Source organism: Silurus aristotelis (genome assembly GCF_946808225.1).
Source record: "Silurus aristotelis genome assembly, chromosome: 24".
Classification (NCBI taxonomy): domain Eukaryota; kingdom Metazoa; phylum Chordata; class Actinopteri; order Siluriformes; family Siluridae; genus Silurus; species Silurus aristotelis.
Window position 1 is genome coordinate 14,745,400 of NC_139597.1, and position 72,089 is coordinate 14,817,488.

The 72,089-nt window shown below is 40.3% G+C and overlaps 4 protein-coding genes and 1 long non-coding RNA gene across 7 annotated transcripts in view; all 5 read right to left on the bottom strand.

Moving 5' to 3' along the window:
- tmcc3 (transmembrane and coiled-coil domain family 3) overlaps positions 1 to 6,455 on the bottom strand; it is a 27,470-nt gene extending 21,015 nt beyond the window's left edge. Inside the window, exon 1 of the mRNA XM_083528580.1 lies at positions 5,972 to 6,455. Coding sequence (XP_083384706.1) covers positions 5,972 to 5,974 — 3 coding nt within the window. The 5' untranslated portion in view covers positions 5,975 to 6,455. The remainder of the gene's footprint in view (positions 1 to 5,971) is intronic.
- A 16,556-nt stretch (positions 6,456 to 23,011) lies between these two features.
- LOC310719238 lies at positions 23,012 to 24,188 on the bottom strand. Its single transcript, XR_014531405.1, has 2 exons — positions 24,005 to 24,188; positions 23,012 to 23,952 (listed from the first exon to the last, which is right to left on the bottom strand). It is a non-coding gene; the product is annotated as an uncharacterized lncRNA (long non-coding RNA).
- A 3,853-nt stretch (positions 24,189 to 28,041) lies between these two features.
- ndufa12 (NADH:ubiquinone oxidoreductase subunit A12) lies at positions 28,042 to 34,157 on the bottom strand. The gene is made up of 4 exons (XM_083528673.1): positions 34,009 to 34,157; positions 32,474 to 32,556; positions 29,672 to 29,759; positions 28,042 to 28,315 (listed from the first exon to the last, which is right to left on the bottom strand). The coding sequence occupies exons 1-4, from the start codon at positions 34,095 to 34,097 to the stop codon at positions 28,135 to 28,137; spliced, it is 441 nt and encodes a 146-aa protein (XP_083384799.1). The 5' UTR covers positions 34,098 to 34,157; the 3' UTR covers positions 28,042 to 28,134.
- Positions 34,158 to 36,261: 2,104 nt separating this feature from the next.
- nr2c1 (nuclear receptor subfamily 2, group C, member 1) lies at positions 36,262 to 53,805 on the bottom strand. Its single transcript, XM_083528463.1, has 14 exons — positions 53,599 to 53,805; positions 49,160 to 49,293; positions 48,847 to 49,077; positions 46,243 to 46,321; positions 43,608 to 43,787; positions 43,231 to 43,378; positions 42,386 to 42,482; positions 40,755 to 40,939; positions 40,526 to 40,667; positions 40,093 to 40,214; positions 39,698 to 39,837; positions 39,207 to 39,344; positions 38,873 to 38,978; positions 36,262 to 37,028 (listed from the first exon to the last, which is right to left on the bottom strand). The coding sequence occupies exons 2-14, from the start codon at positions 49,211 to 49,213 to the stop codon at positions 36,854 to 36,856; spliced, it is 1,797 nt and encodes a 598-aa protein (XP_083384589.1). The 5' UTR covers positions 49,214 to 49,293; positions 53,599 to 53,805; the 3' UTR covers positions 36,262 to 36,853.
- An 11,506-nt stretch (positions 53,806 to 65,311) lies between these two features.
- Positions 65,312 to 72,089, bottom strand: part of fgd6 (FYVE, RhoGEF and PH domain containing 6) — a 53,285-nt gene continuing 46,507 nt past the window's right edge. For 2 of the 3 annotated variants that reach the window (XM_083528298.1, XM_083528297.1), the window contains exons 17-21: positions 71,949 to 72,057; positions 71,761 to 71,855; positions 67,975 to 68,103; positions 67,706 to 67,854; positions 65,312 to 66,775 (exon numbers count right to left, since the gene is read on the bottom strand). In XM_083528298.1, the coding sequence (XP_083384424.1) occupies positions 66,739 to 66,775; positions 67,706 to 67,854; positions 67,975 to 68,103; positions 71,761 to 71,855; positions 71,949 to 72,057 (519 nt within the window). In that variant the 3' untranslated portion in view covers positions 65,312 to 66,738. Of the gene's footprint in view, positions 66,776 to 67,705; positions 67,855 to 67,974; positions 68,104 to 68,369; positions 68,642 to 71,760; positions 71,856 to 71,948; positions 72,058 to 72,089 lie in introns of those variants that run through there. The other variant, XM_083528299.1, reaches the window with a different exon arrangement.

Below are 72,089 nucleotides of genomic sequence, written 5' to 3' on the forward strand. Positions count from 1 at the left end.
GTCAGCTCTTCTCAGGCAAAACCTGACACTGACTACATTTGCACTCATTCATTTTTTAATGAAAGTAGTTTGTATCACAAAAAAAACAAACAAACCAATAACATTTTAAGGTTTAAGGCTTAGGTTGAAGAGCCCCAAGGCGTCTTAGATGAATCATCTGACAATTCTACTTAAAATAATTAAATTTTTTCCCTTTTTCTCAAAAGGAGATGTCCTTGGGCAATTAATACAGCACTGCAAATTTCTTGAACACACAACTGAGTTTAAACAATAAACACGAGCATCGAAAAAATGTGGAAAATCCGGTGCTGCCCTCAAGCCACACACACACACACACACACACACACACACACACACACACACACACACACACACACACTGATGTGACTCAGATTATTTCATTATTTTTGAACATATATAAATAATTACAAAACAATTACAGTTTAGATACAGTATAATGTTCTTCAGCAGACTTGCTTTCTTTCTCCCCTTTATGCTAATATTACAAAATATTCTACCTTGGAAATTACAAAGCGCATACCTAAACATTCCCTCACAGAAATCTACCCACTTTCAAAGCTTTCACTGTAAAATCTTTGTTAACCGAGTCGAAGGTAAACTTCGGGCTGAATTTCTCACAATTCGACTCAACCAGTTCTACCATAATGTCAACAAAGACATGTTGTCCTCCGCTAGCTCTAGCTCGCTGGTGCAAGAAGTCCTAGGAAGAGATTTATTCGCCATACTGATGATGAGGTAATAAATTTAGGCCAATGGGCAAGCGGGAGAATATAAAAGAGCTGTTAGGAGGCAGCTTCTCTCCTGACACCCACAAATCTGACTCGGTGGAGAGGACACAGAGGTACTGCCAGTACCAATGCTTCACTTGGAAAAAAACACGCCATAGGAGCATGAAATATGGTTGAGGTGTAAATTACAGTGTGCAAACTAGGACATAAATGAGAAAAATATAAAGAGTCAAAGAGAAGATCCATAATTCCAATTGAGCAATTGCATGGCCAATCCATACTGTCCGCGTGTGTGTGTGTGTGTGTGTGTGTGTGTGTGTGTGTGTGTGTGTGTGTGTGACTTTTCACCTCACTCCTTTACTTTAAGAAGGCAGCATTTCTAATTTTTCTCAAATATAAAAGATTCTTTCTATCACATGATGTCAAATTCCTAGTTCAGAATGTACAGAATGTTCTTACAGAGATTTCCACTGATAAGGGATTTTATTGCTGGTTTTCTTTTTTTTTTCTTGGTCTCCACTCAATTCTTTCCACTTGTTAGCTAGTTTTCTTGGTGCATAACACCCATCAGGCTAACACGTGCTTCCTTTCGTTGTGATATGTTCCTGGCTTGCAAGCTCCTGATTGGTTTTTCCCGAATGTACAGAAACGTTGTGTCAAACAATCGAGTATATGAAATACTGTACATCATGACTAAAAAAAGGGACTCTGTTACACTATGTAATAAGAATTTGGTTGTTTGGACACCTGAGAACCACAAAGTCAGCAAATATGGTGGCTTTAAGATTTATACTGCTGCTCCAGAATAATCAGAAACCTTTCAAATATTTATTCACATTACTAAAAGCATTAAATTCTCTCGAGCATTATTGCTTTCTTTACTGTCAATTCACAGCCATGGGAAAGAGCTCACCCAAAGGCATTGGAAATAGTGAATAATATATCAATCATATTCACTGCAGGAGTCTATTTGTACCTATTTGTAGGACAATTTGTACCTGATTTGTTTGCTGTGGCCCTGAACATCAGGGTTCAGTGCAGTTTGGTCATATTCCTCTCAGTTTCCATGATCAGTTGTGTTAAAAAAAAAAAGCATGGTCAGTTGAAAAAAACACAAAAGCTCTGAGCATTCTCAAAAAAAGTCCTCATAGTGGATCAGGTTCTGCTCTGTTCCTGCAAAAATCTGCATGACTGCAAAACAAGGCCTAATTAGGGTCTTGTTTTTATATCAGCACCTGAAATCCTTTTGATCCTTTCGAATCCTTTGGATTCAATTTCGAAGTTCTTATTTTCATCATCCTGAATTTGTTTTCTGTTCTCTTTTTTGCTGAAGTCTCAACTTTATACTGTTTTAATCATCATCAAGAAGGAAATTAAGGCGATCAGCATTTTGATGAACACTTCAGCTGTGAAGTCATTCTGCTCTCCTGGTGCTGAGGTGAATGAGGCATAGTCTCACGTGTGACATAATGAAGAAAATCTAATTCTAACATCATGTCACTGATTGTCTAAATTCTCCTGGAGCTGCCACTGGAATTTTTTAAGCGACATGCAGGTGTCTCTGAAAAACAATAAAATACTAAGTGTTTTCAAAGTTTGGACAAGCACTGAAAAATGCAAAAAATAAAACCCTGAAAAAGATTTCTGCTCATGGATTTGGTTGTAAAGTGTTCAGATTTTTTCATTGCAACCCAAAAACCATTCTTTTTTTTTCAACCCAAACTGGGAATGAATAAAAAATAACATTGTATTGTTAAAGAATTGGACAAAAGGGTGGAGTAGTGTTTTTTATTGTGATGACATCATCAAGCCTCATGACTTCTGTGGTAATCTGCATGAGATTGTATCACTTTCGAACTGTGTAATGAAGTCAACTGCGTAATATGGTGTATTTTGAGTTACTCAAAAAACACCATATTACGCAGTTGACTTCATTCACGCTAATGCAGTAGAGAATACTCAACACAATATCAATCCAATATTTATTGCACTTCTGTTCTAATATACCAAAAGCTCAAAAGTGGCTTGTCGAACATATTGCTGAAGAATATTTCACAATAATAGACTGGTCATTCGTACAACGCAACATAACACAAGCAATGATAATGAAACTAGAGTCTAAAGAGGAAGCCTGTCTATGATCATTATCACTGTACTCCACAACATCGTATATCTGCTATAAATGGACATTCGGTGCAACCCAGATGAGGATGGGTTCCCTCTTGAGTCTGGTTCCTCTCAAGGTTTCTTCCTTATGCCATCTCAGGGAGTGTTTCCTTGCCACAGTCACCACCGGCTCACTCATCAGGGACAAACTTACTCATAAAAAACATATTCACTTTTTATCACCACATTATCTGTGTAAAGCTGCTTTGAGACAATGTTCATTGTTAAATGCGCTATACAAATAAAAATGAATTGAATTGAATATGTAGATGAACTATGTGAGAGATAAGCTAGAAGCATTTACGGCCTTATAGGTATAAGATATATATAGAATATCTACTAAGTAATTGGATATTTTAATGTGAGTCAGTCATGATTAAAAACAATCAGTCATATGATCCCTCGGCTTGACACAAGTTAAAACCCGGCCTACTGAATTTTGTATGGGCAAAGTTTCTCTAAAAAAAAACAAAGCAGGACAATGTGGTTAAACATCCAGCTTTAATATTAACACTTAAACTTTAATATGCAGCAGTGTGGTTTTTTTTCTGTGTCTAACTAATAACTCGCATTTTCAGAGACGTGGACCAACTACAACATTAGAAGTGAGCTCAATTATTTATAAGATAATTATTCCCATGCTTTAATTTTCTGCCCAGTTTCTGTCACAGAAATTCTTCTGAATAAATGAATGCTGCTTATACAACAGTAGCTGATCCAGTGCCCGGATACTAAACTAAACAGTGACTTTTTTTTAGACAGTTTGCACCTGAGTGTACAGTGTGGTGTGTCCTGATCCTTGTCATAACCTGCATTAATATTGATATCAAATTGGAGCGCTGTTCAGTCACCTCAGTTACGTAGGAAACTTTACACCACAGTGCGGTTGAATGGATCTGATTTGTCAGAAGGTACGCATCGGTACCGGTTTCGGCTGTAACATGAAAATTAGGTTAATATTAATTAACCTAATCAGAGAGATACACCACAAACACTGCTTACGAAGAGGGAAAGATATTATCAAAGACACCTCTCATCCCAGTTTTGAACTGTTTACTCCTTTCCCATCTGAAAGACAGTTTAGGAGCCTCGCTGTCACACCAGCAGACTCAGGAACAGTTTCTGTCTCTCAGCTGTCAACCTACTGAACTCTATAAATAAACAATGATCTCTACATCCAACTCATTTACCTTAACACTATTCATAAAGACTGCACTGTATATTAACATGTCTTTATGCTGTAAACATACATTGGTTTACTGTTACTGCTGCACATTCTTTTACTGTTGAATAAAATACAACACTCTTCCTCATGTTGCCTTATTTGCACTGTTACCCTTTGCACCTTATACGATATTATTGTAATATATTGGACCTTTGCACTCCCATAATAAGTTCATTGTATATTTGTAAATGTGTATATTTATATTGGCTCTGTACTTGGACACTCTGCACAATGGCAATAACGTTGAATCTGATCTAATCGGTTTCTATATGGGGAAGGGGGTAGCACACTGGTCAAGATGTTGGACTTCTGATCACAAGGCTGTAAGTTAAGATCCCACCACCACTAAGATGCCACTGCAGGGCCCTTGAGCAAGGCCCTTAACTCTCAACTGCTCAGTGTTATAAATAAGATCAGTGTAAGACACTCCGGTTAAGGGCGTCTGCCAAATGAACGAAAATGAAGATCCAGTTTAAATGTCACTGTTTTGACACCATTGCAGAAATCCAGCGCAAACAGAAGGCAAAATGTGCTTGACATTCTTTGAAAAGAAGACTTCCAAGACACATTCCAGTAGTGGCAAGAACACAGAGCACTGTATTGCTGTGCAAGGGGGCTATTTTAAAGGTGATAGTGTGTAAATATAGATATATAAAATACTTTCTTGTAAACAGAGGAAGTGTCATACTTACTATGTTACTATAGTAAGCGAACAGGGTCTCGTATGGCGAAAGCCTATGAGGAATTACTTTTTAATTGCACCTACATCACACATCAGAAGGACTAACGTGTCCCTAGAAACTGAATAGTAGTGTTAAATACACCATAAAGCCAAACGTCAAGGGTCGAGGTCAGGACACTAGAGTTCATCTCCTTCAACCCTGATACAACTTGTCCTCTTTGTGCACACAGGCATCACCATGATGGAACAGGTTTAGGTCTCTGACTTCCAGTCAATAAAAACAGCATGGAAAAACATAGGATTGTGCTTTGTTCATACATCCCTGATCTTCTCAGTGTGCACACAATATTCCTGTTAACAGTGCATGTTGCAGGATTGTTGTATTTAAAGCTCCAGTTGTCCTGGACATAAAGTGTAACACAATCTTAAAAGTTCACTTGGTTGATTGATCATCTGTGGTGATGTTTGAGCTTACACTTGATTCACACTTCACTCACACACACACACACACACACACACACACACACACACACACACACACACACACCATAGCTAACTGTCAGCTGTCTGAAACCTGTCTTTCTCAACAGTGTGTCTGTGAGCCCTTCATGTGAACCCTGGCCGGTTTTTAAACGAAACCGTGTGTGCGGATTTGTTTGTTTGTTTGGGATCTCCGAAAGAATTCAAGCGGAATAAATAAAATAATAAAAAAATAAGCTCAAATGTTGTCTAAAGCTACATCAAAGAGAACAACTATAGTAACCGTGAGAAATGATGGCAACAAATGAAACACATTTACACACACACACACATTATATATATGTGTGTGTGTGTGTGTGTGTGTGTGTACACACATTATATATATATATATATATATATATATATATATATATATATATATATATATATATATATATATATATATATATATATATAATGTGTGTACACACACACACACACACACACACACACACACACACACACACACACACATATATATATATATATATATATATATATATATATATATATATATATATATATATATATACACACACACACACACACACACACACACACACACACACACACACATACATACATACACGCGCGCGCGCGCACACAGAGAGTAGTAACGCGGTGTTTTACCATGTTCTCCCCGCGAGCTTATGGAGGAGTTTCGGGTGAACTTTTCCCAGCTGCAGTAGCGTCCATGCTTTCGGCTATAAAGAGCCCAGTCAGTCCTCTGCTCTCTGCCGCGATCCGTCTACATTATCACCCTGAATCACCGGGGGCGCGCGTGCTCTGTCTCTGCCTCTGTCTTTCTTTCTTTTGCTCTTTCTCTCGAAGTGCGCGCACACGCACACGCACATGCGCACGCGCCCTCTTCCTCCCTCTCTCTCTCTCTCTCTCTCTCTCTCTCTCTCTCCTGTCCTTTTCTCTCACTCTGTCTCTCCGTCTCTATCTCTCACTCTCTTACTCTCTCTCTCTCTCTTTTACGCTCTGTCCCTTTTTGCCCCTTCTCTGTCTCTCACTCTTCTCTGTCCCATTCTCTATCTCTCTCTATCTCTCTCTCTGTCCCTTTGTGCCCCCTCTCTGTATCTTACTCTTCTCTGCCCGTTCAGCCTCTCTCTGTCTGTCTTTTTCTCTTTATCTCCCTCTCTTTGTCCTTTTCTCTATCTCTCCCTCTCTTTATTTTCCCTCTCTCTGTTTCTTTCTCTCCCTCTTTCTGTCTCTCCCTCTCTCTGCGCCTTTCTCCCCCCCTCTCTTTCTCTCTCTCACTCGTGATAATAATCTGACTGAGCTCGAGCTGAACCGACGCACCCCAACCCCCTCCTAAAAGCCGTTTCTGGTTCAGGGATTTCTACACAGCAATTCTGCCTCACATGTTTGGGGTTGGGGGTCGGATACAGATCGTCGCATGTGCAAAGTTTGCATGTTCTCTCCTGTGCCTGTGCTGTCCACAGTCATATTTCCAATTTGTCTGTAGTGTGCAGGTGTGTGTGGAATTGTGCCTTGCGACAGGATACCTTGTGTTACCTGGGAAAGACCCCAACGCCCCTGAAACCCTGTGTAGGAAAAGTGGTATAGAAAATGGATGAATAACATGACAGTGTGATGTGACAAGTGTAGCTGTGTGACAAAAAATTATTAATATTCTGTAAGAACATTAAAGAGTCTGGGACATTTTTTCACTAAACCCACATTAACAGGGAAAAAAGTCATTCAAATGACTTTTGTTTAAGCCAGAGAGTATATTTTGTAATAAACATAACATAAAGTGAATATAATGCAATTAATATCAACAGTCTGCAGCTTAGGACTGAACAGTTCTTTATTGAAGGACCTACTACTGAACAGTACACCTTAACAACGATGAAACTTTAATGATTAGATATTCAGTGCCACCCAGATGAGCAAGGGTTCCCTTTGAGTCTGGTTCCTCCCAAGGTTTCTTCCTCATACCGTCTCAGGGAGATTGTCCTTGTAACAGTCACCACTGGCTTGCTCATTAGAGATAAACTTATTAGGGATGAACTAAGCTTGTAAGCTTAAGCTAAGCACTAAACTTATATAAGTTAGTATCAAAAAGTTTCAATACTAATGTTGTTAACTGATGCCATTCTGACCACGTGTATTACCACATCTGTGATTTCATCATGGACAGCAAGGTAGAGCAAAGGACAAATGTAAACTTCTGCATGAAATCTGCCACAGAGACTTTTGACTTGACATAAGTTTGACAGATGGCGATGCTGCAACGAGTCGCTTAAAGTGTTTTGAGTGGCATGCTTGCTTTAAGAGTGGAAGAACATTACTGGAAGATGACTAGAGATAAGAAAGACATTAAAAGAACTTAACTCCCAAAAATTTCGAAACCATTCGGCAACTTGTGCATGATAATCGTTGGAGAACAATCCACATGAGTTTACTTCCACACCCACCCTACTTGTCAGATTTATCCAGACGTCAGACGTCATGACCAGAAAGCTGTAATAGCATATGCCATGGAGACGGCGCTAGCTTAGAAAGTGAAGGAAAAGCACGCAGAGATACAGGGAACCAGGGTTACATACGTAATCTAGAGATTTTCCCCTCAGGAACTCGAGCTGCATCAACAACATTTTGGGAACAAGAGTACATTACCGGCAGACTGACCAATCCCTGCCTAGTGTGGATAGGCACAGATAGGTTGAAGGACAGAGGGGCCAGCTTTTGCACTAATGTCAAGGCTATAGGACCTGACGAAGGTCAAAGGGGATAGATCAATCCGCAGAGTTGCAAATGTCTTGGACAGAGACTCCAAAGGAAAAGGCTTTTGAAGCCGCCACGGTTGAGTGAGCTCTGACCCCAAAAGGAGCAGGGAGACCAGAGAACTCATAAGAGGAGTGGATAGCATCCACAATCCACCTGCTGATTGTCTGCTTATCCACAAGGAGACTCTTTTTATATGGACCGTAGCAGACAAACAGCTGGTCTGACCTTCTTCACATGGCAGTTCTGTGGACATATGTGTCCAGTGCTCGCCCCTCAGGGGTCACAGCCACAGCCTCCACAGCTCATGGTGGGGGTATACATACAGGCACAGTTTCGGACATGCCTGTACCATAGCGTCCAGTCTGCGAGGGGATGGGTGAGTGAGGGAAAACCAGAGGGGACAGTGCAAGGTTTCTTGAGTCACAAAGAGGGCACTTGGGCTCTGTAAAACTTCCTCCATATCTGCTCCACCACATCCTGGTGGAGCCTCTTTTTGGTCCTGTGCTGGGTCTGATGGCAGCTGCATCCAATGTGGTGCCACTGAGGATAGACTCAACTCGAGCAGGAGACAACTGTGCCCACATAGTGGTTGAATCCCACACCATGCATAGATAGGTGGTCCTCTGTACTGGAGAAAGTACACTTTTTTTGCGTTTAGTTATAACCCCAATTCCTTCATGTGGCTGAGAACAACATCTCGATGCCAGGATGCCAAGTGCTACGATTGAGCCAATATGAACCAATCATCAATATAGTTCAGTGTGCGTATGCCCCTGAGTTTTATAGGAGTCAGATCTGCATCTACACACTTTATGAAGGTGCGAGGTCAGAGTGCAAGGCAAAATGGAAGGACCCGAAAACAAACCTCCGGAACTTGCTGTGAGAAGGAAGGCTGGATTTTTGGAAGTACATGTTTAGGAAGAGCTTCCATGTGCCAGATATTAACTTAAATTAAGTCTTTGTAGTCTTTCTCTGGTGTGCCTGGAACAGCTTGAGCAACGCCTTGAAGCTGTCCTAGGAGCCTCCTGGTAGACGAGGAGCCCCCCAAAAAAGTATAAATGGTTAATGAAAAGGTTTAACAGCTGTTTTGAACTGTGTTGTCTGACCTTTCCTTACAAATCTCCTTATAAAGTGTGACCAAATAAATAAATTTTTCTCCTCTGTCAGCCATTGTGGAATGTAAAAACAGCTATTAAATTGACAAAAAAAAACTTTTTTAGCTTGTGCAGTTTGCTACAGATGCAGTTTGCACACTCTGACTAGTGCACTCTCTGACCGCCAATCAAAGGACATGAAAATGCTGACGTTATTGTACACCTGCTAGATGGCCTCAAAGTGGCCAACTCAAAATCGAATTGGTTAAAGTGACAGGTTACTTTGGTCAAGTGTACTGTAAGCTACGTGTATTGTAACAGTGCCCGCACTGCTAATTTTGAAGGCTCACAGCAGATTCCTTTAACCCCAACAATACATAATGTGATTGCTAGAATCTGATTGGATATAAACACTAACCTAAACACTCCAGCGTAGCATTGCTCCTAGAATGTGCACTGAAGATAAAAGCTATAAAATAAAGAGGAATGACTATGGGAATAATTTAATAAAAATTATATTAAAATGTAAGTCATTGATTCTGACTACCACTGCATGGTACTTACCTTAATTTCAAGCAAAATGAGCCAATTTTCTCCTAAATGATGTAAGTTAGCAATTCAGTGCAGCAACATTTCCCATAAAGACCAACATAATATCAGCCTTTGGTCCTTTTACGTTTCGTTTACACCATTTCCTGTTTGATTCGTTGTGCAATCGTCAGCAGCTCAGCAAATCCACAGGTAAAATATGCAAAAACACAGCTGATAAAAGCTCCTCTGATAACAACAAAAGCCTCTTTAAAAAAAACTTTAGAAATCACCTGTCTGTTTGCATGCAACTAAAGCCATACAGCATCAGTGTGTCTCGCTAGGCAAAAAAGCGAACCAACGTGGAACCTGATAGCTTCTCACAGCAAATAGATACAATGGTTTCTGAGGCATTAAAGTTTCAGTGGAGAAACGCTTTCATGGCTTCAGTGAATTTTTAAAGGACCAGGGGATTAAAAACACCATGTTTATCTCCCTTGCTGCATGTTAATTGATTTCCCCCCCAATTTTTTCTATTCTTAAGAACAGCCACTGAAACTCATGTAACAGATCATTTTATGACTTAGTGCTTGGATAAAATAAGCCCAAAATCTGCATATTCAAATCTACAATATCCTATGCAAATGGAGCATTTTGTACAGTTAATAATATTCATTTTTGTGAACATTTGGCTCTGGTCTGGTCTGGTCTGAGTGTGTGTGTGTGTGTGTGTCTAATCTAATCTCACAACACAAATCCTTTGATCCTCATTGCCGCACTAATAATCTCATGCGAATACATGTCTCTGAGTTGAGAAGATTGGAAAGACTAAGCAAGATGCCAGGACATCCCTGAATCTGACTTAATGTCAGTGTAAATCTCGGTAAAGAAAGACAAATTATACACTAATACATATACACATAGATAAATATAAATGTTCTCCTACCACCTTGATCAGCCAGGATGTTTGATGCTTCTTTAGTTTGGCATTTGAGACAAAAATATAATGTGACTAGCAAGTGAAGAAGTCTTAAAGACTTGAATATTGTGTGACCTGCATGTCAGAATTATCACACACTCACATCAAAAGGTTGTCTCAGTTATGCGATTTGTCTGATGCAGTAGTAGACTGATACTGTTGGCGAATCACCACCTTTGAGGTTCTTGCTACCATCTCCTAACATACTTTGTTTGCCTTTGGTCCAGTGTCAAGTCAAGTCAAGTTTATTTCTATAGCGCTTTTTACAACAGACAAAAAAGCCGCTTTACAGAAATCAACAGTCAAGGTAAATGGTGTGCATTTATCCCGGATGAGCAAGCCATGGCAAGTGTGTCTCATACAGCATCAAGAACCACAAAAACACGAATGTTTGACAGACTGAAAACCTCAGTGTGGTTGAAATGGCTGCGTGCTGATAAGATTTACTCTCGCAATCTACACACTACTAAACTACAGCTAAACCATGAGCTTCTCTTACCTGCATTATCCTCGTAATTTTGGTCGAAAATTAAATCAAATCAAGCATTTCCTGATCAACTGGAACTCCTTATATTAAATCACTAGTTCAGAAAAAAACATGAAGCTTTAAAAAAAACGAATTAGCAGGAGGTTATTATATGAAGAAATAAAAAAAATAAAAAAATTGTGGAATAAATTTAAATCAATGAAAGAAATGTGCCGTGTTTTTGGTAAGAGGATATTACATTTTTGGCCAAAAAAAAAAAAATGACATGAAAGCAGGAACAAAAAGTCACACATACTGTAATTGCACTACCATTACTCAGCTTTCTCAGAGCTTTGCCCCAAATTTACACTCTCACACAGTGCAGCGAGCTGAGATACAAGGAGCACACGTCTTAATTTACTTGGTCATTCGGCGAGGCTGCAACATTTGATCCCTCAGAGAACAGGTAATAAATAAGGTACCTTTCACCATACAAATGTTTGTTTAATTCAATTCAATTTGGGACATTGTCCCAAAGACATAAGGAAGTTGTACAACATGTTTATGTCTATATGAGGTGGTCAATAAGTCTCTAGACTAATCGTGCTAACTGATGCTATTCTGACCACGTGCATTATCACATCTATGATTTCATCATGGACAGCATTTTGCATAAAACTGGGCACATCTGCCACAGAGATGTTTAACATGAGATACGTTGGACATACGGCGATGCTGCAATGAGTTGTTTGAGGTTGAACATCACAATGACAAGAGATCAGGAAGACCTCCAACGAGCTCAATCCCCAAAAATGTTGAAACCATTCAGCAACTTGTGCAGGATGATTATCAGAGAACAATCCACATGATCTCACTTCCACACCCACCCTACTCACCAGATTTGGCTCCTACAGACTTCACCCTCATCCCAAAGATGAAGATCCAGCTCAAAGTTCGACATTTTGACACCATTGTGAAGATTGTGGTTGACACGCTTCAAAAAGAAGACTTGCAGGACACATTCCTTTGTAAATATAATGAATATAATAAAGTACTTTCTTATAAACAGAGCTAATATCTGATATTTTTTATACCACCTTCTAGTGACAAGCAATATGGAATGGTATGACTCAACAAAGGAACTCATCCTTGCTGATTGTCCATTAATTATAGCTTTATCGTTATGGAGAAGTACTGTTCAGTCATGCGTGCTTAAATGCAGAACTGTTCATGCCAAATGTAGGCCTATTGTAGTAGACTGTTTATATTATAAACAGTCCAAATACATCCTCAAAGATCTTAAGTTGCTTAGGACTTAATGGGTTTTAAGCCTGTTCATGTGGAAACATCCATAACTGCACAGAGTGGTCCAGTTGAAGAGAACTCCGGCAGGGCATCAGTATGAATCAGGTAGATCCGAAAAGACGATGGACAGGAACACTGGTCACTGGTACCTCAGTAGAATATTTCCATAAGCCACACTTCTTCTGTAACTTTAACCAGAGAATCTGAAAGATGATATACATTTAAAAAACAATAAATGTACGTAACTGGCCATTACGGTTATTAAGAGTGCCATGACTTGGATTGTGCACTCGTATACTTCATTTCAACTGAGTTGTGTAACCTCCAGATTATGAGTGCATATGTATTGTACTAGAAATCCTGATGTTGTAACTGTGTCTCTGATTTCTTAATACTGTGATAATATTCAGAACTTCTTTCTGCCTAAGTTTGATGATTTATGACATGCGTGTATCCAAATCTCCAGCCGAACACAGCTCAAGCTGCTCTGGCTGTCAGAAATTATTACAGGCTTGTCGGAGTGATTAAGAGCAGCTCGGAACACCATGTATTAAATTTTTTTTCTCCCCTAGCTGCCTTTTTACACATTTCAAGACCATATGTAATGGTGTTTTTTTATTTTTATCAAGAGCTACTAAGCACAGGTTTGCTTCCCTGTGTTTATGCAAATATTATTGATATTTATAACATTGGTTCTCATTGGTTCAAAAATTAAATACATGATACACAGTTTCCCCAAATGCAGTCAAAAAAGCCATGATTAATTTAAATAGTAGGATTACTGCTAATGTACTATGAATAGTTTGTAAAGAAAACATACAGCTCTGAATTAAACATTAAGCAAATCGCATGCCTGTGTCATCACACTTTTTTCTGGTGTTAATGCCCCCTGAAGCTAATGTGTGAGGATTTAAATGTGTGAAGTAAATACATTTGAGGGGAAACTTTGAAATGTGTTTATTCCATTGCTACATTTTACATCAACTCGTATTATGCTTAAATGCCTTCACACCACAGTGCAGTCATTATGTATTGCTCTTATCTGTAGGTTGTTGCTAATTACCAGTCTGGAACACATGCAGATCACCAGCATGAAGTTTAGGATTATGGAGATGGTGTAATGGTGTGGAGGTTTAATTTATTGCCACACATTGGGTTTCTTAATATCAATCAAATAACTTTTAACATACACTGACATTGTGATAATTGCCCATCCTAGATGTATTACTGCCCCACACTCAGATTCATGGATCTTGGATACGCTCCAAATTGACGATGAATCAATAAACAAATAAATGAATTGATGAATATTTACTCAAGGGAATGACTAAAATGTCAGAGGAACATTTCTACACTTAAATATGACAGGATATATAAATATAACCGTCTCACGTCCAGGTTAAATAGTCAACCCACAAGTTCCTTATGTTCAGTTATATTCAGCCTCAGTTTGCATTATTTTTCATTAGTAATGTATAGAACACCAGATTTATGATTTCTTTCTCTATTAGCAAACCGTCTTGAACTTCTAGTGCAAAAAGATCAGTTCAAATGAATTAAAATGTTGGAAGAAATCTTAAAGTCAGTAGAAATAATTGTTCAGACTCAGTCTTTGTATTCTTGTCTCATTGTGTCACAAAGCAGACACACCTATATAATTGTTCCTGGAGACAATGGATATATTTGTTTGTAGCCCAAATATTTCCTGAAGAACTTCCTGTTTCTGTCATTTGGCTTTTTTGGGGATGACCTATGCTCAATATTATTTCTGACACTCTTTCACATAGACTGATGCAGGTCAGTGTGTCGCTCTCATGGCCTGCTCTCCACTGCTTTTACTAATTAATGCAAAATGGAGCCTCTCACCATTAGATGACATTCTGCTGCCATTTAGACTCGATCAAACCCTAATGATCCAAAAAGCTTCAATGGACTCAATCATGCAGGATAACACAAAATCTCTAACACATTAGGCACCAGGCAAATGAACTGAGTGTTCACTGGTGTCCTTGGTGTTGGATGCTTCTTTTCTTTTTATAATGAACATTGACATTCTTCATATGGCAGTTTTACAAAAAAGAAAAATTAGACAAAATAATGCAAATACAAACGCACATACAACCAGAGTTTAAAACTGTATTAGTGTTATTTTGTATATCACTATATACCAGAACATTATAATACTAAATGTATGAGTATTATTTTATACCATAAAGTATAAGTATGGTTTAAATTAATGCTTATACAGTTAGTATTATAAGGTGTAATTTTATATTTTGTGCCATGTAATAAAATACTTGCATTTATGTATTTGCAAATATTTTGCATATTTATATACAAATATATATATATATATATATATATATATATATATATATATATATATATATATATATATATATATATATATATATATATATAATCTAGAAGAGAGAACTCTTTTAAATTAAATATGTCAAACTTTTTTTTATGCTAATGTCAAATTTAAGTGTAAATAATAGTTATTTAAATTCTCATTAAATGCTGTAGTATCTGTAAAACTAACTACACGTAAATTAAAACACTCCTCACACCAGTATCTGTCAATGTTAAACAATATGCCGTAGCACATATAGGAGACTGACTTTTATGTGTTAGGACTAAATAATACTGTTAGGTATACTGAAAGAAAGAAAGAAAGAAAGAAAGAAAGAAAGAAAGAAAGAAAGAAAGAAAGAAAGAAAGAAAGAAAGAAAGAAAGAAAGAAAGAAAGAATTCTTAAATAATCAATAAATAATTAATAAAGTTTTATGTAAACTGCTGAATTTCCAACAACAATCACTGTATCTCACTACCTTTACACACATTCCTGGGTGACCATACCATAACAGAACATAAGTTACAGTATGCAAAAAAAAAAGTTAATATAAGTGTGTGTGTGAATCTTAATGTGTTGCATCCCATATGAAATATCCAAGATTGCATGTGCAAAATAACTACCTAAAATCAAAAATGCTCAGTTGTACACTGAAATGAGGAATGCACCAGAGAACATTGTGATTGATGTGGCCAAAAATAATTTCCATTATACATCAGATGGTGTGTGTGGGGGGGACTAGAGAAATGCTGGTGTTATATAAAGACCATGTGGAATTTCATACACAGGAGAGTGTCTGCAGACTGACCAGGTTAAATCAGCCACTTCATTCACATTCATCACACTCTTTTCCTTCTCTCTCTTTTAATTCATTTCTCACTCAAAGCTTAAATGTTAATGATCAATATCCATTAACATCAGAACTCGTGGAGGTTACCGCGAGCACGCCCGCAGCCATAGAACAGCTTTAGCCCTGTACCTCTATTTGAGTTTGTGTGTGTGTAAAAGTTAAATATAGTAGTTATAACCCTCGCCAAAAAGATAATGTTTCTTGAATGAGCTGTTGAACTGAAATAAAATAAATTTTAATGCTCACCTACACCAAATACAGCTGACCAGTTTTAGACATGATTGATGTGTGAAATACTTATTTGATTGAGGACTGGGGCTTAATTGCTACAGCAGTGATATTTTCATCGATAACTGTAAACTCATTGACAATTACTTCAGTGACAGTTACACCAGTGACCTTTACACCAGTGAGAGCAACACCAGTGACATTTACATCAGTGTCTGTAACAACAGTGACTGTACCACTGATATTTACACCAGTGACATTTGCGACAGTCACATTACCATTTGTAACGTTTACATCAGTGCAGAAACACCAGAGACTGTAACAACAATGACAGTAACACCAGTGACTATAACACCAGCAACTCTAACATTAGTGACAGTAACACCAGTGACTATAACACAATTGACAGTATCAACATTGACATTAACACCAGTGACCGTTACACAAGTGACTGTAACACCAGTGACTATAACACCCGTTACTTTAACACTAGTGACAGTTACACCAGTGGCTATAACACCAATGATAGTAACAAAAGTAATAGTAACACCAGTGAGAGTAACACTGGTAATATTTACACCAATGAAGCAACACCAGAAACATTACTTCACTGTAATAGTTCACTGTTATAGCCACTGTAACACCAGTGGCTATAACACCTGTGACAGTAACACCAGTGACGATAATACCAGTGACTATAACACTCAACCCCAGCAAACACTCAACACTCAACCCCAGCAAAACAGAACTGCTGGTCATCCCAGGTGATTAATCTCCAGGTCAAAATCTCTAAATAACTCTTCATAACCCTCTGCTCTCCCCTTCAGCCACTGCTCGTAACCTTGGGGTAACTATGGACAATTAACTGTTCTTCTTCCCACATGTCCCTAATGTGGCTTGTTCCTGTAGATTTCTTCTCTACAACATCCGAAGGATTCGACCATTTTTGTTTACACAGGCTGCCCAGGTGCTTGTTCAGTCTCTTGTCATTTTAAGACTTGACTACTGCAACTCTCTGCTGGCAGGTTTTCCCCTGAACACTATTCGTCCACTGCAAATGATCTAAAACACAGCTGCACGAATTGTGTTCAATTTGCCCAAGTTCTCCCACACCACCCCACTGCTGCGCTCCCTTCACTGGCTTCCAATAGCTGCACGTATCAGATTCAAAACACTGATGCTTGCCAAAAATGGACCAGCAACATCTTACCTCAGTGACCTCATCACATCTCGCACTGCACCACGCTGTCTGAGATTCTCCAGCACTGCTCGACTGATACCACCTTCTCTCAGAATGAGAGGTAAGTATACGTCAAGGCTCTTCTCTGTTCTGGCACCGAGGTGGTGGAATTAACTTTCCCTAGATGTCCGTACAGCAGAGTCCCTGACTATATTCAAGCGACGATTGAAGACCTACCTCTTCCTGAAACACTCGAATTAGCACTTCCAAGTTTGCTTTGTAGAATTCGAGTTATATTTATATTTAGTTTGTAATCTTGCGTACCAGTGTAGATTTATACATTGCTAGAGACTCAAAGCACTTTTGTACGTCGCTCTGGATAAGTGCGTCTGCTAAATGCCGCAAATGTAAATGTAAATGTAAAACACCAATGACATTAGAGATGTTTTTTTTCCAGGTGCCTCGGTCTCAAAGCACACATTGCTATCACATCAGAACTGGTAAATTATTGTATTACCTTTTTAATGCATTATTCAGGAAGAGTTTGTTTGAAGTTTAACTCCAATAACATGAATTATCCAGAGAAAAAAGTAATTAATTTGTTTTGCTATGACATATAGTGTGTAGATGCTGTTTTAAAAGGCCACTCACTCTTCTTTAACATTTGAGCCATGAAGCAAGTATTCAATATATACTTTTCATTTCAAAATATTAATAAAGGGAGTGTATAAATCATAAATCTGTTCATAAATATGACATGCAGGGATATTATAATAACTGTTTAAATTACTAAAGAAAATCTTTTTTTCATATATAGTTTACATATTAAATAGACATCATGCATTAAATGACAAGAAATATATTTTATAAAGTCAGAGAAAGTGACATTAAGATTAGTGATATGTACACGTGACAATAACACATCAATGTCATTAAGATTGGTGATATTTACACCAGTGACAATAACACCAGTGAAATTTATTCTTTATATTAACAGAATTACCACAAAAATTGTGTGTGCTGCTCCTTTTTGATTTGATTTCATTGATTGTTTTATGGAATCACCCCACTTTGGGCAGTCTAATAATTTATGGAGCAAAAAAGAAAGAATGTGACTGAGTGAGAGAGAAAAGACAAAAGGAGATAAAAGGAGCATTGAAGCAATGTGACCCAGAGAGTGACCTCGGGCCCATCAGCCCACTGAGCCCTCCCGCAGTGTGTGACATCACTATTCAGAACTTCTGCTGCTCTGATGGAGGAGATAAAAAGAGTTAAAACATGCATTTGTGCAAACACACACACACACACACACACACACACACACACACACACAAACAAACACATTCATAAAACATTAACAGAACTGCTGCTACCATTTTTCTTGACTGATGGTATAATTTTCTCTGACACACAATTTGAAAATGCACACACGCGCACACACGCGCACACACACACACACGCACACACACACACACACACACACACACACACACACAGAGGACTTGCTTTAACTCAGTCAGCTCATGCTGTCACTTTATGAATGATTCAAGTTCCTGTCCCTGACACACTTGAATTATAGATGAAGCAAGCTGCATGTTTTGTGTGTGTGTGTGTGTGTGTGTGTGTGTGTGTGTGTGTGTGTGTGTGTGTGTGTGTGTGTGTGTGTGTGTGCACATGCGCGTGTGTGGCTTTTCAATGTTTTAACTTAACAGACCTGCCTGATAACTAAAACGTTTTTTTCTTTCCCATAGCACTCCGGTCAGTGTTTAGGTAAGTGATAACTTAGTGGGTAAAAAGTTGGACTTTTGATCAGAATGTTGTGAGTTTCAATATCAGCACCACCAAGTTGCCACTGCTGGGCCCTTGAACAAGGTCCTTAACTCTAAACGAGACCATTGTAAGTTGCTCTGGATAAGGGGGTGTGTGCCAAATGCTGTTTAATGAAAATGCTTTTTGATTAATGACATGGATCTTATCTTCACTGGTGACATCACTGACAATGCCTGCAGCAAAACAGGAAATTCTCGACGATGATGGAACAAACAGAACCTTATCCTGAGTTTCACAGTGTGACCATGCTTTAATAAAAAGGCTCTCCCATAAAGCTTGTTCCAGCATGTCAGCACATACAGATGTGTAATCCCCTCTGTTCATGTACAGTAGTAAAGGGGAGAGAAGTAAATAGGGGTGGGATTTGTCAATGTGTGTGAGTGATTTCTGTCAATACTTATGGAACAAATTCTCTCAAATAACTTTGATTTTGATTGCAAAATGTTCTGAGCAATCTCAAAATCTCTCTGCATAAACACAAAAGGTTCATTTCTGACAAAATTCCAAGAACCAGATTCCTGATTCTGAGACCTCTCATAGACCTTAATGGTGGAATACCTTTTGAAAAATAATCTAGGTAATTTCAATTGGTGTGGAAATTGTTAGGAAGAGCTTCAATGTCGGTAAACTAAAAGATGATAAAGGATAGTGTGGTGTTACCAGGTCACCAGGCTTTCACCGAGCTTTTAAGCAACATCTATCCCACCTGAAAGTAAAACCTTCCCTACGTGACAAGCAGTTCAAATCTAATCTAATAAAAAAGACAAGAGCAGGGAGGCTGAATCATGAATAATTTATTTGTAAATGTCCTTGTATTTAGAAATAATTTTTTTATTGACAGTAAAATCATGAAGTTTTGACAAAATAATATGAATGGTGATAAGAATTAAAAGTCTGAAGTTGTTAATGTACTTCTGGCTTCTAGGGATGCAATTAATGGTGAACTTTTACAAGCTGCAGGGTTCAAAACGTGGAAAAAAGTAGCTGCTTATAGTCCGAAAAATACGGTGACACAGTTTGGTATAACACATCATTTACTTTTTGGCTAACAGCCTTCAATCAAGTCTGATTTATTTGGCCCTTTATAAGAAAACGTTTGGGCACCTCTGCTCTACAGCTTGGGCTAGAAAGAAATCAGGCTTAACCTACAGAGTACTTTATACCATTCTTTGTGTTTTTCACACTTGTGTGGATGTTCTTGGTTCCATGGTTGTTCAAAGAGAATCACCTTTATGGCATTTGTTAATAGTGAATAATCTAATGTTGTAGGCAAAAATCCAATAAAATCCAATTTTTAGTCATTTTTTTTTACATTTATCTTGCCATTTTATACTGAGATTGTGTTAGCTATTGGCAAAAAAGTATTCAATAGAACTGTGTGCCTTCTCTTAACTATTTTACAAACACTCAGGGAGTTTTAGATAAGAGCATGAATGCTATTTACAGTATACTGGAAAAAAAATGGAAACACATAAAGGAATGACCTAATTGGACCATATGCTATATATACACTGAGTGGTATCTTGAAATGAGGGCAGATGACCTGATTTGTACTAATATGCTATTAGCTAGCTTACTGCTGTCATATAAACACCACCAGTAACAGGCCATGCACTTGGCATTATAATTAAAGCCTGTAGTGATATTATTCCTATCCTTCAAAGGACTTGAAAAGTTAAACTTTGCTGCTCAGTGTGTGACTCTACTACCATAGTGTCAGCTCAGTGTGTGTACTCTACTCTACTGTGTATGTGCGTATCCATAATTCATGACCTCATCCAGCCATTTTACACAGCGAGAGGAAAAGAGACAAGGTAGATCAGAATAAGAAGAAAATACACATATCTGGGGCAAATTTCTACTCAATGAAAAGTTTCAGTTTTTTCTACAGAACTGTAAAAAAGCAAACCCTCTACTGCCAACCCTGTAAAAGAGGGGAAAATGGGACTATTTTCTCTTTAAATAATTGCTCAATTCCTGTTGGTGTCCAAGGTTTTTTTTGTTGTTGTTGTTGTTGTTTTTTGCACTGCATTTGTTTTTGCTTCATCTTAATGAGAAACAAGTAACCACCATTCTGCCAATTCACCACAAATTCTGCCAAAATAGGAGAAACACTGCCCTCTGCAGTAAGAACTTTTTTTCCTCCCGAATTCACTAAACCCTATTAGATCACACCACGTTGTGATCAGAAATGTTATAGCGCCCCTAGAGTGTTGATGCTTAAGGGCCTTGCTCAAGGGCCCAAGAGTGGCATCTTGGCATTACCAGGACTTGAATCCTCAACCTTCATGCTACATATGACAACATAAATTAACAAAAACGGAACACAAAACCCCAAACTAACAACATAAAGTGCAACATTTAGTGCAAAAAAAATGGGCAACATACACCGTTCAGTCATAACATTATGACCACCAGCTTTATATTATATTAGTCCGACTTTTGCGGCTAAAACAGTTCTGACCCATGGATGATTAACAGCATTAACTTCTTCAGTAATATGAGCTACAGAAGCTCGTCTGTTGGATCGGACCACACAGTCCAGAGTTCGCAGTCCACGTGCATCAATGTGCCTCGGTTGCCCATGATCCTGTCGCCGGTTCACCACTGTTCCTTCCTTGGACCACTTTTGATAGATACTGACTGCTGCAGACCGGGGACATCCCACAAGAGCTGCAGTTTTGGAGATGCTCTAACAGTCGTCTAGACATAACAATTTGACCTTTGTTAAACTCGCTCAAATCCTTACGCTTACCCATTTTACCTGCTTCTAACACTTTAACATTGAGGACAAAATGTCCACTTGCTGCCTGATATGTACCCCCCACTAACAGGTGCCATGATGAAGAGAAAATCAGTGTTATTCCTTTCACCAGGCATAACATTATAATTTTCTAATGTTATGCCTGATTGATAACACTTACTATAGTAAACACAATGGCACTGTAGCAGTGGCCAGTAGTAGTAGTAGTTTTCAAATATCTGCATAAAATAAATACTGTACGTTATCACAAAATCCCAGCAATTTTTAGCAATTTTTGTGCAAACAGAATTTTACAGTTAATGTGTGTTGGTTTAGTCCCTTTATGTTGAATCTGATGGCCTGTGAGGGCCAGAATGCTTTGGTATCTTTTTTCAGATGGCAGTATAGTGGAGACTGTGTGTGAGGTGTGTGTGGTTAGACAAATGTTGGTGGCTTTACAGACGCAGCATCTCGTAGATGTCCATGATGGAGGCAAGGGAGGCCCAATGATTTATTTCACACAATATAATCAATATAGGCTGCTGTAAAGGCCGAACGACTGCAACTTCCATTACCAGTTTCGCATTCAAGTGTTTATCAGTAAACAGTTGATAACTTAACATCAACGAAACTGTAACGAATGGACATTTGGTGTCACCCAGATAAGGATGGGTTTCCTTTTGAGTCTGGTTCCTCATAATCTTTTCTTCCTTATACCATCTCAGGAAGTTTTTTTGCCCCTGTCGCCACTTGCTCGCTCATTAGGAATAAACTTTCTAAAGCTGAAAGTTATTTTTGTAATCTATCTGAATGAAATCTAATGTAAAGCTGATTTGGGACAAACAGATACGAATCAAGAGCTTTGGTTAATGTTCACATCAAACACCAGAATGAAGGAAAAACCTTAATGTGATCTGTGACTTTAATCATGGTAATCATGCTGGTACCTCGTGAGATGGTTTGAGTTTGTACATAGATTGGTGTGAAAAACAACTTTGACAGAAAAAAAACTCAAATAATTTTAAATGGTTCAAATTGTTACAGTGGTAATTATACTGGTTTTAATTGGAAATGTAATGGTCCCTGTGGGTCTCCAGTGGTGAAATGTTGGGTTCTGTATGTCTAGTGGATACTACGTAGGACCACATGAACATCAGATAATAATATCTATTAGGAACCATTCGTGGACATAACTAAGGAACATGCCAATGGGCACTACTATGACATCGTTAACCATTTAGATCCCAATTATTTTCTACTTAGCCGATCAAGCAGTGTGTAATTTCTTCATTTTGATAATAATGATTTACCTTATCCTTATAGGATGGCACATGTATACAAGATCACTCATATCTTCTTCTTCTTCTTCTTCCGGCTTCTCTCATCTCCCATTAAGGATCATCTGTCTCCAAACCGCCTGTCCTCTACATCTGCCTCTTTCACCCCAACTACCTGCATGTCTTCCCTTACCACATCCATAAACCTCCTCTTTAGCCTTTCTCGTTTCCTCCCTCCTGGTGGTTCCATCCTCAGCATTCTCTTACATTCTCTTCAATATACGCCATATCCCTCCTCTACACATGTCCAAATCATCTCAATCTCACCTCCCTCACCTTGTTTCCAAAACGTTCTACATGCGCTGTCCCTCTAATAAACTACTTTTTAATCCTGTCCATCCTCGTCACTCCCAACGAAAACCTCAACATCTTCAGCTCTGCTACCTCCAGCTCCACTTCCTGTCTTTTAATCAATGCCACTGTCTCTAATCCATACAACATCGCAGGTCTCACCACAGTTCTATAAACTTTCCCTTTCACTCTTGCAGATACTCTTCTATTCCAAATCACTCCTGCTATCACTCTTCTCCACCCACTCCACCCTGCCTGCACTCTTTTCTTCCCTTCCCTAACACACTCTCCATTACTTTGCACTGTTGACCCCAGGTACCTGAACTCATACACCTTCTCCACCTCTTCTCCCTGCAACCGCACCACTCCACTGCCCTCCCTCTCATTCACACATGTACTCTGTCTTACTCGTTCTGACTTTCATTCCCCTTCTCTCCATTGCATACCTTCACCTCTCCAGGTTCTTCTCTACCTGCTCCCTACTCTCACCACAAATAACAATATCATCTGCAAACATCATGGTCCATAGAGACTCCTGTCTGACCTCGTTCGTCAACCTGTCCATCACCACTGCAAACAAGAAAGGGCTCAGAGCCGATCCTTGATGCAGTCCAACCTCCACATTGAACCAGTCTGTCATTCCTACTGCACACTTCACTGCTGTAACACTGTCCTCATACATGTCCTGCACCACCCTCACATACTTCTCTGACACACCAGACTTCCTCATACAATACGTACACTTTCTCTAAATCCACAAATACACAATTCAACTCCTTCTGACCTTCTCTATACTTCTCCATCAGCATTTTCAAAGCAAATAATACGTCTGTAGTGCTCTTCCTCGGCATGAAACCATACTGTTGCTCACAGATGGTCACCTCTTCTCTCAGCCTGGCTTCCACTTCTCTTTCCCATATCTTCATGGTGTGACTGATTAACTTTATTCCCCTGTAGTTACTGCAGGTCTGCACATCTCCCTTATTCTTAAAGATTTGTACCAGCACACTCCTTCTCCATTCCTCAGGCATCCTCTCACCTTTCAAAATCCTGTTAAATAATCTTGTTAAAACTCCACTGCCATCTCTCTTAAACAACTCCATGCTTCTACCGGTATGTCATCGGGTCCTACCGACTTTCCACTCTTCATCCTTTTAATCGCTGCTCTCACTTCCTCCTTACTGATCCTATCCACTTCCTGCTTCACCATCTTCACACCATCCAACCAATCTTATTTTCCTCATTCATCAGCTGCTCAAAATACTTTCTCCATCTTCTCAACACACTCTCCTCACTATTCAACACATTTAATTTACATTAAAATTTACATTTGCAGCATTTAGCAGACGCCCTTATCGAGAGCGACGTACAAAAGTGCTTTGAGTCTCTAGCAATGTATAAATCTACACTGGTACGCAAGATTAAAAACTTAATATACTGTAAATATAGCTCAAATTCTACAAAGCAAACTTGGAAGTGCTAATTTAAGTGTTTCAGGAAGAGGTAGGTCTTCAATTGTCACTTGAATATAGTCAGGGACTCGGCTGTACAGACATCTAGGGGAAGTTCATTCCACCACCTCGGTACCAGAACAGAGAAGAGCCTTGAAGTATACTTACCTCTCATTCTGAGAGAAGGTGGTACCAGTCGAGCAGTGCTGGAGGATCTCAGACAGCGTGGATAGTGCTGCTCCGTAAGATGGCGCTGGTCCATTTTTGGCCTTGTAGGCAAGCATCAATGTTTTCAATCTGATACGTGCAGCTACTGGAAGCCAGTGAAGGGAGCGCAGCAGTGGGGTGGTGTGGGAGAACTTGGGCAGATTAAACACAAGTCATGCAGCTGCATTTTGGATCATTTGCAGTGGGCGAATAGTGTTCAGGGGAAGACCTGCCAGCAGAGAGTTGCAGTAGCCGAGTCTTGAAATGACAAGACACTGAACAAGCACCTGGGCAGCCTGTGTGGACAGATATGGTCGAATCCTTCGGATGTTATAGAGAAGAAATCGACAGGAACGAGCCACATTAGCGACATGTGGGAAGAAGGACAGTTCATTGTCCTACGAGGTTACGAGCAGTGGCTGAAGGGGAGAGCAGAGAGTCATGAAGAGTTATTTGGAGATCTTGACCTGGAGATGAATCACTTGGGATGACCAGCAGTTCTGTTTTGCTGGGCTGATTTCCATGTCCATCCTTTATTGCTCCAATTTGTAGCACATCTTTCCGTGCTCGGTCCCTCTGCCTGGCAAAGCGCTACAAATCCTTTTCTCCTTCCTTATTGTCCATCTTCTCATACAGTGCCTCATATGCCTTTTCTTGGCTTTTGCCACATCTCCTTGTACTCCTACCTACTTTCCTCATCACTCTGTTGATCCCAAATCTGTTTTGCCAACCTCTTTCTCTTTATGCTTTCCTGCACTTCCTCATTCCACCACCACGTCTCTTTGTCTTCCTTTCTATTTCCAGATGTCACACCAAGTACCTTTCTAGCTCTCTCCCTAATCACTTCTGCAGTAGTTGCCCAATCATCCAGCACATCTTTACCACCACCGAGCCCCTGTCTGACCTCTTCCCTGAATCTCATACTACACAACCATCCTACAGACCATCCTCCAATGCTGTTTAGCTACACTGTCCCCTTCCAACACCTTACAGTCTCCAATCTCCTTCAAGTAGCATCTCCTACATAGAACATATTCCACCTGTGTGCACCTTCCTCCACTCTTATGTCACCCAATGCTCCTCCTTCTTTTTAAAATAAGTTTTCACCACTGCCATTTCCATCCTTTTAGCAAAATCTACCACCATCTGCCCTTCCACATTCCTCTCCTTAAGACCATACCTACCCATCACCTCCTCATCACCTCTGTTCCCTTTCACATACATGCCCAATAAAGTCTCCATCCTATCATGTATGTCTCTCCCTTTACCAGTCATAGTACCAACATTTAATGTACCAACTCGAACCTCCACTCTCCTACACTTCTCCTTTCCCTGCTGTCTCTGTAGACGTCTTCCTCCTTTCCCTCTCCTCTTTTGTCCAACAGTAGCCCAATTTCTACTGGTACCTTGTTGGCTAACAATACCTGTGGTGGCCGTTGGCGACGCAGGCCTCGACTGATCCGGTATGAAATTTTGATTCCTGATCCGCATATTTGATTTGGCACATGTTTTGGCACACTGGCTTGTGCAACCCTAATTGCTGGGTTACAAGATCACTCATACAATTTATTCAAATTTATCAACACTAAAGTAAATAGATATAATTTCTTGTTTTCTTGACATCATCCTCATCCTGCAAAACGCTATCAAATATGCAGTACCGAGAACTGAGAGAAGAAATCTTAATTCTTCTCTCAGTTCTCGGTACTGCATAATTGATAGCTCAGAACTGAGAGAAGAAGGATTTCTCTTTCCCAGTGGTGAGACATGGCATTATTAACATCGCCATTCAAATCACCAGTAGTTGCTATGGAAGCAGTGAATGCACTGAATAACCCAAAGGAATGAATTGAACTGCATGTTGAATGATTTCACTTGGATTTGGGTCAGTTTGCCCGAGAGTGAAGTGACTGCAAATCAATATTCTGTGTTGTTGTTGTCCTGATCACCTTTATCTTTATCTCCGTTAGACATTTCTATCAATTACAAGGAATATAAAATAAATCATAGTCATAAAGCTCAGCCTTCCTGAACACCTGACCTACATATTACTTAATATTGGGGAAAATATTGAATTCTACATACAAGAAAATCATCTGAACACCTGTGGAAGATTTTGGACCTATATAATAGATCATGTTCTTCACCACCATCATCTAAACACTTCAGAAGATTTTAGACCTACATATTAAACGTTCTCAACCACCAACTGAACACGTGGAAGATTCTGCATCTACATATTAGACAATATTCTCCACCATCCTTATACCAGCTGTTAAAGATTTTGGACCTACATATTAAACCACCTTCTCCACCACAATCATCTGAACACTGTACAAAGGAACATGTTTTGCTGTTCTCTGCACTACAGTACCAGAGATTTGGTATAGCATGGAAGAATTGAGTTCTTCTCGTATCTCAACATCTTACCAATATCTTTTCAATTCTCCCACATCTGTATGTGTCCAACACCCACATTGCTCTTCAGAATTATTAGCACCCTTCACAAAAATGAATACATTAATAGAACATGTTTCTTGAGTGAAGATCCAGAACACCAAAAATATATGTTAAGTATGGATTTTTTTTCCTTTTTTTTTTGGACAATATACTAATTATGAGGATTGGCGTAGATCTCCATTCTATAAGCTGGTTCCCCCTTGCCAGAAAGTTCAGGCTTGGCTATAGACAGAGCTTTTCAAGATGATGTGCCAAACAAGACATCCAGTTTAATCCATAATTAAAATAAGGCAAAATCAGCCTGACCATCTTATTTTTTATATTTAAAACCTAATAAAAAAAAAAGCCCTAGTTTTTGATGACTAATTGACGAGGGAATATCCACACAGACAAATCCAACACTATAAGGAAGCACACATGGTTTTGTAAAATTGAGAAGATTCTCTATGAGTATCTCCAATCCTGAAAGACATTTTGGAAAAACTCAAGTACTTTGTTCGTCTGTAGAAAAAAAAACTTAGCTTTGATTTCTAATAACTGTAGTCATTTTTGCTGTATTCAGGAAAGAAACCCAGCAAACTCTGTTATTCAACAAAAAAAAAATGTAGTTCTAAATTTAGTTTTCAATGAAATGAAACAGACCAACACACTTCCTGTGAGATGATATTTTGTAGATTTAATCATTTACAGTTCAAAATCCCAGCTATAATTTACACAAGATTCAGACATAATGCTGCGCTTCACTGGTGTCACTGCTGTCCAACTTTCGGAGGCACCCACTCGTGGATTTTCTTCGAAGTGGTGGAATACGGGACATAACACGCAGAGGTACCGCTCAAGTTGATCTGATGGACTTCGGCCAGAAACTTCTTGGGCTCTGGAGGATGTGTGGTGGGAGGATACTCGGTCATACAGTGCAGCCACCGGTGCCTGAGATACACACGTTGGCAAACATGATGAGATCTTTAATGAACTATGTGTCAAGTCAAGTGGCTTTTGATTGTGGTTTCAACCACATACAGGTCACCGTGTTCAGTACACAGTTCAATGAAACAACGTTTCGACAAAGTGCGACGTGAAACAACATAAATGAACACGTGAAACTGTGCAAGTGTGCCTTTATTGCAAACGCCACAACACCGTACAATGAGAGCTTAATATAGTGCCGGTGCAGCATGTACACAAAGCTGAACGGGTTATAACATACAAAACACAGGCCACAGTTATCCTGCCTGTGCACTCGTTCAGCTTTCAGCTTTAGCGCAAATGGCAGGTTTGTATTAATGCGCACGTTCTGATGTTTCTGTAGCAACGGTTCGTACACTGGAAATAGCATAGTCCATTACTAGTATTTCACTGATTACACAAAAGAAATGTGCTAAAAAAAAAACTGAAATAAAAAAACCTAATCATTAACATGACGACTATTAGAGGGGACAGAGAAAAAGACTGAGTGGGATCAAATACAAGGTGGGGGGGTTTAAGAGAGAAAAAGGGACTGTGTGTGTGTGTGTGTGTGTGTGTGTGTGTGTGTGTGTGTGTGAGAGAGACAAACAGGGACAAAAAATGAGAGAGACAGGGACAGAAAAAAATCAGGGACAGAGAGAACGAGAGAGACAGGCACAGTGAGAACGAGAGAGACAGGCACAGAGAGAACGAGAGAGACAGGCACAGAGAGAACGAGAGAGACAGGCACAGAGAGAACGAGAGAGACAGGCACAGAGAGAACGAGAGAGACAGGCACAGAGAGAACGAGAGAGACAGGCACAGAGAGAACGAGAGAGACAGGCACAGTGAGAACGAGAGAGACAGGGACAGTGAGAACGAGAGAGACAGGCACAGAGAGAACGAGAGAGACAGGCACAGAGAGAACGAGAGAGACAGGCACAGAGAGAACGAGAGAGACAGGCACAGAGAGAACGAGAGAGACAGGCACAGAGAGAACGAGAGAGACAGGCACAGAGAAAACGAGAGAGACAGGCACAGAGAGAACGAGAGAGACAGGCACAGTGAGAACGAGAGAGACAGGGACAGAGAGAACGAGAGAGACAGGCACAGAGAGAACGAGAGAGACAGGCACAGAGAGAACGAGAGAGACAGGCACAGAGAGAACGAGAGAGACAGGCACAGAGAGAACGAGAGAGACAGGCACAGAGAGAACGAGAGAGACAGGCACAGAGAGAACGAGAGAGACAGGGACAGTGAGAATGAGACCTGTTAAAAGCAGGTAATGCAGTGCAGTATTACAGGACGTGTGTACGAGGTTACAGAGTGATGATAAGTTACCATTCAGCAGGCACCATGCTGCCATCCACGTCCCACATCGTCCTCTTGCCGTTCATCTCTGTGGTGTAAATGACCCATCTGTGACGGCCTGCGAGACAGAGAGACGCCATGATACACACGCACAACCGACATTTACACAAAATGCTGATTCACACAGAACTACACCGAAAATAGAAAACTACTTAATCCAAACGTGTGTGCGAGATACGAGGCTACTGTGTGCCTGCAGCACTTATTATACGTCTATTATATGTCTCCCAGTTCAGGTTCCCAGGTCTCCTAGTTCCTCAGGTCCCTTAATCAAACCTCGAGACACTTTTAAATAGGGCTGAAACGATTCCTTGAATAACTTGAGTAGCTTTGTTTAGTCTATTTAACTACACACGGAGCAATGGGTTTCCCCACGGACCATTGTTACTGAAACACCACCCGCTAAATTCGGAATGGAAAATGGGATGGGCGAGGAGACAATTCAGATGGAATATAAACTTTGCCTAATTTTTTTCTCACAATTCCGACTTTGTTGGAAGTTTTACACATTGAAAATAAAATAGTCTACAATCAATAGAATCGCACGGCATAAAACTGAGCCTCGGATCCCTGGAGAAAACTCTGTCCAACAATCAGCTCTGGAGGAGACGGAACAAGACACATGAAGCAGAGGAGCCTCGTTCATACACCAACATCTTCAAACTTCAAGCCGACAACACGGTTGAGATTGCGAGGAAAAAAAGTCGGAATTGCAAGAAAAAAACCCGGAATTGCCAAAGAGAAAATGTGCTTCTTATCCGATTACTCGATGGAATCATCATCTTTCGGCTGCTCCCATTAGGGGTCGCCACAGCGGATCATCCGTCTCCATACCACCCTGTCGTCTACATCTGCCTTTTTCAACCCAACCACCTGCATGTCTTCCCTCATCCATAAACCTCCTTCTTGGCCTTCCTCTTTTCCTGGCTCCTGTCACTCTTCTCCACCCACTCCACCCTGCCTGCACTCTTTTCTTTACTTCTTTAACACACTCTCCATTACTTTGCACTGTTGACCCCAGGTACCTGAACTCCTCCACCTTCTCCACCTCTTCTCCCTGCAACCTGTCCATCACCACTGCAAACAGGAAAGGGTTTAAACTCCTTGATGCAGTCCAACCTCCACCTTCAACCAGTCTGTCGTTCCTACTGCACACTTCGCTGCTGTCACACTGTCCTCATACATGTCCTGCACCACCCTCACATACTTCTCTGACACACCTGACTTCCTCATACAATACCACAACTCCTCTCTTGGCACCCTGTCGTACGCTTTCTCTAAATCCACAAAAACACAATGCAATTCCTTCTGTCCTTCTCTATACTTCTCCATCAACATCCTCAAAGCAAATAATGTGTCTGTGGTGCTCTTCCTCGGCATGAAACCATACTGTTGCTCACAGATGGTCACCTCTTCTCTCAGCCTGGCTTCCACTACTCTTTCCTATAACTTCATGGTGTGACTGATCAACTTAATTCCCCTGTAGTTACTGCAGGTTTGCACATCTCCATTATTCTTAAAGATCGGAACCAGCACACTCCTTCTCCATTCCTCAGGCATCTTCTCACCTTCCAAAATCTAGTTGAACATCCTGGTTAAAAACTCCACTGCCATCTCTCCTAAACATCTCTATTCTTCTACCCGCCATCTGGTCCAACCGACTTTCCACTCTTCATCCTCTTAATCGCTGCTCTCACTTCCTCCTTACTAATCCTATCTACTTCCTGCTTCATGATCTCCACATCCTCCAACCTTCTCTCTTTCTCATTTTCCTCGTTCATCAGCTGCTCAAAATACTCCCTCCATCTTCTCAACACACTCTCTTTACTAGTCAACACATTTCAATCTCCATCCTTAATTGCTATAACTTGCAGCACATCCTTCCCAGTTTGGTCCCTCTGCCTGGCCAATCGATATAAATCCTTTTTTCCTTCCTTGTGTCCAACTTCACATACAGCTAGTCATATGTTTCTCTTTCTTGATCCGCAGGTTTGATTTGGCACATGTTTTTATGCTGGATGCCCTTCCTAACGTAACCCTCCCCATTTATCCAGGCTTGGGACCGGCACTAAGAGTGCACCGGCTTGTGCAACCCTAATGTCTGGGTTCGATTATTCGATGGAATAATAGCTAGAAAACTCGATAGCTGCAGTCCAAGTATGCATGGTTTAAGAAATCTGATTATTTTTGGCTTTTGGGTGCACGTAGTTTTAGTAAAAATCCTTTTTCTAGGAAACAAATGATTTGTCTTATTTACTCTTTTATATTTAGCATTGCTCTTTAATAAAGAAAAAGTACTTCTGCATTGGACTTTGCATCTGAAAGTAGTTATTTCAAATACCAACCACATCAAGCTGCCACTCCTGGGCCCCTGAGCAAGGCCCTTAACCCTATAGCTGCTCAATTGTATAAATGAGATCATTGTAAGTCACTCTGGATAAGAGCCTCAGCTAAATGACCACTTAACAGTTACATTTATTTTCCGAAATAAAAGATGTCAATAGAAGCATCAGGGACAAAGAGAGCTGTAAGTGTTATGGGATACATCAGCACCAGTTATAAACTATGTATGCTTATATATAATATATATATATATATATATATATATATATATATATATATATATATATATATATATATATATATATATATACATATATACAAATTTCAATTCCAATTTTTTTTAACATTACAAACCACAAGAAGGGTCAAAAAACAATGGATGGGGGGCAAATACTTACGCACAGTTCTTTAGACCTCCTCAGAACTTACCGAAGAAATACAGCTTGTCCTCATAGTACTTGTTGCCGTATTTGTCGCAGCCGATCAGCGTTCCTGTCTTCACATCGTTTACCCTGTTCAACAAACAAACAAACAAACAAAAGTCCACTAAGACACTGGTTTGACCACAAGTATTTGGACTCCCACTGCTCATTGAATCAGGGACATCGACATGCAACCTGCAGAGACTTTAAACAACGCAATGCCATAGGAAACTTTTTTTAATCAGTTGGAGTTTGAAAAATTATTTACTAGTGAACTCTGAGTGCTGGTATTGTAAAGTGGAAGTGTCATTAAACAGCAGGAAGAGCTTCGTGAAATGGGTTTCCATGGCCAAGCAGCTGGAAACGATGCCTAGGACCATGTTACATTTATAGCACAAAGATCCCCTTACGCAAAGGGACTTACAACAGTGGGTTACTGATGGGAAGGCCGGGGTCGGGGGGGTTATGTGTTCAAGCCCCAGTATCTCCACTATGCCACTCCTGGGACCTTGAGCAAGGCCCTTGGAATATACGAAAAAGATTTCACTGTGCTGTAATGTAAATGTGATAAATAAAAGCTATTCGATTCTATATACACATTAATGGCTGTATGTTGATTTATTTTCAGAGGACAGTAAATCTGTACTGCTAAATAAGCTGCACTACTCTAAAATATATCCGTGTTTCATTTCTATAGTATTGACTCTTGAGAAGAACCTCGATACTCAGGGGGGTTACGTTCCCCTGCGAGTGTGACTTGTCAAATGTTTTATTTACTACTTTAAATGAATAATACAATAATAAAATAGTTTTTTAACCATTATGTCATTTATTAGTAAAAACGGATCAGATTTTCATGAGTTCCTCTCAGACCAGTTCCAAATGAAAAGTGGCAAACTATCGAGGTCACGAGTGATTTATAAATCACACTCAGTGTCACCCTGATGATGATGATGATGATGATGGGTTCCCTCTTGAGTCTGGTTCCTCTCAAGGTTTCTCCCTCACCCCATCTCAGGGAGTTTCTTTAAAGCTGCTTTAAGACGATGTCCATTGAATTGAATTGAAATTGTGGCACAGATCACAGATCCTCAGCCACACTCCAATAAATACTTTAGCAATAGAGGACGTCACAGATGGACATGGAGATCCGTATACATCTTTATGTAAATGATTTTAGAAAGAAATGTCGAACAGGTTGATGTAGGTGTCTAACAGGTTGATGTAGGTGTGAAGCACAGGCACAATGTTTGGACATTTTCTCCAACTTGTAAATGGACCCCCCCCCACGATCACTTCTCATTGTCACATTTATGTATGAATGAAGCTTTGACAATCATCTCTATAATTTCTGTAGTCTACATGCTTTATCAGACATCAGAATGGAAACCCAGAACAATAATAAACACGCACTCCATCTATTTAGAACGTAGCCGCTATGCTACACAGAGGTCATTACACTTTTCTTATGTTATTTTCCTTGTTTTTCGACTTTAAAGCTCACACACACATTCATCACATGCTACAGTTTTTCTTTCCCACCTGAAAAACTGGACCATTAAGCCTTTAATCCCGCCATGACCCGTAATCTGGCCAAAGGCCCTCCGGACCAAGTTCACATACTGCGCCATATTTGAAGCGCTCCTGCACGAAACCCCGCCTTCTGTGCGCTGATTGGCTGATAAAATGCTGCTCACTGTGCGTGTTATTGGTTGGCACGAGTCTGTGTCCTGTGCGTTGATTGGCTATACTTACTGTCAGTCTGGCGATTTGTCATTAAAACGCACTAAACTGTTTATTTTATTATACAAATTGTATTAAATAATATAAAGGTTATAAATTATGTAATAAATCTAAAGTTCCAGTGTATTCTATGGATCTCTACTCAAATTCAAAAGACTTCCTACTTAAACCATTAGCAATGAGTGGACAGGAAGCGGGACTTGTCCTACACAAATATCATTCCGTATAGTACACGGTTGTTGTTTTGAGTTCCGCTTGTGTCTTTATTTCATTTTTAGCTTTAAAAACTCTGTTTAGTTTGGCTGCTAACTAAAATTCGGAAAGTGCACATTAAAACAATACAACAAAACATTACTAAGGATTACAAACACTAACATTTGTATTACTGTTTATTATAATCCATACTCACTCCTGATTCTGATTGATCTGAATGTGAATGCAATTCATTTTCTGTAGCAGCAGCAGCTCTGGCCTTGGTTCTAGAGCAGCTTATTAAACAAAGCAGTGTGTAATTGTTGACCTGAAGTTTACTAAATGTTAATGTAACATTCGTAGAGAATTGTGCGTCAGTGCTTCTCAGTATTTTCCCCACACTTTCTGGTTTCTCTTCAAAATAAGATTGTAGAATAAGATTTGTCATTTTTTGAGAATTTTAGATTTTTCCTTATCTTCAATAAAGAAAGAAAATAAGAGACTGGTGAATGTGGACCAGCTTCTCATAGCTTCTTAAACCTGAATGATCAAAGGACTTTAGGCCATTAAATATAAATATGAACAGTTAAAAGCATGACAATGGATAAAAGCAACAACAGAACAAGATCTGTGCAGTTGGAGTTGAAAATGAAATAGGTTTCCATGATCAAGCAGCTGGACAAGATGCCTATGATCATGTTTATATTTATAGAACTTGAAAGGGTCAGGGGAAAGAACAGTGGTGAACCGGGCGAGAGGGTCGTGGGCGGCCAAGGATTCCTAATGCACTTGGGGATCGAAAGCTGGCCCGTGTGGTCCGATCCAACAGACGGAGCAAATGTAGCTCAAATTGCTGAAGAAGTTAATGCTGTTCATGCTTGACGGTTCAGGACTGGTGTGAGAGCAAAAAGGGGGCAAACGCAATTAGGCAGGTGGTCATAATGTTATGCCTGAGCGGTGTAGAAGTGTAAAATTGTATAAATCACATGTCCATCAGAGGTGGGAAAAGCAGTACCTGGAGTGGTAAAACATACTTCTTTATCTGGCAGGGCTATGAATGAATCTGAGTTTTGTGGATGCCAGGAGAACTCAACCTACTGGAATACATTGTGACAGAAGCAAAACTGGTGAAGAATAGATGCTGGTCCAAGTTTGGGATCTTTATTTCCAGTCAAAGGTAACTGCAAAAGCGATTTTAGACAAGTATGAGTCCAACTTTGTGGCAACAATTAGTAAGAAATCTTTTCCTGCTCCAGCATATCAGTCCTGATAGAATTTATGTGAACCCTGGAGTGGAAGAACTTGAGCATCCTGCACAGAGACTCAGACCAGACCTCAATTTTACTGAGGTCCTTCAGAATAAACAGAAATTTTGAATGCGAGTCAGACATTCTCAACAAATATCAGTACCTGATCTCACGACTGCTCTTAAAGCTGAATGATCACAAATCCCCTCACTTTTGCTCCAACATCTAGAAAAAGAAAAGGCTTCCCAGAAAAGTGGGCTCTATTATGGGATCAAGATTTATATTTATGCCCATGGTGCTGGGACAAGATGTTTAAGAACAGAACTGGTGTGTGATGAGCAGGTGTCCTCAAACTTCCCCTGGATGTATAGCAGTGAAGCAAAGTTAAACTATAGCAGGGAATTAATGATCACAGATCCCCAGCTACACTCCAACATCTAGAGGAAAGTGTTCCCAGAATAGAGAACACTGTTCTGGGATCAAATGGGGATCAAGATTATTTTTATGAACAGGAATGTTAATTGCAAGCCAGATCTTCTCACCCAACTTCAGTACCCAGATCGTGTAAACGCTTGTAATGAGTTATAGGAGGAATAAAACACTTTAAAAGATGTTGTTATTGGAAACCTGTTGGTTATTTCATCACGTTTTATTACTTACATGAATCTTTGATCCAGATGGACAAATGATTCAGCAAACGTTCACTCAGTAACAGCACCATGCCGTTGTTTATAGGCACAATAATTTAAATCATTTCTCAAACATACAAAAGGGGTTTAATTCTTTATATTCTTATATTGTAGTACGATTATACTTCAATGACAGGAAAAGCGTAAATATCTCTGTATAAGAGGGAGATTTATTACACTTATATACACAATTCATGTACATCCAGCAAGATAAAGCTTTGATCAAGTCCTTGCAGAGTTCGCAACATTTCCTGAACCTGTTTAAATTAAGCAAGCCGGTTCTCCAAATCCGACATCTGAAATAAAAAAAAAGTGCGGCTCAGTTTTCATCATGCACCAGCTTGTAAAACATCGACCTTCTACATCCATGCACAGTCTAAAGGCCATGTTTTATTTGCTGAGTCCAATACATCAGAGTCAAAAGGTCACTTTCAGGGTGGCGAGATGACGGTGTGGTCAGACAGCAGGCACTACGGCCCTGAGGCTGATGGGAGCGTTGGTATGGTGGGGATCGAATCACTCTGTGCAGCCGGCTGATTGGCTGTTGTAGTCGGTGGAGTCCATTTTAAGGATGTAGGGAATGATGCTGTCGATTTGGACGTTCCCGATGAGGCCGGCGAAGAACAGCTCCTCGGTCACGGCGGCGCTCATCAGACGCAGAGCGGGCAAGCGTAGCAGCAACTTCGACAGACTGGGGAGAGAGAGAGAGAGAGAGAGAGAGAGAGAGAGAGAGAGAGAGAGAGAGAGAGAGAGAGAGAGAGAGAGACTTTGTGATTAGAGACTCAAACCTCACATGGTATCATGCACTGCATAAGTATTCAGTGGTGGATGTAGTACACACACCATGTCGTAGAGATAAAAGTAAATATACACTATGTAAAATATGACTCCAGTAAAAGTTAAAGTGCTCCCTTCAAACTTTAACTTACAGGATAAGTACAAAAGTATCTTCAAAGCACCATGATTTATTATGGCTATAATGTTCCTATTACGATTTTTATCGCAAGACTCTTTGCCTAATCAATTCGGTTGATGTGAAAAGTCTCAATGTTACTCTCAAACACTAATTGCAATCTATTCAAATTATTATGAGCCCTAAACCTTTTCAACTGCTTCAAAGAAATTGCACACATAAGGTCACGGGTGTTGTGGTGAGTTCAAGTCAGGAGTTTCTTATGTCATTTATTCCTTTTAAAATGTTCTGCTTGCTGGTGAACTGATGCTGAACTGTATGTTGGTGAAGTCAATACCACCACGGGGCAATCAAAAGTTAAAAAAATATACACCATATTTTTCGGACTATAAGCCGCTACTTTTTCCCCACGCTTTGAACCCTGCGGTTTAAACAATGAAGCGGCTAATTAATGTTTTTTTTTCCTGGGTTTTTCCCGGTTTCACAAGCTTCATGCCAAAAAACTGAGCCCCATAACATTAGACCAATCAAATTGGCGAACGGGTTCAGGTGAACCAATGAAATTCTTTATATTAAATCAGATGCGCTCCCACTGAATCGGGCCGCAACACATCATAAATATGGATGAGGTTCCTCTGACGTTTGACCTGCCGCTCACTCGGACTGTCTACAGGAAATGCAAATCATTCGTCACGCTGAAAACAACCGGGCATGAAAAAACACACTTCACCTGTGTTCTGAGCTGCACGGCATCGGGAGAAAAGATTCACCGATGGTGATTTTTAAACGCACGACGATGCCAAAAGAAAAACTTTTTGGGAATAGTTGTGAAAGACAGTGAACAATGACTTTCTTGGTAGGCTACTGTTCATATACAAGCCGTGTAACAGACACTGTCTTTCGTTAAAGCCTGTGTAAAGTTCATTAGTTTCAATGTAGACACCTGCGGCTTATAGACAGTTGAGGCTTATTTATGTTCAAAATACAAATCTTTGTAAAATTCAGTGAGTGCGGCTTATATTTGGGTGCCCTTAATAGTCCGGAAATTACGGTATATATAAAATACACACAGAGAGTAATCCCCCGTTTTTTATTGTTCCATATCCGCCCGCGATAAGCGAAAAACCGCACACATTCTCCCACACATTTTAAACACACAGAAAACATTTGCAAGAATATAGTGAAATTAATTGAGTAAATTCGTAGAAATACAGTACACTGTATCACATCTATAGTGAGTACATGCTATCCGCGAGAGACCGGGGAAATCATTCAAACAAATTAGTTATGTGGCAACGGCAATTCCACGATAAACCGGGGGCGTGAGTTTCTTTTATAAGGTTCATGTGACACCTTAAGGTTGACTCAATACAACTAATTCTGTGACTTCTGATGGCACCAGAACCACCTGAAATGAACCTGTACATTTTTATTTGTACATAATTTTGCAAATGATAGAGATTTTCCGTCCGGTTCAGGCAATTTGTGCACATTCATAACACGTGATCCCTTTTCAGTTCCAGGTTATAACACTACAAATACGTGGGGGGGGGGGGGGGGGAATCCAAGAAAAGGGTGGACACATATAAAAGGCCCTGTACAAGTAGGGGGTATTGAATTACCGGTACGTGTCCTCTGGGTAGACCCTGCTGACGTAGTCCTGCAGCTCCATGTAAGCTTTCTCCTGGAAGCGCTCGATCTGGAGAGTGCTGTCCACTCCGGCATAATCTACCACACACACACACACACACACACACACACACACACACACACACACACACACACACACACACACACACACACACACACACACACACACACACACACACACACACACACACACTTCATTCACTATCCTAATAACTAACTTTACATTGTCAAAATTTTTTTAAAACAAGCGGAAAGTGTGAATGACAAAGAAGAGCGAAAGCATTTGAGCGTGATGAGCTCCGTTACCTGGGCTGAAGAGGACGGTGGCTTTGAGGTAGGCGTACTCGTAGGAATCGGGGTTCACGCGACTCATGCTGTTACAAAACTCCTGCATTCGCCAGATGTGCTCCATCACTTGCTTTACTCTGTCTGCGGAGAGTTTCTCTAACCCACACAAACACACACATTTATACATATTTCTATTTTTTACATTTACAGTAATGCCTCGTCAGTAATTAATTGAAACACACTCTTTAAAAATATAGATATAAATCAATATTTAATATTTGAATAGCCCATAGCATAGACACTGGCCATGTTCCAACACAATAATAGTCCATTATAAACACTGTGGCAGGTTACTTTCTCTTTTCCTTCTATCACCAATTTCTTGTTTTCTGCAACATCTCTCAAATGATGTCTAATTATAGACCTCAGCATTTTCGAGTTAAAGCACTGCTCAGTCTCCACTATCAAACATTGTGAGGAATTCCAACATTATTTCAGTAAGTTCTTACCTTCTTCCAGATTGCTCTGCAGGTGACTGACTATAGCACTGAGTATCATCTCCACATTCATGATCTGAGCACACTGAGCCAAGCCCAAAGCAAAGAGCTCATTCCAACACGCCTTTATCAGCGTGATCCCGTTCTCTGGCCTGTACACAGAGAGAAAGGGGGAGAGCGAGAGAGAGAGAATGCAAGAGAGAGGGAGAGATATGGAAGGGGAAGAACGTATGTGAGCAAATAGTTGAACAAAAGCAGATAAAATCCAGTCATTCTTTGACTATCAAAGACAGGGGAAAAATAAACACATCGAGAGATACAGGACAGAAAAAGAAAGACAGATTGGGCTGAGTGGAATCTGGAGAAAAGGAAGGCATACACTTTCTCACTCTTTCTCTCTCACTCACCCGAGAGCCTGGAAAGCAGGAATGGATCGCGCCCAGTGCATGGAAAGAAACAGCAGGCGAGAGGCCGATTCACAGATGTAGTTCAAATTAAGGAACTCGGGCACAGGCAAGGGCATCATCAGCTACACACACACACACACACACACACACCTTTCAATTAGTAATGATTAGAGGCATGGACTCTATTTTAAATTCTATCTCAGATTTTTTTTTTTTTGTTATTGTTTTTCTTATCATTAATTGCTAATAGGTCATTTACACCATTCCCAATCTCAAAAAAGCTATTTTTATATAGTTTATTTTATTACTTTACTATTATACTATTATACTACCAGTGCCCTAAAATGTCCTTTTCGAAATCTTATATTCAGTACCTGTTTTGTCTTTTGTATAATGAGAGCGTGTGTTGACATGTGGTGATCTTAATAGGCACCTTAAAAGGCACATGCATGTCAGAAAGCAGCGGGCCTTCTAGCTCCAATATGGTGGCACTCTGCTCCTCAGAAATGCTCCCCTCTATCGCGTAACTGTTCCCGTCCTCTGGCTGCAGAACTTTGGCCAAAGAATCGAAGGCTCTGTACACCAACACACACACAATGTTATTACACTGCTCAGGATTTACCTTCTCTCAGTTATAACATAAGCCTCCTCTGTGCTCTTACTGAGTGATTTCGCTGGAATTCTGCTCGTCCGGGTGGACGTCGTTCACAGAGCCGCCTTCAGTGCTCATGCTCTCCAGTCCCGATTGATCGGCGCTGATGTCCGTCATCTCGCGGCTCTTGCTCATGTGGGCCAGAGACGTGACCACGTTCGCCAGCGTGCTGAGATCGCCCTGAGATTCATCATTCTGCACGATTACGCACAATAACTTCAGCTTGTACGTTCGAGACGCTACATACACCCGCTTTATACATGATTCTATACGCAGGTTTCTATCACCTGAAAGAAGATCTACTCCAAATAAAATCGTTTAATTACTTTACACCCGTGTGAAGCTGTTTTTGCTGTTTATTTACATGCTTTTGCCCATTTCTTTAAACAAAAATTCTCCCTAATTGTTTATCGCAAAAATATTTTAATAATTGCAAGAACTATCCTTTGCCCGTTTCACCATCATAACAAACACGGGATAATTTTTATATCAGATACATAATTTATATTAGAGGTTGACCGATTCAACTGTTTTGTCATTTATTAGGCACCAATATCTGATTGATGGAACTATCTGCAAAAATCCATACCGATAGTTTTTTCCTGGTAGCGTCCTTTGCAGGAACGGCTGCAAAGGTCTGCTGTCATTATGAGAGCGGCCTCTAGAGGCTAATCACTGATGCCACGTTTGTTTTTACATGAGACTGGATGCTGCACTATGGAAGGATGTTCTAGACAATATTCGAAAGGATTTGCAATTGCGTTTTCCATATGTGGTTTTTCAGATTTTGTAAACAAACGGTGACTGGCAAATTTTTATGGAAAGACTGTTTCGAGGCCACAAACTCATTTAACCTGTCCAAAACTAAATGGCTTCTGGGTAAGAGGAACTCTGTTGAGTATGAACCATCATCAGAAACATTCCGCAAAATCCTCCATTAATGGCATTCTCCTTTTGGCCGTCGACTGTGAGTGACGTCAATTCCCAATACAAACGTGCACAATAATATAGTCCCACCCCTGACTCTTGATTTACAGCTTTTCAATGGAAACTCAAATGCAAAAGAAGCTGCAATATTTTTGTATTGTGGCAGGAGACATACACGACGCAGAGAAAAGCAAACGTGGTAATTAATATTCGGTACACTATTATATCCATTATTTATACATTTATTAATTAGGTAATTAGAATAATCAATTCATATATTAATATTTATTTCATTTAGCACATTTTCATGATTCAGTACTTTATTTTATTTCTGTAATAAAGTTCAGTACTATATTACATGGGGTGTTAAATTTTTTTTTTTCATCATCCATTTTAAAAACAATCAGTTGATTATTCAGTTATCGGCGAGTACGATCCAATCTAGCTATCGGTAAAATCGGTCGACCTCTAATTTATATCTATATAGCCATTTCTAAATAGTTATTTACACCAGACACACCTCACACAAAAGCCAGCAGTTTGAATAGGCGTTAGCTGTATTGTGATGAATAAACTACTATTGCAAAAGCTATATATATATGTGTATGCAAAAAGCAAAAAACACACCTAAAACACACAGGTATGATTTGCGAGTGCTGTGTGTCAATCCAGGTTGATCACACTACTGTACAGGAGTGTGTGGGTGTGTGTTACCTGGTCTGGTGAGGAGGGGATGAGTATTGTGTTGTCTAGCTTGGACAGAGACTGCTGGATGTTGAGAAGCATGTTGGAGTTTAACACATTGGTAGACCTGTGCAGAGTAAATTTGTCGACTTGTGTTAAAAAAACACTATTACATACATGTGCTATTATTATGCTATTAAAATGCTACAAATGAGTATAAGTAGACAATGGGGCAGGAAAATATATGCATATATGTTCTCTAGCAAAGTGTCACGCACATGCGCTCTGTTACTAAAATATGGTTCTCTCCTCTTCTTTAGATAAAAACTCATTCGGACTGATTGGGGAGCATGTGGAGGGGTCGGTGCATGCCATACACATTTTCAAGTGTTTCGGTAAGTATGTATATTTGTTGGACACAATATAGGGAATTTTGTACTAATAGTGGGTAAGGCTTCCATTTGCTGTCCAAGACAAAATTGTCTCAAGATTTAATGAAATGCAATCAAGAGGTCAGAAAAGTTCCTTTAAGATTGTGGCCCACGTTGTTATAACAGCTTCAAGCAAATACTGCAGGTTTTTATGCTGTAAAATTCCCATCCAACCACCTCATAAGTGTTCAACTGGATTCTAATCTGGTGACTGGGAAGACTAATGGAGTACTGGTCATGCTCACGAAACCAGCTTTGAGACTATAGTGTATATATTTGCTCAAATTTGGTAAAAAAAATTTCCCCATACTATTCACTATATACAGCGTGGTGGAGGGAAACGGGACATTTTGAAACTAGGAGTTGGCAACCCTGGGGTGTTGGCAATTGTGTGTAACCAAACAACTTTTAGTCAGAAGTATAAATGAGGCCTTAAACACGAACCTGGCCGTCTCTTTCTCGTTGACGAACGTAGGCATGGCTGCCAGTGGGCTGCAGAGGTTCTTCCGAATGTAGATCTTCTCGATGGAGGGGGCACAGTTGGCCGGCTTTTCCCTCGTCACCTCCACCGGCTTCCTCTCGCACTGCACGGCTTCGATAACAATAATAAAAAACATTGAGATGTTCTTGTAAGATGGCTAGAATGGCATATATATTATTATATTTTTTATACATGTGTGTAAGTAAAAGCATATATTTATATATAAAATACAGCTGTTTCACTGTGTAAATTAATTCAAAAGGACTTTCCACAATGGAGGGAAGTTGCAGGACACGTAGACGTGTACACACTTCTGTGAGTGTATGTTCGTGTGACTCACAGTCCTGCTTCATGCCAAGGGCCATGCAGCGCTGCAGTCTGCAGTATTGGCAGCGGTTGCGGTGATGCTTATTGATCACACATTCCCCAGAGCCACGACATGTGTACACGAGGTTCTTGCGGATGCTCCTTTTAAAAAAGCCTTTGCAGCCTTCGCAGCTCACTGCTCCGTAGTGACGACCTTCAGGACAAAACACACATAAACGCTACACTTTACTCCTACAGTCCCTGTACACACACACACACACACACACACACACACACACACACACCACACAATATATTTCCAAAAGTATTGGGTCACCTGCCTTTACTGCTATATGTGGTTCTTCTCCAAACTGTTACTACAAAACCACTCAATTTTACAGGATGTCTTTAGCACGATGCACTATAAAAAAATTTCACTTTAACTTTGGAAACCCAAACCTGCTCCAGCATGGCAATGCCCCTGTTCACAAAGTGATCTCCTTAAAGATATAGTTTTCATGCTTTGGTGAGGAAGATCTTGAGTGACCTGCTTTGATCTCATCCCTACTGAACACCTCTGAGATGAATGTAAATGCTGACTGCACCCCAGGCCTCCTCACCTACATCAGTACCTGCCTTTCATAATACCCTTATGGCTGATGAACACAAATTACCATAAGCACACTCCAAAATCTAGTGGAACGTCTTCCCAGAAGAATGAAGGGAATTATAAGCACAAATTGGGACTAAATGTGGAATGCAAAGCGCACATACCATACTTATGACCAGGTGACCCATTACTCTTGGAAATACAGTTGAAACCAGATATTTACATACACTTCAGAAAAAAACACAAAAACTTTTATTTCTTTACTGTCATACATTAAATTAGAGTAAACTTTTTCTGTTTTAAATCAATAAATATTAACATATTTTTTGCATTTGTTAAATGTCAGAATTGAGTGAGGGAGAATTTTTATGTAAAAAGTTTACTCTGATTTAATGTATGACAGTAAAGAAATAAAAGTTTGTGTTTTTTTCTGAAGTGTATGTAAATATCTGGTTTCAACTGTATAGTGTTTATGCATGTATATAGCTTTATTCAAATGAATTACCGTAATTTTTCTGGACTATTAAGTTTACCCATATATAAGCCGCACCCACTGATTTTTACAAAGATTTTTATTTTGAACATAAATAAGCCGCACCTGTCTATAAGCCGCACCTGTCTATAAGCCGCACTGTCTACACTGAAACTAATGAACTTTACACAGGCTTTAACGAAAGACACGGGTGTAACGGGTGAAATATATTGTGGCTCCTTTAAGAGCAGAGCGGCATTTTGGGAATTGCCTGTCCCCGCATTTTTCCGGTATTACTGCATGTGTGCAAGACCGAGGACTATGTCCTTATTATTTTCTGATGCTCATTTCTAAGTTTCTTTGACTAACCCGTAACGCTGTTGCCAAGAAAAATAAAAAAGCACGAGTTTTGGAAACCTGTCTGTGCTTCTATGATTTCTGTTGCAACTGGAGATAGCGAGCTCTCCCTTGACCCAGACTCAACGCGACTTGTATCTAAAATTAAAGATTAATTAAGATTAAAAATCACCATCGGTGAAGCTTTTCTCCTGATGCCGTGCAACTCAGAACACAGGTGAAGTGCGTTTTTTCATGCCCGGTTGTTTAAAGCGTGACGAATGATTCGCATTTCCTGTAGACAGTCCGAGTGAGCGGCAGGTCAAACGTCAGAGGAACCTCATCCATATTTATGATGTGATGCACCCTGATTCAGTGGGAGCGCATCTGATTTAATATAAAGAATTTCATTGGTTCACTAGAACCCGTTCGTCAATTTAATTGGTCTAATGTTATGGGGCTCGGTTTTTTGGCTTGAAGTTTGTAAAACCGGGAAAAACCCAGGAAAAATCCATATATTAGCCGCTTTGTTGTTTTTTATTGCCGCGGGGAAAAAGTAGCGGCTTATAGTCTGGAAAATACGGTACCTAAAAAAGCTAAAGAAAACTTGTACTTTTTAAACTGCTGTTACTGTGGAAATTGTGATGTATTAGAATGAGCACATTAACCTATAAACTACACTATATGTCCAAAGGTTTTCAGACACCCTACTATTCCAGACATAGGTGGTTCTTTCCAAAACTGTTGCAACAACCTGGAGACCCACAATTGTAAATAATGTCTATGGATGTGGTCGACATTCAGGAAACCCAAACATGTTCCAGCATGGCAATGCCTCTGTACACAAAGCCAGCTCCAAAAAGATATTTCCCATGGGTTTGAGTGTGAGACCTCCTGCTACAGAGCTCTGACCTTAACCAAACAGAATATTTTTGTGACTAATTGGAACACTGACACTGGAATGAACACAGTGCTCCAGGCCTCCTCAACTCACTTACATCACTACCTGACTTTACTAATGCCATTGTGGCTGAATGAGCACACATCTCAACAAGCACTCTCTAACATCTAGTGGAACATCTTCCCTGAAGTGGGGGGGGGGGGGGGGTTGTAAAATGTGGAATTGGATGTTTAAAAAGCTTGTGCATGCTATGGTCAGGTGTCCACATAGTGTATCATTCATGTTATATCTTCTGACCAATCAGATCGGATCGTATTTGTGTGTGTGTGTGTGTGTGTATAGACACTTACCTGAAGCTTTGTCTCCACACACCACACAGTACTCTACCAGAGGCTTAAGAGAGCTCTGCTCTGTTCCCTCAGTGACAAACTGTGGAACACAGAGATACTGATAAAGCTTTATGAATGATGCATTATGCAAATAATTGCTAATAATGATTTTTAAAGTTATACATACATACATATATATATACATACATATACACTAATATGTGGATGACACAATATGACCCCCCTTGGCATTTTTCCTATTTTGTTGCCTTACAACTTGGAATTAAAATAGATTTTTATTGGATTTCATGTAATGGACATACACAAAATAGTCCAAATTGGTGAAGTGAAATGAAAAAAAATAACTTGTTTCAAAAAATTCAAAAAAATAAATAACGGAAAAGTGGTGCCTGCATATGTATTCACCCCTTTTGGTATTAAGCCTCTAAATAAGATTTGGTGCCATCAATTACCTTCAGAAGTCACGTAATTACTTAAATAAAGCCCATCTGTGTGCAATCTAAGTGTCACATGATCTCAGTATATATATATATATATATATATATATATATACACACACACACACACACACACACACACACACACACACCTGTTCTGAAAGGCCCCAAAGAGCAACACCACTAAGCAAGGGGAACCACCAAGCAAGAGGCACCATGAAGACCAAGGAGCTCGCCAAACAGGTCAGGGACAAAGTTGTGGAGAAGTACAGATCAGGGTTGGGTTATAAAAAAATATCCAAAACTTTGAACATCCCACGGAGCACCATTAAAGCCATTATTAAAAAATAGAAAGAATATGCCACCACAACAAACCTGGCAAGAGAGGGCCGCCCACCAAAACTCACGGACCAGGAAAGGAGGGCATTAATCAGAGAGGCAACAAAGAGACTAAAGATAACCCTGAAGGAGATGCAAAGCTCCACAGCGGAGTTCGGAGTATTTGTCCATAGGACCACTTTAAGCCGTACACTCCACAAAGCTGGGCTTTACGGTAGAGTGGCTAGAAATAAATAAGCAAACACGTTTGGTGTTCGTCAAAAGGCATGTGGGAGACTCCCCAAACATATGGAAGAAGGTACTCTGGTCAGATAAGACTAAAATTGAGCTTTTTGCCCATCAAGGAAAACGCTTTGTCTGGCGCAAACCCAACACCTCTCATCACCCCGAGAACACCATCCCCACAGTGAAGCATGGTGGTGGCAGCATCATGCTGTGGGGATGTTTTTCATCAGCAGGGACTGGGGAAACTGGTCAGAATTGAAGGAATGATGGATAGCGCTAAATACAGGGAAATTCTTGAGGGAAACCTGTTTCAGTCTTCCAGAGATTTGAGACTGGGACAGAGGTTCACCTTCCAGCAGGACAATGACCCTAAGCATACTGCTAAAGCAACACTCGAGTGGTTTAAGGGGAAACATTTAAATGTCTTGGAATGGCCTAGTCAAAGCCCAGACCTCAATCCAATTGAGAATCTGTGGTATGACTTAAAGATTGCTGTACACCAGCGGAACCCATCCAACTTGAAGGAGCTGGAGCAGTTTTGGTTGTGCATGACTTGTATCTAAAATTAAAGATTAATTAAGATTAAAAATCACCATCGGTGAAGCTTTTCTCCTGATGCCGTGCAACTCAGAACACAGGTGAAGTGCGTTTTTTCATGCCCGGTTGTTTAAAGCGTGACGAATGATTCGCATTTCCTGTAGACAGTCCGAGTGAGCGGCAGGTCAAACGTCAGAGGAACCTCATCCATATTTATGATGTGATGCACCCTGATTCAGTGGGAGCGCATCTGATTTAATATAAAGAATTTCATTGGTTCACTAGAACCCGTTCGTCAATTTAATTGGTCTAATGTTATGGGGCTCGGTTTTTTGGCTTGAAGTTTGTAAAACCGGGAAAAACCCAGGAAAATTCCATATATTGTTTAAGGGGAAACATTTAAATGTCTTGGAATGGCCTAGTCAAAGCCCAGACCTCAATCCAATTGAGAATCTGTGGTATGACTTTATGACTTAAAGATTGCTGTACACCAGCGGAACCCATCCAACTTGAAGGAGCTGGAGCAGTTTTGCCTTGAAGAAGTACTCTTCAAGGCAAAAATTCCAGTGGCTAGATGTGCCACGCTTATAGATACATACCCCAAGAGACTTGCAGCTGTAATTGCTGCAAAAGGTGGCTCTACAAAGTATTGATTTTGGGGGGGTGAATAGTTATGCACGCTCAAGTTTTCTGTTTTTTTGTCTTATTTCTTGTTTGTTTCATAATAAAAAATATTTTGCATCTTCAAAGTGGTAGGCATGTTGTGTAAATTAAATGATACAAACCCCCAAAAAATCCTTTTTAATTCCAGGTTGTAAGACAACAAAATAGGAAAAACGCCAAGTTCAATAATTTTGCAAGGCACTGTGTGTGTGTGTGTATATATATATATATATATATATATATATATATATATATATATATATATATATATATAGCGCACACACACACACAGACACAGACACACACACAAAAAATTAAAGTGCAAAAGTTTGGACATTCCCTACCCCCCAACCCCCCCGGTACCTTGGTGAGTGCGTATGTGCATTACACATGGACATCTTACCTGTATCTGCTGACCTGCAAGCTCAGGTGAAGTAAAAAGTAATTGATTGACAGCTGATCCATCCGCTGAAGTCAGGATGACTTTCCCGGGGGAGCTCTCGTGCTTTAGGAGGACTTTGTCCTGATTGGGATAATCCACGTTGGCTAAAATGAATTGGTGCTTGCTGGCTCCCGTCTGATCGTACGCCGTTACTATCTGGAGCTTTTGGCCTAGCTGCTGATCCGTCACAATCTGACACACACACACACTCACGAGTGTTAGTGCTTTAGACGGCAGGACGTGTGGCAGAAAAGTACAGTTTAACGATCATTACCTGCAGACCTCCATCTGCTGACACCAGCTGAATTCTGGGACTTTCTCCTGCCATGATGACCCCACACACCGCACAGGCTTAATTACAACTCCCCATCCCAAACACACACCAGATACACCCCTACGATGCACAACCTGTACAGAGACATAACATCGAAAATACCTTTTAAAAAATATGATGCAACACACACACACACACACACACACACACACACACACACACACACACACACACACACACACCCTGTTACCTGTCTGGCTGTCTACTCCAAACCTCAGTACGTCAAAAACAACATGCCTCATTCATCAAGCTGCTTATAAACAAATGTATTAGTGTATTAGCCTTTAGACGGAGCGTTTACACAAGCAATTCTGAATATTTATATTAAAAAAATGTTAAATCTGCATATTTTGGCCAATAAAGTCTACGAATAAACAAAATCTTAAAATGAGGTAACCTCGTCTTGATCGTATTCTAATTAGTTCATAATTTACATATGACTGTAAATTCACTTGTAGAGATTTTGCTGCATGCAAACGTAATGAAACACTGTCCATTCACACGAGTCTTCTTCTTTTAGCTGCTCTCGTTAGGAGTCGGCACAGAGGATCGTTTGTCTCCATACCGCTTTGTCCTTTACATCTGCCTCCTTCAAACCAACTACCAGCATGTCTTCCTTCACCACATCCATAAACCTCCACCTTGTCCCTTCTCTTTTCCTTCTTTCCTGGCGGCTCCATCCTCAGCATTCTCCTAACGATATACCCCATGTGCCTCCCTCACCTTGTCTCCAAAACCTCCTACATGCGCTGTTCCTCTAATAAACTCATTTCTAATCCTGTCCACCGTCATCACCCCCAATGAAAATCTCAACATCTTCAGCTCTGCTACCTCCAGCTCCACCTCCTGTCTTTTACCCAATGCCACTGTCTCTAATCCATACAATATCGCAGGTCTCACCACAGTCCTATAAACTTTCCCTTTCACTCTTGCAGATACCCTTCTATCACAAATCACTCCTGCTATCACTCTTCTCAACCAACTCCACCCTGCCTGCACTCTTTTCTTCACTTCTCACTCGTCCATCTCCACTGCAAACAGAAAAGGGCTCAGAGCCGATCCTTGATGCAATCCCACGATTTTTGTACAAGTAACCTAAATAATTCTTGCTGAGAAAAAAAGCTGAACAAAAAACTGACACCTGGCATGCACATTTGTGCTTTGAAGAGGAATTGCCTCTGTATTAAAGAAGAGTGGGTCGTATACACCCTGGTAACCACAAAATTCGCTCTTTGCAAACACAAATACACACACACACTCTCCTTCTTGTCTGACATGGAATCTGGGAGAACACAGATAATGCTTTAAAATAAAATAAAAGCAAACACACCCCGGTTTCTTTTGTATTTAGTTCCAGGTGTCAGTGTTTTCCTGAATACATTACATATACTTTTCCACGTCCTCTTTTCCACTTTTTCGTTTCACTTCACTCAATCCCTATCACTCGATTCGTCAACGGACTCTAGAGTACGAGAAAATTGACAAAGAGATTGTAAATTGTAACGCACGACTTTTACTGGAACACACATGCACAAGGTTCAATGGCAACTTGTGGCTACTCGTAGATTCTGGAAAGTACAAAAAACAACAACACAGAAAACGACAATATTCAACCATGACCAATTGATGGATAGACGTCGTCTTTGAGTTGTGGGTGTTTTTTGCATGGTTTTCTTTAGGAACCTAGAATTTAAGTGTCCAGGAAGGAGGTACGCTAACAACAATTTCTTTATACTGAGCTGAATCATAGAGTTGGTTTTGGGACTCAGGTATAAATTAAATGAAAGAAACATTACTCAATAAAAAACAGCACTGCAGTCAGAATATTACTGTCTGTGTGAGAAAAATACTAAAATATTATTCACCTGAAATATTCCCTACATTATATGCCTCCTTGCCATAACTACAATCAATTAATACTTGACTTTACTCACGTCCCTGTGGCTTCATTAAATCTCACAAATCTCCAAAAGCCACATTCCCAGAAAAGTGAAGCTTATTATAACAACAATGAAGACTAAATGTGAATGGGAGAAGGGCCGGGGCTTCTTTATGTACCATGTTCGTTATTTATTTATATGTTTTATAATAAAATGTAACATTACTTTATATACATTTACTCTGTACTTACAGCTAGGAAGAAGGCATTCAAGTGGGAAATGTACATGTAGGAAAAATACACCTAATAACGAAATATCATCATTGACCTGCTCTTTTCCCTCAGTAGGGCATGAAACTTAATTGACAAGTTTTCAGGAATACATATGGTACTATCTAAAAGTTAGTACCATATGTTAGTACCCCCCCTCCCCTTATTATTTATTTTTCATAGATGTTCAATTTGTTCGCAATTATTGCCTTCAATTGGTAATAAAACAAAGCCCAAGACCGCTGGATCTAAAATAAAATACAAAAAAAAAAGAAAAAAGAAAAATGATGGTCACACAAAACATTACTGCTGTTTTACTGTATATTTTTTTCCCATGCAGATTGTTTTCCATTATTTCTAAAGGCTACACAAATACTCCTGTTCGTGTTTAATAATAAACATGCACCCCAAAAGCAATGCTTTGTTTATCAGTACTTTTAGAGTACTTACATCTGTGGTACAACCACTTTTTTTATTTTTTTTATTTTTACATTTTTGTAAAAAAAAGAAAAAGAAAAGGGTAGTTTTGGTTGGGGGAAAAAAAAAGCCTTAAAAAACCCTCCCATAACCCAATTTCTGGATGTTTTTCACAACTGGACTACACTACATTTATTTCCTCTACTTTCTGTCTTGTTTCTGTCTTGTTTAAGTCCAGCATTGCCATGCAGGGCCTGTATATCAAACTATGCACTGGTCACATTTGGTGAAAACCTTTTGAAAACAAGGAACAGCTTTGTGTCTCTAATTAGAGATAAATGAATAATAGGCACTGAACTCTACTGTACAATAATATCCACCCAAACTACAAGTTATACTGAAGTAGAGGTTTGAAAGTGAAACTGCATTAGATTACAGAGGGATGATTTATGACGTCATAAATAAAAAAACCATGGCAGCTTTCAATTTTATATATATATATATATATATATATATATATATATATATATATATATATATATATATATATAAAATGTTTGGTAGAATGCATCCTTTATTTTCTTTTTTTTAGCCCATGGCTTCAATCAAGTCTGATTTTTGGTCCTTTATAGGAAAAAAAGCTTTGCTCAGCCTTGATCTACTGACTGGATCAGCACAGCTGACTCTGATTGGATCTTCCAGGTTGTCCAGATGTGGTGGTGCTCCCTGCGACTGTGCGTGCAGCCTTGTGCTGCCATCTGTTGGTGGGTTAAAAAACTCATCTCGAAACTTTTTCATACCAAAAACAAACAGGTGAAATAAATGACATTTGGGAAAACCTTATGAAAAAAATAAGGAGCAGCTTCATGTTTCTCATTACAGCTCACTGAAATCTATTGTACAAGAAATCGGAATGTACTACAAGTTTTTACTGAACAGAAAGTTTAGCTGATGACGTTGGCATTGTTTCTATTCATTTGTTTACATTATGACGTCACAAACCAGAGGACCCAATGCAGCTTTATCATTTTGTTTATATAAAGTTAAAGGAAAACATTTATACTAAAAAAAAAAAAAAGGTTTAAGCAGCCCTGATCTAATGACTCTGGTCTGATCTTCTATGCTATCCAACCAACCATGATTAGCATGCTGGGATATTAGCCTAGCATCGAATTACCATGTTTAAATAAAGAACCATCTTTACTTTCCTGTAAGTGGCAGTGATCTGGATTGGGTGTGTATTGTTGAGGACTACAGATCAGAAACATGAGACGGAAGATAAAGCAGGCGCTTTTCCTGCAAGGTTAAAGGTCAACATTGAAGGGTTAAAGGACTATGAGCCGCTTCCTTTCACTGGGATTAGAATGCACGACAGGAGAGTCGTGCCTTCGTACAGTATAAAACTCTGTGAAACGCTGTAGACTGGTTTGATTTTGTATATATTGCATTATCGCACGAATGCGCACTGACTGACGGCGCGCCACTGAACACCGGAAACGCGCAGGAAGCTAGCATGGAGCTATGCTATGCTAAGCTGCAATGGACGCCACAAGCTCACTGGGCTCCATTAACAGGCCCCGGAGAGTACAAGCCTTCGAAACAAAAACAATTAGTCACCCTAAAAATGAAATAAAATGCTGAAATCACTGAACCGAAAACGGCCAGCTACAGTCGCCGCCATGCTAACGAGTTCCAGCAGGCCAGCTAGCCACCGAGCGCTTCTCTATTCAAGGGAAACGCTGCACACATTCCAGCGCCTCGCTAACCCGCACCCGAGCCTATGAGTCTTGTAATAAATATCCGCTGCTCTTACCGTGCCGCTCGAGATTTTAGTACCAAAAAATCCAACGTTTTTCATCAATATTTGCCCAAAACACTTCGCCACGGGGAGGTCAGAGTTCGCGACCCTGCAGCGCAAAAACGGTAACTGCGCATGCGCAGGAAATCGGGTACCGCGGTGTATAGGCGCGCGATGAGGAAGTGTCTGTGTGTGTTCGTGTTCAGGAACTTGTGCTCACGAACATTGGTTACTGAAGTGGCCAGATTTCCTCACTTCATGTATTTTACCCAACATTTACCTTTATAACACACTCTCGCATACAGGCTCATTTATATATCATACACACTCATTCTTACATTTGAAACTGTAAGTCTGTGTGGCTTATATTTACTTACTTCTACAGATTTATTTATAAACATAGACTTACATTCTCATACACGTACAAACCTACAGATTCATTCATACATATACACACATTTACTCACTCATAGATTAATTGATACATATGCAGACTCACTCTAATACACACAGACTTACAGACTCACTCACTCTCATACACAGACTTACAGACTCAGACTTATACACAGACTTATACACACAGACTCACTCACTCATACACACAGACTTTCAGACTCACTCACACTCATAAGCACAGACTTACAGACTTACTCACACTCATACACAGACTTACAAACTCACTCACACTCATACACACAGACTTACAGACACACTCATACACACAGACTTACAGACTCACTCACACTCATACACACAGACTTACAGACTCACTCATACACACAGACTTACGGACTCACTCACACTCATACACACTGACTTACAGACTCACCCTCATACACACAGACTTACAGACTCACTCTCATACAGACAGTCTTACAAGATCTCACTCACACTCATAGACACAGTCTTACAGACTCACTCATACACAGACTTACAGACTCACTCAGACTCATACACACAGCCTTACAGACTCACTCACACTCATACACACAGACTTACAGACTCACTCACACTCACACACACAGACTTACAAACTCACACTCATACACACAGACTTACAGACTCACTCACACTCATACACACAGACTTACAGACTCACTCACACTCATACACACAGACTTACAGACTCACACTCATACACACAGACTCACATTCAAACACACAGACTCACACTCACACACAGACTCACTCACACACAGACTTTCAGACTCACTCACTCATACACAGACTTACAGACTCACTCACACTCATACACACAGCCTTACAGACTCACTCACACTCATACACACAGACTTACAGACACACTCATACACACAGACTTACAGACTCACTCACACTCATACACACAGACTTACAAACTCACTCATACACACAGACTTACAGACTCACTCATACACACAGACTTACGGACTCACTCACACTCATACACACAGACTTACGGACTCACACACACTCATACACACTGACTTACAGACTCACCCTCATACACACAGACTTACAGACTCACTCTCATACAGACAGTCTTACAGACTCACTCACACTCATACACACAGTCTTACAGACTCACTCATACACAGACTTACAGACTCACTCACACTCATACACACAGCCTTACAGACTCACTCACACTCATACACACAGACTTACAAACTCACACTCATACACACAGACTTACAGACTCACTCACACTCATACACACAGACTTACAGACTCACTCACACTCATACACACAGACTTACAGACTCACACTCATACACACAGACTCACATTCAAACACACAGACTCACACTCACACACAGACTCACTCACACACAGACTTACAGACTCACTCACTCATACACAGACTTACAGACTCACTCACACTCATACACACAGCCTTACAGACTCACTCACACTCATACACACAGACTTACAGACTCACTCACACTTACACACACAGACTTACAAACTCACATTCAAACACACAGACTCACACTCATACACACAGACTCACTCACACACAGACTTACAGACTCACTCACACTCATACACACAGCCTTACAGACTCACTCACACTCATACACACAGACTTACAGACTCACTCACACTCACACACACAGACATACAAACTCACACTCATACACACAGACTTACAGACTCACTCACACTCATACACACAGACTTACAGACTCACACTCACTCTCATACACACATACTTACAGACTCACACTCATACACACAGACTTACAGACTCACTCACACTCACACACAGACTTACAGACTCACTCACACTCACACACAGACTTACAGACTCACTCACACTCATACACACAGACTTACAGACACACTCATACACACAGACTTACAGACTCACTCACACTCATACACACAGACTTACAAACTCACTCATACACACAGACTTACGGACTCACTCACACTCATACACACAGACTTACGGACTCACACACACTCATACACACTGACTTACAGACTCACCCTCATACACACAGACTTACAGACTCACTCACACTCATACACACAGTCTTACAGACTCACTCATACACAGACTTACAGACTCACTCACACTCATACACACAGCCTTACAGACTCACTCACACTCATACACACAGACTTACAGACTCACTCACACTCACACACACAGACTTACAAACTCACACTCATACACACAGACTTACAGACTCACTCACACTCATACACACAGACTTACAGACTCACTCACACTCATACACACAGACTTACAGACTCACACTCATACACACAGACTCACATTCAAACACACAGACTCACACTCACACACAGACTCACTCACACACAGTCTTACAGACTCACTCATACACAGACTTACAGACTCACTCACACTCATACACACAGCCTTACAGACTCACTCACACTCATACACACAGACTTACAGACTCACTCACACTCACACACACAGACTTACAAACTCACACTCATACACACAGACTTACAGACTCACTCACACTCATACACACAGACTTACAGACTCACTCACACTCATACACACAGACTTACAGACTCACACTCATACACACAGACTCACATTCAAACACACAGACTCACACTCACACACAGACTTACAGACTCACTCACTCATACACAGACTTACAGACTCACTCACACTCATACACACAGCCTTACAGACTCACTCACACTCATACACACAGACTTACAGACTCACTCACACTTACACACACAGACTTACAAACTCACATTCAAACACACAGACTCACACTCATACACACAGACTCACTCACACACAGACTTACAGACTCACTCACACTCATACACACAGCCTTACAGACTCACTCACACTCATACACACAGACTTACAGACTCACTCACACTCACACACACAGACATACAAACTCACACTCATACACACAGTTTGAGTGTGAGTCTGTGTGTTTGAATGTGAGTCTGTTAGTCTGTGTGTATAGTCCAAATATTTTTTATTGATGCACTTCAAACAGAAAGACACTTAAGCAAGAGAGACAATGGAACAGTGGTTAATCTAGTCCAACAATAAAAAATTGGTCTCTCACCTTTTAAGTTATATAAGTCTGTGTGTATGAGTGTGAGTGAGTCTGTAAGTCTGTGTGTATGAGTGTGAGTGAGTCTGTAAGTCTGTGTATGAGTGTGAGTGAGTCTGTAAGTCTGTGTGTATGAGTGTGAGTGAGTCTGTAAGTCTGTGTGTGAGTGTGAGTGAGTCTGTAAGTCTGTGTGTGAGTGTGAGTGAGTCTGTAAGTCTGTGTGTATGAGTGTGAGTCTGTAAGTATGTGTGTATGAGAGTGAGTGTGAGTCTGTAAGTCTGTGTGTATGAGTGTGAGTGAGTCTGTAAGTCTGTGTGTATGAGTGTGAGTTTGTAAGTCTGTGTGTGTGAGTGTGAGTGAGTCTGTAAGTCTTTGTGTATGAGTGTGAGTGAGTCTGTAAGGCTGTGTGTATGAGTGTGAGTGAGTCTGTAAGTCTGTGTGTGAGTGAGTCTGTGTGTATGAGTGTGAGTCTGTGTGTTTGAATGTGAGTTTGTAAGTCTGTGTGTGTAAGTGTGAGTGAGTCTGTAAGTCTGTGTGTATGAGTGTGAGTGAGTGTGTACTCACACTGTGTGTGTAACACTTACAGACTCACTCACACTCATACACACAGACTTACAGACTCACACTCATACACACAGACTTATATAACTTAAAAGGTGAGAGACCAATTTTTTATTGTTGGACTAGATTAACCACTGTTCCATTGTCTCTCTTGCTTAAGTGTCTTTCTGTTTGAAGTGCATCAATAAAAAATATTTGGACTATACACACAGACTAACAGACTCACTCACACTCATACACACAGACTTACAGACTCACTCACACTCATACACACAGACTTACAGACTCACTCACACTCATACACACAGACTTACAGACTCACACTCATACACACAGACTTACAGACTCACACTCATACACACAGACTTACAGACTCACACTCATACACACAGACTTACAGACTCACACTCATACACACAGACTTACAGACTCACACTCATACACACAGACTTACAGACTCACACTCATACACACAGACTTACAGACTCACACTCATACACACAGACTTACAGACTCACACTCATACACAGACTTACAGACTCATTCTCATACACACAGACTTACAGACTCACTCTAATACACACAGACTTACAGACTCACTCTCATACACACAGTCTTACAGACTCACTCACACTCATACACACCGACCCACTCACATACACACAGACTTACAGACCCACTCACACTCACACAGACTTACAGACTCACTCACACTCATACACACAGTCTTACAGACTCACTCACTCTCATACACACAGACTAACAGACTCACTCACATACCCACAGACTTACAGACCCACTCACATAAACACAGACTTACAGACCCATTTACATACACACAGACTTACAGACTCACACACACAGACTCACTCACACTCATACACACAGACTTACAGACTCACTCACTCTCATACACACAGACTTACAGACTCACTTACTCTTATACACACAGACTTACAAACTCACACTCATACACACAGACTTACAGACTCACTCACACTAATACGCACAGACTTATAGACTCACTCACACTCATACGCACAGACTTAAAGACTTACTCATACGCACAGACTTACAGACTCACTCACACTCATACACAGACTTACAAACTCACTCACACTCATACACACAGACTTACAGACACACTCATACACACAGACTTACAGACACACTCATACACACAGACTTACAGACACACTCATACACACAGACTTACAGACTCACTCACACTAATACACACAGACTTACAGACTCATACACACAGACTTACAGACTCACACTCATACACACAGACTTACAGACTCACACTCATACACAGACTTACAGACTCACTCACACTCATACACACATACTTACAAACTCACTCTCATACACACAGTCTTACAGACTCACTCACACACAGACTTACAGACTCACTCACTCATACACACAGCCTTACAAACTCACTCACTCTCATACACACAGACTTACGGACTCACTCACACTCATACACACAGACTTACGGACTCACACACACTAATACACAGACTTACGGACTCACACAGACTTACAGACTCACTCTCATACACACAGACTTACAAACTCACACTCATACACACAGACTTACAGACTCACTCTCATACACACAGACTTACAGACTCACTCTCATACACACAGACTTACAGACTCACTCTCATACACACAGACTTACAGACTCACTCTCATACACACAGACTTACAGACTCACTCTCATACACACAGACTTACAGACTCACTCTCATACACACAGACTTACAGACTCACTCTCATACACAGTCTTACAGACTCACTCTCATACACAGACTTACAGAGTCACTCACTCATACACAAACTTACAGACTCACTCACACTCATACACACAGCCTTACAAACTCACTCACTCTCATACACACAGACTTACGGACTCACTCACACTCATACACACAGACTTACGGACTCACACACACTAATACACAGACTTACGGACTCACACAGACTTACAGACTCACTCTCATACACACAGACTTACAAACTCACACTCATACACACAGACTTACAGACTCACTCTCATACACACAGACTTACAGACTCACTCTCATACACACAGACTTACAGACTCACTCTCATACACACAGACTTACAGACTCACTCTCATACACACAGACTTACAGACTCACTCTCATACACACAGACTTACAGACTCACTCTCATACACACAGACTTACAGACTCACTCTCATACACACAGACTTACAGACTCACTCTCATACACAGTCTTACAGACTCACTCTCATACACAGTCTTACAGACTCACTCTCATACACAGTCTTACAGACTCACTCACACACAGACTCACTCACACTCATACACACAGCCTTACAGACTCACTCACACTCATACACACAGCCTTACAGACTCACTCACACTCATACACACAGCCTTACAGACTCACTCACACTCATACACACAGCCTTACAGACTCACTCACACTCATACACACAGCCTTACAGACTCACTCACACTCATACACACAGCCTTACAGACTCACTCACACTCATACACACAGCCTTACAGACTCACTCACACTCATACACACAGCCTTACAGACTCACTCACACTCATACACACAGCCTTACAGACTCACTCACACTCATACACACAGCCTTACAGACTCACTCACACTCATACTCACAGACTTACAGACTCACTCACACATACACACAGACTTACAGACTTACTCACACTCATACACACAGACTTACAGACTCACTCACACTCATACACACAGACTTAGACTCACTCTCATACACACATACTTACAGACTCACACTCATACACACAGACTTACAGACTCACGCACACTCACACACACTTACAGACTCACTCACACTCAGACACAGACTTACAGACTCACTCACTCTCATACACACAGACTTACAGACTCACTCACATGCACACAGACTTACAGACCCACTCACATACACACAGACTTACAGACCCACTCACACACAGACTTACAGACTCACTCACACTCATACACACAGTCTTACAAACTCACTCACTCTCATACACACAGACTAACAGACTCACTCACTCTCATACACACAGACTTACAGACTCACTCACATACCCACAGACTTACAGACTCACTCACATACCCACAGACTTACAGACTCACATTCATACACACAGACTTACAGACTTACACTCATACACAGACTTACAGACTCACACTCATACACACAGACTTACAGACTCACTCACACTCATACACACAGACTTACAGACTCATACACACAGACTTACAGACTCACACTCATACACACAGACTTACAGACTCACTCACACACATACACACAGACATACAGACTCACTCACACTCATACACACAGACTTACAAACTCACTCACACTCATACACACAGACTTACAGACTCACTCACACTCATACACACAGACTTACGGACTCACACGGACTTACAGACTCACTCTCATACACACAGACTTACAGACTCACTCTCATACACACAGACTTACAGACTCATTCTCATACACACAGACTTACAGACTCACTCTCATACACACAGTCTTACAGACTCACTCACACTCATACACACAGACTCACAGACTCACTCACACTCATACACACAGCCTTACAGACTCACTCACACTCATACACACAGCCTTACAGACTCACTCACACTCATACACACAGCCTTACAGACTCACTCACACTCATACACACAGACTTACAGACTCACTCACACATACACACAGACTTACAGACTTACTCACACTCATACACACAGACTTACAGACTCACTCACACTCATACACACAGACTTAGACTCACTCTCATACACACATACTTACAGACTCACACTCATACACACAGACTTACAGACTCACGCACACTCACACACACTTACAGACTCACTCACACTCAGACACAGACTTACAGACTCACTCACTCTCATACACACAGACTTACAGACTCACTCACATGCACACAGACTTACAGACCCACTCACATACACACAGACTTACAGACCCACTCACACACAGACTTACAGACTCACTCACACTCATACACACAGTCTTACAAACTCACTCACTCTCATACACACAGACTAATAGACTCACTCACTCTCATACACACAGACTAACAGACTCACTCACTCTCACACAGACTTACAGACTCACTCACATACCCACAGACTTACAGACTCACTCACATACCCACAGACTTACAGACTCACTCACATACCCACAGACTTACAGACCCACTTACATAAACACAGACTTACAGACCCACTTACATAAACACAGACTTACAGACCCATTTACATACACACAGACTTACAGACTCACACACAGACTCACTCACACTCATACACACAGACTTACAGACTCACTCACACTCATACACACAGACTTACAGACTCACTCACACTCATACACACAGACTTACAGACTCACACTTATACACACAGACTTACAGACTCACATTCATACACACAGACTTACAGACTTACACTCATACACAGACTTACAGACTCACTCACTCTCATACACACAGACTTACACACTCAGACACAGACTTACAGACTCACTCACACACATACACACAGACTACAGACTCACTCACACTCATACACACAGACTTACGGACTCACTCACACTCATACACACAGACTTACAGACTCACACTCATACACACAGACTTACAGACTCACTCACACTCATACACACAGACTTACAGACTCACTCACACTCATACACACAGACTTACAGACTCACTCACACTCATACACAGACTTACAGACTCACTCACACTCACACTCAGACACAGACTTACAGACTCACTCACACTCACACTCAGACACAGACTTACAGACTCACTCACACTCATACACACAGACTTACAGACTCACTCAGACTCATACACAGACTTACAGACTCGCTCAGACTCATACACAGACTTACAGACTCGCTCACACTCATACACAGACTTACAGATTCGCTCACACTTATACACACAGCCTTACAGACTCAATCACACATACACACAGACTTACAGACTCGCTCACACTCATACACAGACTTACAGACTCACTCACACTTATACACAGACTTACAGACTCACTCACACTTATACACACAGACTTACAGACTCACTCACACTTATACAGACAGACTTACAGACTCACTCACACTTATACACACAGACTTACAGACTCACTCACACTCATACACACAGACTTACAGACTCACTTACATACACACAGACTTACAGACTCACTCACACACACACAGACTTACAGATTCACACACACTCATACACACAGACTTACAGACTCACTCACACTCATACACAGACTTACAGACTTACTCACACTCATACACAGACTTACAGACTCACTCACACTCATACACACAGACTTACAGACTCACTCACACTCATACACACAGACTTACAGACTCACTCACACTCATACACACAGACTCACTCACACTCACACACACAGACTTACAGACTCACTCACTCTCATACACACAGACTTACAGACTCACACACACTCATACACACAGACTTACAGACTCACTCACACTCACACACACTCATACACACAGACTTACAGACTCACTCACACTCATACACAGACTTACAGACTCACTCACACTCATACACACAGACTTACAGACTCACTCACAGTCATACACACAGACTCACTCACATACACACAGACCTACAGACTCACACACACTCATACACACAGACTCACTCACACACACACACACAGACTCACTCACACACACACACACACTTACAGACTCACTCACTCTCATGCACACAGACTTACAGACTCACTCACATACACACAGACTTATAGACTCACTCTCATACACACAGACTTACAGACTCACTCACACTCATACACAGACTTACAGACTCACTCACACTCACACTCAGACACAGACTTACAGACTCACTCACACTCACACTCAGACACAGACTTACAGACTCACTCACACTCATACACACAGACTTACAGACTCACTCAGACTCATACACAGACTTACAGACTCGCTCAGACTCATACACAGACTTACAGACTCGCTCAGACTCATACACAGACTTACAGACTCGCTCACACTCATACACAGACTTACAGATTCGCTCACACTTATACACACAGCCTTACAGACTCAATCACACATACACACAGACTTACAGACTCGCTCACACTCATACACAGACTTACAGACTCACTCACACTTATACACAGACTTACAGACTCACTCACACTTATACACACAGACTTACAGACTCACTCACACTTATACACACAGACTTACAGACTCACTCACACTCATACACACAGACTTACAGACTCACTTACATACACACAGACTTACAGACTCACTCACACACACACAGACTTACAGATTCACACACACTCATACACACAGACTTACAGACTCACTCACACTCATACACAGACTTACAGACTCACTCACACTCATACACAGACTTACAGACTCACTCACACTCATACACAGACTTACAGACTCACTCACACTCATACACACAGACTTACAGACTCACTCACACTCATACACACAGACTCACTCACACTCATACACACAGACTCACTCACACTCACACACACAGACTTACAGACTCACTCACTCTCATACACACAGACTTACAGACTCACACACACTCATACACACAGACTTACAGACTCACTCACACTCACACACACTCATACACACAGACTTACAGACTCACTCACACTCATACACAGACTTACAGACTCACTCACACTCATACACACAGACTTACAGACTCACTCACAGTCATACACACAGACTCACTCACATACACACAGACCTACAGACTCACACACACTCATACACACAGACTCACTCACACACACACACACACACACAGACTCACTCACACACACACACACACTTACAGACTCACTCACTCTCATGCACAGACTTACAGACTCACTCACATACACACAGACTTATAGACTCACTCTCATACACACAGACTTACAGACTCACTCACACAGACACACAGACACACACACACACTTACAGACTCACTCACACACACAGACTTATAGACTCACTCACACTCATACACACACATACAGACTCACTTTCATACACAGCATTACAGACTTACTCACACTCATACACTTACAGATTCACTCACACTCATACACTCACTCTTATACACACACATACAGACTCACACTCATACACACAGACTTGCAGACTCACTCATACACACAGACTTACATATTAATCCATATATACACTCACTCTTACAGATTTATTTATACACACAGACTTTCACTCACTTTCATGCACAGACTTACAGACTCACTCACTTACTCTCATACACAAATACTTACAGATTTACTCACTTACTCTCATACACACAGACTTACAGACTCACTCGCTCTCATACACAAATACTTACAGACTCACTCACTCTCATACACAGACTTACTCATTTACTCTAATACACAGACTTACTCTCATACACAGACTTGCTTTCATTCAGACTCACTCACACACACAGACATGCACACGGAAATTCCTGTTTAAAATGATTTATTACCTCTGGCAGTTTACATCTATATCTGAACACAGTACTTCCCTGGAGTGATTTCAAATGGTTGCTTAAGTGTTACAACACAATCAAAAGTCAGTTCTGAGAAAAAAAAATAAAGCAACCCTGACCAGTTAGCTTAGGGATGAGTGAATGAAACAGCAGGTTTAATCATAAAAAGAAAGGAAAAAAAAATAAAAATCAGTGTGCCGTGCTCTTGTGCATTTTGTCCTATCAAACAAAAACCTCTTCTCGCTGTGACGTCATAACACCAGCAATATTATCCTTTATTTATGGAACCCTTTTCCAACTAAACTGTAAGAGAAAGAAGTGCAGAATGGTAAGAATGAAATCACAACCACAGCTTGATTGTAACGAGTAGCACAGAGGTGCCTGACATTTTTCCCAAGTGTGTACAGTCATCTGAAAACTCCACGCTCAGTTATTATGTGGTGACTTTACATGGTTCTTAACTGGCTGGAAACCTGACAATGTTAAATTACAAAATCATTAAAATAATCAGGAGACTAACAATCCTAGATTGTTATAAATAACCCTGCATTATATTACCATATACAGCCTATTTACATGTACATCCAGTTATTCCCAGTATCAAATTGTCATTTGTTTAGACAGTCCTATACAAAACAATGATTAAAAAGTTGTTTAAAAAGGCTAAACGTCAAATAAAAGTGTTGTGGCTATTATTTAAAAAAAAAAAAAAACAACAACTGGCTTTTACAGTGGTATCCTACATCTCCCATGATGCACCATTGCAGAAACATTTTTTGTTCTTAAACCAGAATCTAGAGGCCCTGAAGATTCAAACTTGCACGTCCATATTTGATCAAACGTGATTTTTTTTTTTGTTGTTTTGGTTTTTTTAATCTGTTCCGACACTTTTCACACATACAGCGTTTATAACATCATTAGAACTTCACAATGGATGTGGCTGGACGTTAAACGGAGCTTTGCTGGAAGTCACAGAATCGGGCTAAATCCTGGTATTTTTAATGTCTCATTTAATCCCTTGACCTACAATATGATTCATTAGCACACAAACACACACACACCATACACACACACACACACACACATATCCAATGTGAGGCAGAATTCAACTTGATCCGTGTAACAGAAGATTTCTGATCGCGCTTTCTGACAGTCCTGCTGTTTCTGGTCACTAGTGCACAACCTCAGACACCTGTTTCCTGATTCTTGTGTTGAGGAAGGACTCTGAGGAAGACAGTTGGAAGACACGCTTCTTTACTAGGCTGCTTATTATGCATCCTTTGTCCCATAATTATTTTAATGCTTGAAAAGGTGTCTTCTGAGCTCAAGCATGGTTCCTCAGTTTACTATTGCAGGCCAGAAATATATCTAGTTCTAATAAACTATTTGATCCACATAAGTCAAAGAATCATGGCTTCCTGAAACGCCTCAATCCATCTGAAATGAAAAACAAACAGATATGAGAAACAGATGCTTCTGTGCTCTAAGTGATTTTTTAAAATTTATGAATATTAGATCTATGTTTGAGAAGTGACATTCTGCAATACCACTGGTCAAACAGATCAGTATATAAGATATCATGCAGGAACGAACGTCTGAACTGAACACTGCGAGAAAGGAAGCAGCAACACGAGCAAACGAGGAAGAAGTGGAGGAATTGTGTTCCTGAATACGAACTGATAGGTGAAAAGGTGCTTTATTTGCTTTATGACTAAAACTGAGATCTCACTGCACTTTTCATCGTAAATCGGCAAAAATGGTTCATTGCTGGAATTATTGGCAATCGGCAGAAATCCATACCGATGTTTTTTTTCGGCTTCCGGTCCGTTGTCATTACAAGAGCGACCTCTTTAGGCGCATCACTAATGCCATGTGCTGTTTGTTTTTACATGTGAAACTGCGTGCTGCACGGAGAGCGCTACATTATATTTATTATTAATTATTTATTTTATATGAATAAAATTTATATATTTAATTTCTTTAGCACATTTTCATTATTCATGATTTTTATTTTTTATTTGTGTAATAAACTTCAGTACTATTTTACATAAAGTGTTGTGTTATGTTTGTTTGTTTTTTTATCAGTAGATTAATCGGTTATCGGCAAGTACAATCCGACCCAGCTATTGGTATTGGTAAAATTCGGTCAACCTCTACTACTACTATTCAATTGTCCTCCATTCCAGACCTGGAGACGAAGGATCTGTTACATTATTTTCTTTAAAAAATCCCTTGGCTTGTTGTCTATTGGCTCAAAATAAAGAAATTGTCAAGTGATAGTTCTGACAAAAAAAAAAATACATTGATAAGATTACATTTTGTTTGTAAATTGTTTCTTTTTTGTTATCGATTGTTAAGTGCGTGTACCTTTGAGCTGTAGGAATATCCTCTGCTCTGAAGATATAATACAGTATGTTCTTGTGATAGAGTTTAAACTGCAGCTTCTCTGCTGGTCCAGACTTTTCTTCCCTCAGGAAAAAGCCCAGCAGCGGCTGGCTCTCCAGTGCTGCAACATCCTGGGTACACACACACACACACAGCACACCTGACAAATCCGTCTCCATGATCGACACCCCTCAAATCCGAAACAAAATCAGACAAACAGAAAATGATGCACAAACATAACGTGATTATACCTCACTAGCAGCGTAAGTGTAAAGGACTTTGTTCTTGATAACGAACCACAGCCGCTTCCACGGCTTCTTGTAGCCTTTAGCTCTCTGTAGATAGCCACTCATAGAGGAATTCTCAGTGTTTGCAGAAACCTGCCAGAAAAACGACAGGGTCATGGTTTGCCCAGATGAAAATTTTCTTTCACAAGTACAGTGGGGGAAATAATTTTTTGATCCCCTGCTGATTTTGTGAGTTTACCCCCTTACAAAGAATTGAACACTTTAGAATTTTTATGGTAGGTTTATTTTAACAGAGAGAGATTCTAAAAAAATTTTTTTTTTAAAGAAAGGTTATAAATTTGTGTATTTGATCGACTGAAATAAGTTACATTTATTTGATCCCGTACCAACCAGCAAAAAATTCTGACTCCCACACACCAAAATAATCCTGTCCCTATGAGAAAGTACTCCTAATATCAACTCGTGACGTGTATAAAAGACACCTGTTACAGAATCACCCTCTTCCATTCCATTCTCGGTCAAGTTAAACATGCTCCTGAGGTTCCAATGACCACTGTTCCTGCCTCTCCTCTCCTCGGATCTGCCCGCTATGTCCCGGCCTGCCTCTGGATGGTGTTCTCTTCGATTGGAGGCCACTCTATGCAGCTGGGGATGGTTTCTCATCAAAGCCCTGGGAATCCATGAAATTACGGAGTAAGAACAGGAGCTTTGAGGATGGATTTGGATTGTCAACAGTCTGCTACACTGACTCAGGACTATAGTTTGCATCTGATCACCATCACTGCACACGTCAACATCGTTTAGTTGTAATAAATGGACATTCGGTGCAACCCAGATGAGGATGGGTTCCCTCTTGAGTCTGGTTCCTCTCAGGGTTTTATCCTTATGCCATCTTGGGGAGTTTTTCCTTGCCACAGTCACTACCGGCTCCCTCATCAGGGAACAACTTCTACTCATTAAGAACATCTTATTCATTCTTTATCACTGCATTATCTGTATAAAGCTGCTTTGAGACAATATTCATTGTTAAAAGCACTAAACAAAAGAATTTTTTTTTTATTGAATTAAATTACCTCTCCACCACCATGGGCAAGACCAATGAGCTGTCAAAGGATGTCAGGGACAAGATTGTAGACCTGCACAAGGCTGTAATGGTCTACCAGACCATCAGATTGTCGCCTTGGGCATATGTTTTGGGTCATTGTCATGCTGGAAGACCCGTCCACGACCCATCGTCACTGTTCAAAGTTTCTCATTCAAGATTCTACAGTGCATGGCCCCGTTCATGTGGAGAAGTCTTCCTGTACCCTTAGCAGAGAAAAAGCTGAATGTTTCCTCCTCCATGTCTGACAGTGGGGATGGTGTTCTTGGGGTCATATTCAGCATTTCTCTGCCTCCAAACACGTTGAGTTCAAAAGAGCTCAATTTTGTTCTCATCTGACCACATCACATTCTCCCAAACCTTCTTTAAATCATTCAGGTCTTCATTGGCAAACTTCTGACAGGCCTGTTCATGTGCATTCTTGAGCAGAAGGACCTTGGTGTGTTACCAATGGTTTTCTTGGTGACTGTGGTCCCAGCTCTCTTGAGATAATTAAGTTCCCCCCGTGTAATTCTGGGCCGATCCTTCACCTTTCTCAGAATCATCCTCACCCCATGAGGTGAGATTTTGCATGGAGCTCCAGAGCGAGGGCAATTGACTTATCTTGTATTTCTTCCATTCTCAAATTATCGTGCTAACAGTGGTCTCTTTCTCACCAAGTTTCTTGCTAATGGTCTTGTTGCCCATTTTAGACTTGTGCAGGTCTACAATCCTGTCCCTGAAATCCCTTGACAGCTCTTTGGTCCTGCCCATGGTGGTGGAGAGGCTTGAATGGAAGAGGTTGATTCTGACTTTTATACACGTCACAAGTTGATAATAGGAGTACTTTCTTAAAAGGACATGACTACTGTAATTTCCAGACTATTAAGCGCACCCACTGAATTTGGCAAAGATTTTTATTTTGAACATAAATAAGCCGCACCTGTCTATAAGCCGCAGGTCTACACTGAAACTAATGAACTTTACACAGGCTTTAACGAAAGACAGTGTCTGTTACACGGTGTAACGGGTGAAATATGTTGTGGCTCCTTTAAGAGCAGAGCGTTTTTTTTGGGAATAGCCTGCCGCTGCATTTTTCCGCTATTACTGCATGTGTGCAAGACCGAGGAATATGTCCTTATTATTTTCTGATGCTTATTTCTAAGTTTCTTTGACTAACCCGTAACGCTGTTGCCAAGAAAAATTAAAAAGCACAAGTTTTGGAAACCTGTCTGTGCTTATATGATTTCTGTTGCAACTGGATTTAGCGAGCTCTCCCATGACCCCGACTCAACGCGTTACAACGGCTTGTATCTAAACAGTAGCCTACCAAGAAACTCATTGTTCACTGTCTTCCTCCTTCCTTTCACAACAATTTCTCTCTAGAGTTTTTCTTTTGGCATCGTTGTGCGTTTAAAAATCACCACCGGTGGAAGTTTTTTCTCCCGAAGCCCTGCAGCTCAGAACACAGGTGAGGTGCGTTTTTTTGTTTCCGTTCGGAAATTTCATTGGTCTAATGTTATGTCGCTCAGTTTTTTGGCTTGAAGTTTGTGAAACCGGAAACAACCCAGGAAAAATCCATAAATTAGCCGCTTCGTTGTTTAAACCGCGGGGTTCAAAACGTGGGAAAAAAGTAGCGGCTTATAGTCCGAAAAATACGGTAATTTGGGTGTGTGGGAGTCCGAATTCTTGCTGATTGTTACGGGATCAAATACTTATTTCACTCAATCAATTACAAATTAATTTATAACCTTTCTTAATGTGTATTTTTTTTTATATATTTTTTTTAGATTCTGTTTCTCTCTTAAAATAAACCTACCATACAATTCTAGACTGTTCAATTCTTGTAAGAGGTGTAAACTCACAAAATCAGCAGGGGATCAAATAATTATTTCCCCCACTGTATCAGCATCAGTATCAGTATCAGATTCTGTATTGGAAATCACTGCATTGGCTCATGAACACGTCCAGAAAACACTGACTGTGAAGACTGCCGAGTCACTCAAAAATGCAGGTTAAAGCTCTATGGTGTATTGGCTTCTCTGGGCCAAAGCTAATTTTAAATGGACTGAGGCAATGTGGAAAACTCTTATGTGTTTAGACGAATTAAAATGTAAAATTATTTTTGGAAACCATAGACGCCACGTCCTCCAGACTAAAGAGGAGCGTGACCATCTGGCTTGTTATCAGCTCTTATAACAGCATGGCCTTGTAGTAGAAGAGTCGGGGTGTTAAACTGGCCTGCCTGCAGTCAAGACCTTTCACTAATTGAAAATATTTGGTGCATCATGGAAAAAACACAACAAAGAACACCCAGATTTGTTAAGCAGCTACAATCCTGTATTAGACACATAACTCCGTTGCTCTTCCATAACCTCAGCAACTGGTCTCCTAAGTTCCCAGTTGTATACAGACAGAAGAAGTGATGCGACACAGTGGTTAACATTGCCCTGTCCAAACTTTTTCGAGCCCTGTTGCAGCCATAAAATACAAAATTTAATTTTTTTTTTCTTAAAATGGTATATATTCTCAGATTAAACATCTGATATGTTTTGTTTTATTGTGAATAGAATATGTATGGAATATGGAATTATGAGATTTGCAAATCATTGCATTCTGTTTCTATTTACATTTTGCACAGTGTCCCAACTTCTTTTGGAATTGGGTTTGAAATAGATTTAATGTAATGAATTACTCTTAAATCTTACCTCTTTCAACGCAGAGGGAATCTTCTTATGTTTTCTAGAGAAAGCAAACGTTGAGCTGCGGCCAATGGGTGAAACGGCCACCTCGGACTGCTCACCTGAGAGAGTTAACCACACAACAGTCATTCGGATGAGACATAACTCACACTTTCAGCGACACAATCTTTAAACTCAGAAGAGAAAGCTGAAACCTTTGTCCTTCTGCTGTAGTTTGATGTAACACTGATCACATACTCGTGCCAGCTGGTTCTTCAGGTACTCCAGATAATATTTGTTTGACGAACATGCCTGGCACACGACCTGCAAAAAAACCCACCAAACAAACACAAAAA

Excerpts from the sequence above, each read along its gene's own strand:
- ndufa12 (XM_083528673.1), bottom strand. The coding sequence starts at position 34,097 with ATGGCGCAGTATGTGAACTTGGTCCGGAGGGCCTTTGGCCAGATTACG. Across the intron at positions 32,557-34,008 it reads TTAATGGTCCAGTTTTTCAG|GGTAAACGATGTGAAGACAG; the intron begins GTGGGAAAGAAA and ends TTTGTTGAACAG. Across the intron at positions 29,760-32,473 it reads GGACAAGCTGTATTTCTTCG|GCCGTCACAGATGGGTCATT; the intron begins GTAAGTTCTGAG and ends TCTGTCTCGCAG.
- nr2c1 (XM_083528463.1), bottom strand. The coding sequence starts at position 49,213 with ATGGCAGGAGAAAGTCCCAGAATTCAGCTGGTGTCAGCAGATGGAGGT. Across the intron at positions 46,322-48,846 it reads TTGCAGGTCAGCAGATACAG|TTTGTCACTGAGGGAACAGA; the intron begins GTAAGATGTCCA and ends TGTGTTCCACAG. Across the intron at positions 43,379-43,607 it reads CCTTGGCATGAAGCAGGACT|CCGTGCAGTGCGAGAGGAAG; the intron begins GTGAGTCACACG and ends TTGTTATCGAAG.